The sequence below is a fragment of the Pantherophis guttatus genome, chromosome 14, assembly GCF_059756535.1.
Source record: "Pantherophis guttatus breed Tessera chromosome 14, ASM5975653v1, whole genome shotgun sequence".
Lineage (NCBI taxonomy): Eukaryota > Metazoa > Chordata > Lepidosauria > Squamata > Colubridae > Pantherophis > Pantherophis guttatus.
The window spans coordinates 20,125,662-20,188,602 of NC_142076.1; the positions used below are offsets into that span (position 1 = coordinate 20,125,662).

Below are 62,941 nucleotides of genomic sequence, written 5' to 3' on the forward strand. Positions count from 1 at the left end.
TGCCCAGGATGAGATGGATCTTTAAGAATGTTTTGAACTTTCTTAAGGTAGCGGGGGCTCTAAAGCTCTTCCAAAGAGGGGAGGGGGCAACCAACAATCCTCTGGGCAATGACGTTGACCCTCTGGAGCGCTGTCCTATCTGCCACTGTGCAATGGGCAAACCATACACAGGTGCAAGTAAGTTAAAATACTCTCTATGACGATGCTGCATTGAATGACAAATACTCCATCTCGTATCCCTGTCAAACCTTCACATCCTTCCATTTGGGTGTTTCGAAGAGTTAATCCAGTGGAACAGAAAAGTATGGAATCCTGCCCGTTATTATTGATTCAGCGTTGTGCAAGGCTGAGTCTTATTGATATGATTTGGAGGGGAAGGGGGAATCTTTAGAGGCATCTGCGATATTATTATCTGAAATGGTCTAGACCAGGGGTGGGCAATTGTGGCTCTTTTACAACCTGTGGACTTCAACTCCCAGAATTCCTGAGACAGCTTGGCTTTTACAGGTTGTAAAAGAGCCACAATTGCCACCCCCCACCCCCTGGTCTAGGGTCTCCTGCTTTCGCACGAGGTTGGACTAGAAGACCTCCAAGGTCCCTTCCAACTCTGTTATTCTGTTGTCCCTAAATACACCATCAAAGGGTGAGAATTGGCTGTAGAACAAGGATGGACAACTATCAACTTTATGAACTGGACTTCAACTGGCTCAGGAATTCTGGGCGTTGAAGTCCACAGGTCATAAAGTTGACATCGTGGCCAACCCCTGCTGTAGAACCTCCTACAACTGTTGCCTTCTTGACCATATCTGAACAACCTTAGAATCCGTTGTATCATTGGCTTTCTGAACATCCTAGTTTGGCCTTCGGGGAGCCCTCTCAAAAAAAGTCCATCGTCCCATCCAGCCTCACTTAAAACGCTCCAAACCTCAGGAGGCCATTCCAGCAGGCCACGTTGCTGAGATCTTTCCCACCGTGAGAAGTCTACACCAGAGCATGTAAACTTCAACTCCCAGAATTCCCCAGCCCAGACATGGAGCAGGGGCGTCCAATCTTGCCAACATTAAGACTTATGGATTTCAACTCCCAGAATTCCCAAGCCTCCCTTAAAAATCTCCAAACCTCAGAAGGTCATTCCAGCAGGCCACGTTGGTGAGATCTTTCCCACCAGAAGCATGAGAAATCTACACCAGAGCATGTCTCTTAACTATTTTTGAACCCGCTCTGGCCCGGGTGCTCCTCACCTTGCAACACTGAAGCATTTCCAACATGTTGAACAACAAGGTCTGCTTCTTGGCTAGTTCCACTTCTTCTTCGTCACGAGCTTCCTGTCGGCGTGGAGATGGATTGAAAGCCGGGCAAGTCACCTGCGGGAAATCGCTGGAAAATCTGGCAAAGCTGCAGACGCCCACTTCTACGGAGAGAGAGGAAACGAAGGGTGAGAAAGGTGGGTTGCATTTCCCGCAGGTGTGTCATCTCCTGTACGCAACCATCAAGGACAGACTTCCTGTGCCGGGTTGAACCATCTGTTTCAAACACTTGGTCCTTGGGCCATTTTAAATCGATTTCTAGCGCAACGGGTACATTTTACAAGAGGAGCCGTGAGGTAATTCCACACACAATGGAATGAAAGTGAATCACAGTTGGATTAAGGTTGGTTTCAATGACCAGGCCTTCTTCAGCTTTAACCCCTTCAAGGACATCTCAGCTCACAGCCAAGGAATAAATAACAAACAAGCTGGTTATAAAAAAGCAGCAGAATGAAGCTTGGGCTAAGGCTCAATCAGCGGTGGCCTAGAGGTGGAGCTCTCACCTCACAATCAGGTGAGTTCTGTGAGTTCGATCCTAGGTAGAGGCAGATATTTCTCTCTCTGGGCACGATGAGAAATATATCTGCCGAAAAAAACTCCGCATTGGTGACAGGAAAGGCATCTGGCCAGGAAACACTCAGCTCCATTCAGTTGTCCAGACTCCACCGCACAAGGGATTGTTAAAAGAAGAAGATGATTTTTTTTTCATCTCTCATTTCTGCCAGCTTTTAATCCGTCCCCAATATCAAAAAGGGGAGATGGAGCTAAACCAGCTGTGCCTCAGTGATGTCTCTGCTACGGTATAGTTTAGTGCAAACGGTAGAATTATTCCACAACAGAAGAGCTGCCGGGATCTCTGGATGCAAAGTTTAGAACTAAATGTGCTTTTTCTTTTTAGCAACCGTTCAAAAATAGATTGGTAGTGGGGGGGAAAAAAAGAGTTTCATTAGTCCCTGTGTTTTGGATCTGGCTTCCTCATCCAATTGAGGTTCCCTGTTGAAGGAGCTTTGGCAGTGAAGAGAAGGACCAATAGAGAGAAGGGACAAGATAACGGAAGCCAAATATCTGTAGAATAAAAACAGGATGGAATGTTTTATGAATGAACTTCTGGGGGGAAAAGAGTTTGGGAGAGAAGAAGGTGGCATCACTTGAATGCTCTTGAGGGATTGGTGGCATCGTGGTCGTTTCAGGATGGAAATGTAGCTAGCGATGCCATGGAAAGATATCCGTAGTGTTGTGTTTGTCTCCTTTCACAGATTTCTCTGGTCAGAAATTTTGCTAGGGCCAATTTCTAGCAAAGTTCTTCTCATTCTTGAGAAGACGATCTTCTCTAATCTCGGCAACCTTTTCTATGGGAACCTTCAGGCCAACACTTCAGAGGTGGTATTCAGCTGGTTCTGACAGATTCGGGCGAACCGGTAGCGGAAATTTTGAGTAGTTCGGAGAACTGGCAAATACCACCTCTGGCTGGCCCCGCCCTCCCGCCCCCGCCGTTCCCTGTCCTACATTCCCGTGTTTTTTAGCTCAGCTGATTCGCACGGCAACAGCTCAGCTCACCAGCGCTGACACCGAGGGCAGTGTTCGAGTGCTGCACGTGCGTGCGAACCGCGCTCTCATCGAACCGGTGGGAAAAGATTTGGAATCCCACCACTGCAACACTTGCAATATTAAGAACACCTTGGAATTTTAGTGCCCAAAGAAGTACGATTTATCACATTCTGTAAAAATTGAAGTAAGAAACCACGTTTTTGAAGCTCTTTCTAACTCCCCTCATCAGACGTGGCAGTGAAGAGCTTCTGGATCTCCCTCTTATCTCAGAAATCTCATACCAACAGCGCACACCTTCGACTCAACTTTTGGAAGGTTGACCCAACCCAGAAGAGGACCAAAATATCAAGCAAACCTTGGCCTGGCAAGAACTTGCCAAAGGTGAAACTCCACGTCTCGCACGGGTAGAGGTCAGCGAGGGTGAGGCCCAGGACACAGAGAGCGTCCATCGGCTTGTTGTTCTTCAGAAAGGTCAAGATGCCATCTAAAGGAGCAAACAAAAAACGACAGGATGGAATTACGCCTGAAACTTTGGGACTTGGGTTGGATGTACTGTAGCATGCTCGTTTTTTTTTTTTTTTCAAAACAAAGAACAGTCTGGTCTGCTTTGAGACGAGTCAGACAAAAGGCTGTTTCATACAAAGGACAGCTTCTTCAAAATGAATGGAAAGAAGTTCTAGCAAATGAAAGTTGCAGCCCAGTTGTGCTGTGACGAATGCAACCAGGCCACCAAGGACCCCACAGTCCTCCTCCTCCTCTTCTCTGCAAACCCCTCTCCCTTCTAGCACTGATAATATTACCTAGACAGGTCTTGAAAGGTCTGCAAGAAAACAACCAAGCTCAGAGAGCAACTAAGGACCCCATCATCCTCCACTTCCAATCCACAAACTCCAGTCCCTTCTAACACTGATGAGGTTCCCTAGTTGGGTAATGAAACGTCCGCAGGAAAATAACTAAGTTTGGAGAGCACCAAGGACCCCACGGTGGTCGTCCTCCTCCTTCTCCTCCTCCTCCCTGCAAACCCCTCTCCTTTCTACCACTGATACCATTACCTCGTCAGGCCATGAAACGTCTGCAAGAAAACAACCAAGCTCAGAGACCACCGAGGACCTCGTCTTAAAGTTCCCAAGGACTCCACCATGATCATCCTCCCAGGTGGTCCACCCCCGCCACCTCACCTGTGTGAAGCTGCATCCTGTCCGAATCCTGATTGTGACGGTAACAGCAGTGGATGGAAGAGATGGAGACAGAAGGGAGGCACTTGACTCGGAGACCCAGAAAGAAAGACTCCACGCAGCTCCGGAGGGAATCCAGGAGAGAGATTCCCACGGGCCCTTCGCTTAGGTCTGGGAACAGAAGCGTCAAGTGACAGGGTGACTTTTTTGATCACATGATTATGAGGATCCTGGAATGGTCATAAATGTGAGGACCAGTCCTAAGTCACTTTTTTCACTCTCTTTGTAACTTCGAACAGTAGCTAAAGCAATATTTGTAAATCGAGGATTACCTGCATATACCGTGTTTTCCCCAAAATAAGACCCAACCAGAAAATAAGCCCTAGCATGATTTTTCAGGATGCTCGTAATATAAGCCCTACCCAAAAAATAAGCCTCAGTTAAGATAGTCAGCCAGATGGACATATTTAGTACCGTATTTTCTCAAAAATAAGACCCAGCCAGAAAATAAGCCCTAGCATGATTTTTCAGCATGCTCGTAATATAAGTCCTACCCAAAAAATAAGCCTCAGTTAAGATCATCAGACAGACGGATGCATTTAGTACCGTATTTTCTCAAAAACAAGATCTAACCAGAAAATAAACCCTGATGCATCTTTTGGAACAACAATTAATATAAGACTCAGTCTTACTTTGGGGGTAACACAGTAGTAGTCAAAGCAATGTGAGAAAATTGATGCAGGAAGAAATGGATGAAACAGCTTATCAAAACATCACCGATTCTACTAGTCCTAGTAGAATTTTACAATGGGTTTAGGGAAGCTCCTTGGACTCTGACTCTTAAGGAACACCATGGAATGGAGTATCCCTGCGAAGGGCTGCCCTAAGAAAGCTGCTATTGCAAGAGAAGGCAGGTAGGTAGGCTCCTTCCTTCCTTCCTTCCTTCCTTCCTTCCTTCCTTCCTTCCTTCCTCCCACCCGCCTTCCGATCCATCAGCCGGCTTACCTATGGGTTGCAGGTAGATGTGCTTGCGGCAAAACCGTTGCTTTTTCTTTAGCAATGTGTAGTAGAAGGTCTCAAAATCCTCCGGGGCATCGGGGTGGCTGAGCAGCCAATCGAAAGCCGTCCTGATGAACAAGCTGCAGAAAAGGGTCCGGTGTGGGTTGTAGGCTTCAGACAGGAAGAGTTTTTCGGTGCTAGAGAAAGCTTTGGCGTAGAGCTCCTGCAAGGCAGGATTGGTGGAAATCAGAGCATCCTTCAATGCCCGGGGCCCAAAGCTGAATTCCTGAGTATGTCTGCACTGCAACATCGCTGACAGCCGAATCTGGTTGGGAGGAACAAAGGGAAAAGCCGGTGATTAACCAGGTTACCCACACTTGGCAAAGAAGAGACTCGACTGCCATTTGTTCTGGAAGGGTTGTGATGGTGAACCTATGGCACATGTGCTGGAAGTGGCACACAGAGCCATCTCTCTGGGCACGCGAGCTGTCGCCCGTTGCTTTTCCGGGTTCCAGTGCGCCTGCCAACTGGACTTCACGCGCATGGAAGGGAAAGGGAAAATAAAATGATAATTTTTTTTCCCAGCAGGGCAAAAGAAAATATAAAATGTCATTAATGCCTCCCACACATTACCAACACAAACACAACTGGAATATTGGTGAGCGAGGCCCTGCCACATTTAATGCTTAGCCTTTCCACCAAGGGAGAAGGCTGACGGGAAAATTTCCACCCCCGTAGTGGAAAGCTCCCGGAATTACGGCGGCTACCAAAAAAATTAATAATTTCCATTTTCTCAAACTCTTCCACCACCTCACTCTTCCTCAGCATTGTTCTGTTTCCGGCTGCCCAACCGGGTCTCTTCCTTTCAAATAAGTTTTAACCGCCGTCCTGCCAAAAATTGCACATCGGGAAAACTTGCAGCCGTTCCCCATTCATTCATGAATAATTCTTATTTTTTGTGACTTGGCTCCTCTTTAGCAACTCCCAACGTGTGGCAAGCATCCCTGGATTATTCTGTTTGAAAGTACGCGTCTGGGCTACTCGCAAACTGTTTTCCTCCGGCGTACACCCCCCCGCTTCCTGCCCCCCCCCCGAATAAAACATACACCAAAAAGATGACTGCAGACGCTTGTGAGGTAGTAAAACCCCAAATCAACCTTGGGGTCCCTTCTAAAGGAAAGACGATGATGTTTCAACATGCTGGGGGTGAAAAGGCATTTTAATGAATTCTCTTAGCGCTTCGTGGTCCCGTTTGGGTTTCTAGTAACCGGTAAAATGAGGCTGTATTTCTGTAGGGTGAAACATAATTGATCCCAGGACCCTGTATGGACGTGTTTTAATGGTATTGAAAAATCTGTATTTTTTTAAAATTGTTGTTTCTGCCCGCATAAAGTTCTCTACAAGCCACGCTTAATTGCCACTAGAAACCACACAATTATGTGCACGAACACGAATCAAATCAGCTAACCTTGGCTGATTTAAGAGGCTGGGTTTCAGTTCCCAGAATTCCCCCATCCCAGAGGGGATCACTGCGACAGTCGTAAGTGGGAGGACTTGTCGTAAGTCACTCTTCTCAGCACTATCGCAACTGTGAACATTCGCTAAATGGATGGTCGTAAGTGGAGAGCTTCCTGTACTTGGCTCTGACTCGTTGTGTTGTGTGAATCCAGCCAGCCGGAGTACAGTCAACAAACCATGATTAAATAAACCAGGGGTGAAATCCAGCAGAACCGGTAGCGGAAATTTTGAGCAGTTCGGAGAACCGGCAAATACCACTTCTGGCTGGCCCCAGAGTGGGGTGGGAATGGAGATTTTGCAATATCCTTCCCCCAGGACCAGGGAGGGAATGGGGATTTTGTAGTATCCTTCTCCAGGAGTGGGGTGGGAATGGAGATTTTGTAGTATCCTGCCCCTGGAGTGGGCTGGGAATGGAGAGTTTGCAGTATGCTTCCCCTGGAGTGGGCTGGGAATGGAGAGTTTGCAGTATGCTTCCCCTGGAGTGGGGTGGGAAGGGAGAGTTTGCAGTATGCTTCCCCTGCCACGCCCACCAAGCCACACCACGCCCACCAAGCCACACCACGCCCACCAAACCATGCCCACAGAACCGGTAGTAAAAAAAAATGTGGATTTCACCCCTGAAATAAACCCTGTCAACGCAGGATGAGACTAATTTCCTTATTTTTGGACCTGGGTACTGGAATGCTGAAACATCCCTTCTAAAGAGGCAGGAGTTTTATATATATATATATGAGAGGGAATAAAATCTGGTATTCCAGCATTCATAGATTAAGCTTCCCTGAAGCTTAGTTTAGAGGCTCTTGAAATGTTTCTGGAATCTTTTGCAAAATAGGAGCGAAAAGGAAGTTGGTCTGGTCTGGAAAGAACAGAAATAAATCAGTTCTGTTTTAATGCTTTGGTTTCATCCAGACCGAGAAGGTTTCGCATCCTAGTTCCTCTTATTTGCTGCTTCCCCCGAAAGACACATGGGAAATGATTTTCAGATTCAATTTTTACTCCAATATGTTTATTTCCAGTCTGAATTTCTTCTGGCCTGGCTTCACAGATTTGTGGGTAGGGGTAAGAAGAGAGGAGACAGCCCACAGAGGATCATCCAAGAACTTCCTGGACGGAGATAGAGCTTAGCCCCCGATGTGATGACATCTTTGTAACATTCATCGGACCCCACAAGTGTGGGAGGGAATGCATGCAAAGCTAGGAGAGGCGTAGATTAAATTTAGTTCCACTTTGGAGTTGGGAGTATTTCTTAAATCTTCTGCAGGGACAAATCATTTTAGGAAGTAAACGGCTCTCGATCTAAGGCAGGGGTCTGCAACCTTAAACACTCAAAGAGCCATTTGGACCCGTTTCCCACAGAAAAGAAAACACCGGGAGCCACAAAACCCTTCCTGTGCCTGACAATTTCTTGAGCAGCCACAAACTAGCATATGTAGTTGAATTAAACGTTCTGTTTCCTTCTGAAAATTTTCTTTTCTTGGATTTATCCATGGTTGGCCTACCGGGGGTTAAAAAGCTCAATAAATCGTGTGCAGGTGGGTGTTGCACATTGGAGGTTGTGACGCATATTTTGAGTGACAGGGAGCCACAGCAGAGGGGTGAAAGAGCCACATGAGGCTCCAGAGCTGCAGATTGCTGACCCCTGATTTAGGGAATCAGATGCTAATACTTGCTAGCTTTGGGGTCCTAGATGCTCTCTGACCTTGGTGGGTTTCTTGCAAACGTTTCATTACCCAACTGGGTAGTGGTAGAGAGTGGGGTTTGTGGAGTGAAGGAGAAGGAGGGAGGAGGAGGAGGAGGAGGAGGAGGAGGAGGAGGAGGAGGAGGAGGAGGAGGAGGAGGAGGAGGAGGAGGAGGAGGAGGAGGAGGAGGAGGAGGACTGTTGGGTCCTTGGTGCTCTCTGAGCTTGGCTGTTTTCTTCCAGACGTTTCATTACCCAACTAGGTAACATGATCAGTGCTAGAAGGAAAGTTTGCTGTTTATTATCTCTTCTATAGCAACAGCACTTAGACTTATATAGTGCTTTACAGCACACTCTGGGTGACTTAAAATGTCAGCCTATTTGCCCCCAACAATGTGGGTCCTCTTTTAACCTACCTTGGAAGGATGGACAGCTGAGTCAACCTCGAGCCCCATCAGGAACAAATTCCCAGGCTGTGGGCAGCGTTTGCCTGCAATACTGCATTCTAACCACTGCGCCACCAGGGCTCCTTCTAGCACTGATGGTATTACCTAGTTGGGTCACGAAACGTCTGCAAGAAAACCCCCAAGTTCAGAGAACACGGTAGATCAGCCCTGATCTCCAAATATTCTCTTCTATCCATATTGACTCGATTGCTGTGCACATTGAGGGTGAATTCCAGATACTTTCAAGGCAGGATGGTGGTGTAAGTGACAGTTGTTTCTCGTGGGGAATTTGGGTACCCTGCCTGCGCAGTTCCACATCTGTCTCCAATATTTCCTTCCTTTCTTTAAAGCCCATCCTGCCTCAGGGCAGGGGATGAATCAGAGGCTGCCATGATCTGTTTAACCAGCCCTGTATGGAAAGATGCTGGTTTCGCTCCTTCACATCATTTCATTTAGATGAGTGCCAGTTTGGGGGAAACAGCCATACCATGTACCCCCCCCTTCCTCCCTCCCTCCCTCCATCTCTCTCCTTCACTTCCTTCCTTCCTTCCTTCCTTCCTTCCTTCCTTCCTTCCTTCCTTCCTTCCTTCCTTCCTTCCTTTCCTCTCTTCTCCTTCCTCCTCATCTCCTCCCTCCCTCCCTCCATCTCTCCCTCCCTCCATCTCTCTCCTTCAGTTCCTTTTTTCCTTCCTTCCTTCCTTCTCCCCTCCCTTCCATCCTTTCATCCTTTCCTCTCTTTTCCTTCCTCCTCATCTCCTTCCTCCCTCCCTCCCTCCATCTCTCTCCTTCACTTCCTTCCTTCCTTCCTTCCTTCCTTCCTTCCTTCCTTTCCTCTCTTTTCCTACCTCCTCATCTCCTCCCTCCCTCCATCTCTCCCTCCCTCCCTCTTTCAGTTCCTTCTTTCCTTCCTTCCTTCCTCCCTCCCTCTCTCCCTTCCATCCTTTCCTCTCTTTTCTTATCTCCTCATCTCCTCCCTCCCTCTCTCCCTCCCTCTTTCCCTCCATCTCTCTCTTTCAGTTCCTTCTTTCCTCCCTCCCTCCCTCCCTCCATCTCTCTCCTTCAGTTCCTTCTTTCCTTCCTTCCCCCCTCCCTCCCTTCCTTTCCTCTCTTTTCCTACCTCCTCATCTCCTTCCTCCCTCCATCTCTCCCTCCCTCCCTCTTTCAGTTCCTTCTTTCCTTCCTTCCTTCCTCCCTCCCTCTCTCCCTTCCATCCTTTCCTCTCTTTTCTTATCTCCTCATCTCCTCCCTCCCTCTCTCCCTCCCTCTTTCCCTCCATCTCTCTCTTTCAGTTCCTTCTTTCCTCCCTCCCTCCCTCCCTCCCTCCATCTCTCTCTTTCAGTTCCTTCTTTCTTTCTTTCCTCCCTCCCTCCCTCCCTCTCTCCCTCCCTCCCTCTCTCCCTTTCAGTTCCTTCTTTCTTTCCTCCCTCCCTCCCTTCTTGCCATGCTTTGCAGGCTTGGAAAAGGGGAGACAGGCTTGAGGAGTGGGGGGGAAGCCCCTCTTTTGCCCACATCCCAGCCGTGCAGCCTCCCTCCTCGCGGGACCGACCACTCGCGCAAGAAAACCATTTATCTCCTGGCCCCGACGGCTCCCTTGCGCCCCGACCACAGCCGAAAGACCCGCCGCTCAAATTCCACAGCCTCCCGTGCCGCCGGTGCGTTTCCCTACCCGGGGATGGATGGGGGACCTGCCCAGGCGTTGGGCCAGGCAACGGGGGGGGGGAGGGCAGGGCAGGGCAGGGCAGGGGTCTCGCCATCCTTGGGGCGTAGGGAAGGGGAGAGGCTCGCTCCACGGGGCCCCGCAAACTCCCCGACGCCCCGCAAACGCGACTCGCTGGTCGGTCTCTCCGCCGATGCTCGACATGCATCTTCCCTTGGGGGCTGGGGGTGGGGGGGGTCGGTCGGCAAAAGTCCCTCTGAAAGCCCCGGTCCCTCCGGATCTTATCCGGACCCCTCCGTCCCTTTCTCCCCTGCCATCTTCCTCCTCCTTCTCTCTTTCCTTCCCCTCTCTTCCTTCCTTCCTTCCTTCCTTCCTTCCTTCCTTCCTTCCTTCCTTCCTTCCTTCCTTCCTTCCTCCCTCCCTCTCTCTTCCCTTCCTTTCTAATCCTCCCTCCCTCTCTTCCCTTCCCCTCTCTTCCTTCCTTCCTCCCTCCCTCCCCTTCCCCTCTCTTCCTTCTTTCTTTCCTTCCTCCCTCCCTCTCTTCCCTTCCCCTCTGTTCCTTCCTCCCTCCCTCTTCCCTTTCTTTCTAATCCTCCCTCCCTCTCTTCCCTTCCCTTCTCTTCCTTCTTTCCTTCCTTGCTCCCTTCCTTCCTTCCTTGATCCCTCCCTCCCTCCCTCTCTCTTCCCTTCCCTTCTATTCCTTCCTTCCCTCCTTCATCCCTCCCTCCCTCTCTCTTCCCTTCCCTCCCTCCCTTCCTCCCTTCCTTCCTTCTTTTCCTTCCTCAGCGGAGTCTCCCACCTTTGCAAGCGACCACGGCTGGGTCAGCTCAGTCTCCTTCCCTCCTTCTCGCTGCTGGGGAGGCCGGGGGGGGTCTTCGGCCGGCTGACCGGGCACGGGACTTACCGCTCGGACCCCGGCTGGGCTGCGTGACGCCGCTGGCTCGCCTTTCTGCAGAGCTCGGCGGGCTGGCAAGCTCAGGCTGGTTGGTTGGGCGGATGATGGAGGGGGGGGGCAGCACCGGAGGGAAGGATGCTTCCGAGCCGGTGACGTTGCGGAGGGGGGGAGGCGACCTGCTTTTTTGGGGGGGGGGGGTGTAGAGTCGATCGAGGGAAGCCGGGGCGAAGTTCCCACTGGAGGAAAAACAAGGCGTGGGGACTCCCCACCGCTTGGGAAGTGGGGGGGGGGGTTGCTGGGGCGGGGCGGGGGTCGTTTGGATGGCTTTTCTCTGGCCCTTTTCCAGAGGAGGAAAGGCGGCTGGAGGTAAATACGTTTTCCATAAGGGTGGGGGATCCCCGGTGTTATTATTATTGAGGTTGAAGCTGAAGTAGTCATGGACAGGTAGGATGTTGTAGCAGATAGTTTAGTATACTACACTTAGGTCAGACCGAAGGCTGCGTAGTCCTAAATTGTCTAATCTCATAATTTCAAGTCTGGTGGCATAAGGGATTTTTTTTTAAAATTTGATTTATATGCCGCCCTTCTCCGGAGACTCAGGGCGGCTTACAATGCGTTAAGCAATAGCCTTCATCCTTTTGTATATTTATACAAAGTCAGCTTATTGCCCCCACAAACTGGGTCCTCATTTCACCTACCTTAGAAAGGATGGAAGGCTGAGTCAACCTTGAGCCTTGGAGAGATTCGAACCTGCAGAAATTGCAGGCAGCTGTGTTAATAACAGGGTGCATTAAACCACTGTTCTACCAAGGCTCTTCAAGGCTCGCTCTTTGTTGCGAGCAGAAAGAAGAGCGGAGGGCTCTTCTCGTGAAATCTCTCTGGACTCGCTCAATTGTATTAATGTCCGATATGCAGTGTGGGGTTGCAGGCAGATGAGCTGTATTCGAGAATTCACGCTTTGCTTTCCATCCTCCCAAAGATACCCGATTATCCAGAGGCTGGGCTAGGAACGCCTTCCAGATTTCTTGGGCATGGGGGTCTGGGTCTCAGCCTTGACCTTTGGCAATCCCTCTCCCTCCTGGCTTCTGAGGGGAGGTCATGGGGGGGGGTGTCCCTCTCGCCTTTCATTGCTCTCCCTCTCCCTTCTTAATCATGTCTGTCTCCAAAAGAAAGCTCCGTGTGTGTCGAACTCCCAAGCCCTCCCGTCTCCTTTCCAAGGAAATGATTGAATGACCCTCTCTCTCTTTTAAAGGCTGTCCCTTGGAAATTGGAGGGCACGGAGTCTGTTCAGATGGGGGTCTTCCTTGTTTGGATTTAAGTCTGCAAAACTGGTTGGGCTTCAGGAGCTGAGAGCAAAAAGGCCGAGATGGCCTGCAATTCCTGGCTTTAAACTGGCCAATGGTTTTTCAGTGTATATTTCTCTCTCTGTCTCCATCTCCTTCTTCCAACTAGATTTGGGGCTTCTGCATTCCCAGGTCCAATCCACAAGGATGTCTCCTTGTTTTCCCGTGGAATAATCCACAAAAGAACAGGTCCGCCTCTGATGCTAGACCATAGTTTCTCAACATTGTCGACTTTAAGACTGAGGACTTCAACCACCAGAATTCCCCACCCATTTATGATTCCTGGACTTCAGTTCCCAGAATTCTCCAGCCAACTAAAATGGGTGGACTTCAATTCCCAGAATTCCCCCTGCATTTATGATTCCTGGACTTCAATTCCCAGAATTTCCCAGCCAACTAAAATGGGTGGAGTTCAAATCCCAGAATTCCCCAGCCAACTAAAACGGCTGGAGTTCAATTCCCAGAGTTCCCCAGCCAACTAAAATCAGTGGACTTCAATTCCCAGAATTCCCCCTGCATTTATGATTCCTGGACTTCAATTCCCAGAATTCCCCAGCCAACTAAAACGGGTGGACTTCAATTCCCAGAATTCCCCAGCCAACTAAAATGAGTGGAGCTCACGTCCCAGAATTCCCCAGCCAACTAAAACGGATGGACTTCAACCACCAGAATTCCCCCTGCATTTATGATTCCTGGACTTCAATTCCCAGAATTCCCCAGTCAATTAAAATGGGTGGAGGTTCCATTTGGCACCACACTTCATTCTGTCTCGGAGGCAGAGGGTGTCAGCTTTGGCCTCAGAGAGATGCTGTATCGCATCGTAATGGGGAAAAAAAAAAGCCAACTGAATGGTCTGGAGATGTCTTTGCATTCACAGAAAAACAGCCACACACTTCTAGCCCAGTGTTTCTCAACCTTGGTAGCTTGAAGATGGGTGGACTTCAACTCCCAGAATCCCCCAGCCAGCAGCGCTGGCTGGGGGATTCTGGGAGTTGAAGTCCACCCATCTTCAAGCTTCCAAGGTTGAGAAACACTGCTCTAGCCTCTGCTATTAGCATAGCTGCAAAAGGAACAGAGGTTTATTTCCCATAATCGCATCTTCATCGCTGCTTGGTTTAAAGCTGATGGAATATTCCGATTCGCTTTTATGCGTGCTTCCTTCTCACACTTGGGAGACACACACCTGTGGGAGAGGAGAGGGGAAATGTCACCTATTCAGATCACCCACCACATCTGCCGGAGGAGCCCGCCTGCCCAGATCTTCCCAGCTAAGGAATCATTTGTCCCTGTTTTGCAAAGCAGGGTGAATCACTGCAGCGTGCAAGGCTTTTAATATTTTTATTTGCTTGCCTTTGCCGGGCGCTAAATGATGTCAACAAGCAGGCTGTCGTTGCCTCCAACCCCATCTCTTGCAGATGTCGAATATTTTCATTCTCTGCAGAGACCTGGAAGAGGGGTGTGGGGGGGGGGGAGGATCGGTCATCCTGTCTGATGCATTCTTCTCTTTACATGTAACAATTCTCATTAAATTCTGAAGCCCTGAAGCCCGGGTGCTGGGAGCAGAGGCAGAGCCAAGCACGCTCCGGCGCTTAAGATAATTAGGGTTGTAGGTCTTCCGTAGCTTTCCTGCCCCCCCAGCCTCCCACCCCCTTGCAAAGAAAGGGCTCCTTCTGTTTTGGGGAGCGAAAATCAGATGGCCAAAAGCTGCTTTCCATATATCCAGAGCAGCTAAAACGAGGCATTTTGGATGGCTAAAAACTGATTTATTTTTTTGTAATTGTCTTAATGGGTGACATGATAGCAGTCTTCCAATATCTCAGGAGCTGCCCCAAAGAAGAGGGAGTCAAGCTATTCTCCAAAGCGCCTGAGGGCAGGACAAGAAGCGATGGATGGAAACTAATCAAGGGGAGAAGCAACTTAGAACTAAGGAGAAACTTCCTAACAATTGTGAGAACAATTAAGCAGTGGAACTGCCTGCCACCAGAATTTGTGGGTGCTTCAACACTGGAGGTTTTTAAGAAGAGATTGGACAGCCATTTGGCTGAAATGGTTTAGGGTTTCTAGGCCCAGGTGGCACGGGTAGCGATATTGGTGGGCACGCAAGCTGAGCTCCGCCGTGTATGCGCGCGCCGGCCAGCTGATTTTCAGGCCTTCTGGGCCCACCAGAAGTAGAGAAACAAGCTGTTTCCTGCCTCTGGAGGATCTGGGGGGTTGGTGGGGAAGGCCCGTTTCTCTCTCTCCCCCCCCAGCCTCCAGAGCCTTTCTAGGAGTCTGGGGAGGGCAAAAACGGCTTTCCCCAGGCCTCGGGAGGCCAGAAATGACCCGTTTTCCAACTTCTGGTGGGACCGGAAGTTGGCAAATGGGCTGTTTTTGGCCTCCCGGGGGTGGGTGGGGGTGGGGAAGGCTGTTTTTGCCCTCCCCAGACTCCTAGAAAGGCTCTGGAGGCTGGGGAGAGCAAAAAATGGGCCTACCATGCCATCGCGTGCCAGGAGTGTGGTGAGCGTGATGGGGGGGTTTGCGTGCGCATGCGCGAGGGTAGGGCGCATATAATTATGGGTGTGGGCATGTGTGCGACACCCCCCCCATTCCTGGCACACGATGGCAAAAAATGTACCAGGCTGTCGAAAGTAATGCAAATAGTTCTGTCTACAATTATTGTGTGTGTGTGTGGGTGGGTCCTTTTTCTTTCATTAGGTATGTCCAGAAACCATTTCAGGATAGAATTCCTCGTTTTGGCATCGTTTTGGTTTGCAACGCCCCTCCTGGCTGAGGATTATGGGTGAGATACTCCTAACACATCTGGCTGACCTCAATCCAGAGGTGGGTTGCTAGAGGGGGCTTCGGTTCCCTTCCCCTGGAATCGATTAATTCCCCCCAGATGGGATCAGTGCCCATTTTTTGTACAAAACCCTTATTAAGTAAAACCTTAGATTTATAACTGAATTTATTTTTGATCTATACCTGCATGGTCGTATACGCGATCCAATAGAACTTTTGCAAGCTGCTTAGATATGCTTGATTAAAGAGTCATAAAAAAACTAATAAATCATCTTTTTTATACTCTCCTGTCAATGCTTCCAGAAGGCAAATGTAATTCTTTGGATTTGTAGCTTCGGCTGGCTTTGGCGTTAAAGGGTTATTATTATTATTTTTTCCTTCTCTTTTCTATTAAGTTCTGTCTCGAGTCTTCGCCCACACGAAATCTCGGACTTGACTCAAGAGCGCTCCGCTCCCCACTAACTCAAGACAGGAGCTGCACACAGCACATTTGTTCAGATTTCCAAACAACACATCAAGAGACGCATGTGAGAAATGCTACGTGTTTGATGTCTGAGATTCCTCCGATTCTGACTGTGCCGACGGAAACCTACGAATCTCGGCCCGATTTGCTTCATCTGAAGGCAGCCAAGCACTTTTCCTCATTGCCCTGAGAATAAAACTGCATTTACCACCCTGAGGAAGGAGGAGGAAAAACTTGGCTGTAATCATTTATAATCACCATTATTATCCACGGCTCTTCGGCAGGAAATAAGTGCAGTTTCATGTAAGAAAATGCGTTTTTAATAGAAGTCCATTATCTGCATGGTCCTCCTCCCCCTTCCTTTGGCTGTGATTTAAGACCTGGGATCATTTTCAACTGCTCAGAGCCCTCTTTTTTTTGGCTTTCCTCCTTTAATTTTTAATTTTTAATATTTTTTAGTATTTTATATATTCAAATTTTAAAATTGGTTTTAAATTGATTGGGGTTTTAATTTGTCTGGGCCAAAACTATTTAATTTGATTTTAATTCCACTTTTTAAATTTTGTATGTATGTATTTTATTGTTTGGCTGTGCACCGCCCTGAGTCCTTCGGGAGTAGGGCGGTATAGAAATCAAATCAAATCAAATAAATAAATAATAAATAATAATTAAGTGGCCTGCCATGCAGGGTTCAACTCTGTGGGTTGTTGGTGTCCGACTCATCGCGACCCCATGGACAACGTTCCTCCAGGCCTTCCTGTCCTCTACCATCCTCTGGAGTCCATTTAAGCTCACGCCGACTGCTTCAGTGACTCCATCCAGCCACCTCATTCTCTGTCGTCAACTTCTTCTTTTGCCCTCCATCGTTCCCAGCATGAGGCTCTTCTCCAGGGAGTCCTTCCTTCTCATTAGGTGGCCAAAGCATTTGAGCTTCCTCTTCAGGATCTGGCCTTCTAAAGAGCAGTCAGGGTTGATCTCCTCTAGGACTGACCAGTTGGATCGCCTTGCCATCCAAGGGAATCGCAGGAGTCTTCTCCATCACCAGAGTTCAAAGGCCTCCATTCTTTGGCGCTCAGCCTTCCTTATGGTCCAACTCTCACATTGCAACTGGGAAAACCATAGCCTTGACTAGACGCACTTTTGTTGGCGTAGACTGTGGGTATTCCTACATAGAATGGGACAACTCGCTATGGGACAATTTAACTTAATTATTTAAAATAAATCAAACCTTTTTAATTTTTGTCATTCACGTTTCATTCTGTCCTTTTGCAGCCTTGGATGACTCTATTCTACCATTTCTTTGATATTAATATAACTCTTGTCCAGCAGAAAATTGGGCCATGGCGAGTTGTTAATAGACCCATTCCTACGTACCTCCAGATGTAAACTGCTACGTGACAAGCCCAAATAAACCTTCCGTTTTCTCCTCAAGGATTTCTTAAATGGGATTAGCTAGATCAGGAGTGCCTAATCTTGGCAAGGGTAAGGCTTGTGGGCTTCAACTCCCAGAATTCCCCAGCCAGCAGAATTCTGGGAGTTGAAGTCCACAAGCCTTACTCTTGCCAAGATTAGGCATTCCTGACCTAGATGCGTAATTTACAGTGATTAATTAGAAGGCGGATCCCGTTCAGCCCAAATTCAGCTGATCTCCCCCTCCCATGAATTGAAGCAAAACCGGCCAGGCTAGGAATAACCCACCACCAAGTTAAGATTTTTCCCTCTTTGCTAGGATCTTGTCAAATGCATTAGAGAAATCAGATGGAGAGGCGTTTTCTTACTGGTAGATTGAGGAAATGCTGTTTTGAGAGAGACAGGGAGACAGACAGACAGACAGTTGGATCTAGTGGTTAAAGATCATTGTTGTGAGAAAAATAGAAGGAAGGAGGAGTATTGGGTCTTTATTTCATTTATTTTCATCCCCTGCATTCACCCCAAGTTTGTGTGAGTTTTGCCTTTTGGTTCAAATGTCCATTAGCTCTTCTTTGGTGTTTATTCTTCCTGTTTTAATTCGCTCTACCAGGCCCACTTTCTGGAGGTGCCTGGAAAAAGCAGCGTGCTTGCAGTCATTTAGTTCTTACAGTTGGCCCCTTTTCCAAGCTGGCCGGCGAGCTCCAGCCCATCCTTTCAATAGCAATCTACTTTGTTCTCCTCGGCGTTCCCTGCAGCCAGGATATCCTGCAGGAGAGACTGGGGATTCCTCTCCAGGTGATCGCTGCTCACATCCAAAGCCCTTCGCAAACCCTCCAGGTCCACAGATTCTAATATTAGGCTCAGCCTTTCTGGATCCTGGCAATCCTTTTCGGCGGTCTCCCCAGGAGGAAGGCTCAAAAGACAAGAGAAGGGTGTCTCCGTAGAAACTTCCTTTAGCCCAGCAGCATCTCCCGATGGTGACGATTTCGACCGGTGTTTGCAAAGAGCGGATTTCAGAGCCAAAAGGACCTCGCAGGCCTTGAGTGCTACCGGCCTGTCGCAGTCCTGAAGGGCTCTGAAAAGGAAGCCAAACATTTTCATTTGACAGAAGAGCCGCAGCACGTCGGCGAGATGCGCTGGCATCTTGGCAAGCGAAGAACCAGCTGAAGTTGAGCTCTCTCCGAGTCCAAGCCGGTCAAATGTCTGGCCGATGAAAACACCCGCCAGTTCCAGAGCGTTAATTTTGACTTCCCAATCTAAGTCTCCATCCACAGCTTGAAGAGCTCGGGAAACGAACTCGGCGGGATCCGCCCAGGCCTCAGGGTGTCCTTCCTTCAGCCAGTCAATGAAGACGCCGACGGCAGCTCGGCGAGGAAAACCTTCGGAGTCCGAAGACAAGATTTCCAGCAAGCGAGCGGCCCCGACACAGATCTGGGGAACAAGTGGACAGAGAGAATCTCAAAAGGGAAAACTTGACATCTCTATGTCTGAGTGTGCGGCGGCAGCCAAAAAAGCCAACGCAATCCTAAACCGCATTAACAGAGGGGTACAATCAAGACCACTCTATAAAGCCTTAGTAAGACCACACCTAGAATACTGCATCCAGTTTCGGTCACCACACTATAAAAAAGATGTTGAGACTCTGGAAAGAGTGCAGAGAAGAGCAACCAGGATGATTAGGGAACTGGAGACTAAAACATATGCAGGAACTGAGCATGGCTAATCTAGTGAAGAGAAGGACCAGGGGAGACAGGAGAGCATCTTCCAATATTTGAGGGGCTGTCACAGAGAGGAGGGGGTCAAGCTATCTTCCAAAGCCCCTGAAGGCCAGACAAGGAATAATGGATGGAAACTGATCAAGGAGAGATTCAACCTATAAGAAGTAGTTTTCTGACAGTGAGAACCATCAACAGAAGTTGCCTTCGGAAGTAGTGGAAGCTCCATCACTGGAAGCTTTCAAGAAGAGACTGGACTGCCCTCTGTCAGAAATGGTGTAGGGTCTCCTGCTTGGGTGGGGGTCAGACTAGATGACCTACAAGATCCCTTCTTAACTCTGTTAATCTGTCAATGTAGAGAAATGGGGAGTTAAAAACCCCAGTTTGCGCACAAGTGTCGTACCTTTTTGGTGTTCTCGTTCCTTTTGACAAGAGGCGCTTCTGGACGAGAGTGGGCCATGAGGGAGAAAAGGCCCCAGGTTTTCACAGCGCTGGCACGCACGTAGCTCTCGGGATCATTCAGGAGATCTTCCAAAAGCGTGGGAAACTCTGAAGAGAGCAGCTCTTGCCAAAACCAGTCTAGCCCTGTGTAAGGAAATGGCACTGCTAAAATACAAGTACCGTATTTTTCAGAGTATAAGACGCACCTTTTTCCTCCCTACAAGGGGGTGAAAATTTAGGTGTGTCTTATAAACCAAATGTAGCCCCCCCCCGCCTTCCCCCCCCCCCATGATTCCCAGCCCATTTGCTGCAGTTTGGTCTGGAGGTTTTGTGTCAGGCTCCAGAGGCTTTCTAGGAGCCTGGGGAGGGCAAAAATAGCCTTCCCCACCCCCCAGAGGCCCTCCAGAGGCCGGAAACGGTCTGCCGACTTCTGGTGAGACGGGAAGGCCCATTTTTCGCTCTCCCCATGCTCCAGAGGCTTTCTTGGAGCCTGGGGAGGGCAAAAATGGACCTCCCACCCCAGAGGCTGGAAACAACAACGCTCGCATGCCCCCCAATATAGCTCCATGTGTCATCTGTATCTTGGTGCTTTCCTACCTCTCAAATGCTTCATCGCCAGGCTGAGAAACTCCAGGGAGGAATCGCGTACTTCCCAGCTTGGACTGCACAGATGTTTCCGTAACACCTGCAGCGTATCTTCAAAGAAAAGGAGAGAAAATTGTAGGCTGCAAAACTTAGCTATCCTTTCTAATCCACTACTCAATGCAAGTCGATTGGAGGAAATAATACTGGCTTAAAATCTAAGCCTTCTGGCTCGAAAAATTAAATATCTGAACTGCAAGGGAAAAAAACAAACAAACACAATAACACAATATTGGGCAGTTAGCATGGATCAGCTGCAGAGACCCGCCTTCCCTATCCTAGCACTGTCCAGATGTGCTGGTCAGTGCCATCCCCAAACATCTGCAAGATTGAGGAAGGCTGGAGTAGAGGATTCCTTTCTGACAAGTTAGCTCAAACTGTGTCTCGTCTAGTCCTGCTATTTACACCTCTGAGAAACTTTTGGTGTTGCTGGAGATCGGCAAGGGAGACGGAAGGCTGCAAGTCACTCAGAAGCCACTTCAGGGTTCCTTGAAGGGCTTTCTTCAAAATCTGGAAGGAAGTGGAAAGATATTTAATTTATTACCGTGTTTCCCCAAACGTAAGACCGGGTCTTATATTAATCGTTGCTCCAAAAGACACATCAGGGCTTATTTTCTGGTTAAGTCTTATTTTTTGAGAAAATACAATAGTAAATGCATCCGTCTGGCTGGTGAACTTAACTCAGGCTTATTTTTTGGGTAGGGCTTATATTACGAGCATGCTGAAAAATCATGCTAGGGCTTATTTTCTGGTTGGGTCTTATTTTTGAGAAAATACGGTACTAAATGCATCCATCTGGCTGATGAGTGTGGAACCCAAAATTGACATACGTGTAGCCATTTTAGTTAGCTTTATTTTATACTCATTTATTCCTTGTCTTCCTCTCTGTTTTGTAAGAGGTTTTTTTTTTCGGGCTCACCACATTCTTAAGGTGGGAGGAAGGAATAGATAGTGAGGATTGTTTTGGCTAGGTGACTTTCTTTCCCGTGGGAACAGAGGCTGCTCCTGGTGAGTGTGGAAGGTGAAGTTTGAAGTCACCGGGGAAATGTGGATGGAGTGTTTATTGGAGAATGTGACTTTTGAAGGATGTTTCTATCTTACAATATTATGTGGTGCAATTCCGGTTTGTGTCAGATCCGGAATTACAACAGTCTTTGCCAATTTGATGCCTACCTAAATAAAAAAAAAATTGTTTTGGAAGATGGATTTTGCCAACCCTTTTTTGAACGGGTTTCATCACTTGGAAACCTGTGAACGATCTTAAAACTGGGACTTATTTTGGAGGTAGGGCTTACCCGTGTTTCCCCGAAAATAGGACCCTGTCTTATATTTTTTTTAAAAAAAACCCAAAATAAGTGCTTGGCCTTATTTTCGGAGAGGTCCTATTATTTTGGGGTGCGTGGAGCAAGATGGGGCTCCTCTTGCCGTCTTACATGATATGCAGCTCTGCTTTTAAATATTTTCAGGGAGGGCTTATTTTCGGGGGGGGAGGCTTATTTTAGCGCATGCGGTCAAAAGCCCGATTGGGTTTATTATCAGGGGATGTCTTATTTTCAGTATTATGAGCATCCTGAAAAATCACGCTAGGGCTTATTTTCTGGTTGGGTCTTATTTTGGGGGAAACGCGTTATTACAACGGGTATGGCCGCAGCCTTGAGTTATTTGCAACAATATGAAAAGCAGGGTATAACTAACTAAGGAACTCCAGAAGTTGCTGGTCTCCCAGCAGAGGTGATATATCTCTCTGGCTTTTATTACCATTTCTCGTCCAAAGGAAAGGCATCCCCCACCCCTCTAAGCAACAGACTTCCTTACAGAAGACAAGAGAAAGCCTTGGTACAATCCTGCACTCACCACAGGACTGTTGTCCGGACTCCGTAAGTATGTCAGGAGAACGTCAAACACTTGCAGCCTTTCTTCATCGTGAACCAATGCTAAATATAAAGAACAAACATTTTAATTGCTGTGCTCCTTTGCCCTTCCAATCCAGCCTGGATTTCATCCCCAATCTTACTTCTCGGAGTTTATAGCTGGAACAGTTGCTCCGTAGCAAGGAAACCTTAAGAGCTAAAATGGACCTGACAAAAAGACTCCTTATGTTCCGTTTGCCTCCAAATAAGTTGCTTTTGAGGGGGGAAAAGAGCTTTGGATCTCTTCTGCTTTTTATCCCTATTGATTATTGTTGGTGTTTGATTGAATGGCAGAATAGGGTTTTTGTAAAAAAGTGCATATTTTGCAAACAGCATTATTATTATTATTATTATTATTATTATTATTATTATTATTATTTTGTAAATGTTTTTGTTTTACATTTTCTTTTATAATACATCACATTTTCAGTTTTATGACACTCCATCTCTTATTATTTATTTACTACACTGAACAGACAAAATATGGCAGTTTCCATAGACGCTGGGAAGCCATCTGAGTAATCGAGAGTTGCTCAATTATTTATAACCCCGTCCCTTTAAATAAATGTCACAACAAATGGAATATTGGCAGTACCTACAATTGAAAAGTGGGATAATAAAGCCACTTTTATAACCCTGATTTATGAAACTTCTAATCTTGACGGTTAACAGAATCCTGACGGGCAAGTGAGAAACATTTATGGGTAGAATTTCAGGCACGGTTGCAATTCTTCCGCAGTTGGGCATCCGACACAGACCACACGCCTTACTTACCAGCCCATCGTGAGAGTGCTCCCAGGAGGCTGAGGGCTGCCCTCTGGACTCGGAAGCTGCCAATCAAGAGGTGGCCTAGTGTAGCTCCGAAGGAGGACGACGACACAGCCTGGCCAGCGCAAAACTGTAGTATGGTCACCACGGAGCATAACAAAGGCCTATGGGGAAAGTCCACCGCCAAGCAGGCCTAGAGAAGCAACAGATCAGAGCTCTAACTCTGTAGACCAGAGTTTCTCAACTGTGGCAACTTTAAGCCAGTGGTGAAATCCTCTGCGGATTGCCACTGGTTCGTTGCCCGCGCATGGGCGATGCGCGCCAAACTTGTGCTGCGTGGGCGCAAGCGCAGTGTGTGCCAAAAGTACGTTGCGTGCACATGCACACTACACACCAAATGCACTCTGGGTGTGCACGCATGTACAGTGTATGCGAAATGCGCACTCCGCACAGAAAAAGACAACTTAACAAGGTAAGTATAACAGCGAGGGGGGGGAACAGCTGTGCCGCGTGAGTTAGATTCGCTAGAAAGCACAATTTCTCGCTTTTTAGCGAATATAAATCACGCAACACACAGCTGATTGTCGGAAATACCAGTTCGGACGAACCGGCGAGAACCGGTAGCATTTCACTCCTGCTTTAAGCTCTGTGGACTTCAATTCCCAGAATGCCACAGAGTCAGCATTTACGGACTTCAAATCCCCAGAATTCCCCACACTTAGAAATTTCCAGGCTTCAAATCTGAGAAAGGACGAGGGAGTCTTTTGGGAAAACCTGAACTTGCAGTAGGCCCCCCACAAGCCTATTTTCTCTGTGTGAAGACGCTAAAGAAGCTTCTGGGACGAGAAGCGAAACGTTTTCGAGGTAAAAAATTCAGGAAAGCCCCGTCGCCTTTTGGAAGGAGCACCTTTGGGGCCATACGATGACCTGGACGATGGAGAATCTCCATAGACGCGTCAAGAGAGCCTGCTCTTTTCTTACCGTCTCCTGGACCTCCTCGAGATGAGCCATCGTCTGACACAGGAGACTGGTAGAGAGAAGAGACTCTGCAGAGGAAGCATCTGAAAGCATGGGATGAAACGACAATTTTCAGACAAAAACAGGCATCTCTGACACGGCTGGACAATTCACCACAAACAGGTGAATTCCCACGCACTGATCCTACAAAGCATTGGAGCTGTTCTAAACCCAGTCTCCGGATAATCCAAGGGCCTCTGTTTCCCTACCCTCCCGTTCTGTCTAACGCAGTGATCCCCAGCCTGTGGGCTACTACGGCCTACTAATGGGCCACGAGAGGTTTGCAACCGGGCCATGGAAACGGCCGGTGAGGGCACACAAGCACATCCTCACTTGCACGAGCAGGTGATTGCATGCACGTCCCTGTTCTGACCCAGCTCCCCAAACACGACAAACCCTCTGACATGAACGCAAAAGATTCCTTTATTAGGAATGCCGGCAGCCCGGGTAAAATGTTTCTCTCTCATACAGCAGGCTAACAAGTCTGTCCGGCAGGGAGAGGAATAGTTGTCTGCCACACCTATTCATCTCCGCCTCCTGCCTTTTATCCCCAGAACTAGGGTGGGGCCTTGCTAGCAGCAGTGGCTCTTTCGTCCCAAGGACCGGCCCATAGATTTCCACTGCTCTCCTCTCCTCTGCCTTCTTTGCATCCGCGCGTCAGGCACTGGACCCAGCTGTTCCTCCTCTTCCTCATCAGCCACCTCCAGACCTGGGGGCTGTTGACTCTTCAACTGAGGGCTGACGGACGTCCCAAGCTCTGCCTCTGTCTGACAGGTCCATCCCTCCCTCGGAGCTCTCAGGTTGCCTTGATGCTGATCCTGACTCCCACACCTCCTCTTCCTCCTCTTCCTCTGACTTGGCTGTAGGAGGGGCCAGCGGCCAAGAGGCCACAACACTCCCATTTAAGCGAGTGGCAGGTGCACGTGCACACTGCTGGCACAAATGGTGCTGCCGGTGCACATACCTGCAAGCCCCTTGTGCAAAACCATCCCCTTCCCCCCAACCCCCAGGTCTGCAAAGCCCGAAACATTGGGGGAACTCCGGTCTAACGGATAGGGGCGTTAATAAGACTGTGTTGTACCACTCACTCGGGGAGGCGGCTAAGCGATGCGAAGTGGCTCGTAAGATGCAGTCCATGGGCTGGAGCAAAACAGCCAGGCTCTGTACTTTGATGGCCTGCGGGCTTGAAGAAGAGGAAAAGTTTGCTTTGCGTGCACGAAGATTAGCACTTTCCCTTGGTTTCACGTCAGTCAAAAGTTTGTTTCACAAATCAAAAATCCCTTCAACATAAAACCACACAACATGCCTACGTACACACCAGCGGTGAAATCTACTTACCTTCCTTACCGGTTCGGAAATGCATGTGCCGTCACATGTGTGCGCAGACCCACTGCGCATGGTCAAATCCTCTCCGCGCATGTAGAGGATACAAAACACATTACTTCCTGGTTAAAACCAGGAAGTAATGACAACCAGGTGGATGGGTGGAGCCTCGTGCCGCGATTGCTACCGGTTCTCCAAACCGCCCGCCACGATTGCTACCGGATCGGGCGATCCAGTCAGAACCGGGAGCATTTCACACCTGATACACACACATACCATGTTTCAAATTATATGAGTGATACGTTACTTTGGTTTAACTTGCTACCTTCTACAAATTCTACCATCTTTAGAACTATCGAAAGGACGTTAAAAACTTCACAGTGGAGAAAAGGGGAAAGAGTCCGGAGCAGAAGGGGCCTCTCTGGCTTTTATGACTTGAGCTCATACAGCACCCTAAGCCAACGTTTTTCCAATAAGCCACGATTGTCTGGGCTCACCTTAACTGAACGCTTGATTGGAAAACTCAAGTTCCACCCAATAGGACTGCGATCCCAGACTTTTATCAGGCTTGAAAAAAGGGCTTAAGTGTGACCCCGGCTTCATTGGAATCTGCGCTAAACAAGCAAAATTCTTAGCAAACCCCTCCATGAGGCTCCTTCATTACTGAATATTGCTATTCTAGGAATTCTGGGAGTTGAAGTCCACATCTGTTTAAAGTTGCCAACTGCATTAGATCATGGCCTCCTTTTTTTTAGAGCATCCGTTCCTACCATGCCTCCAGCTTCAAAAGTCCGTGTGCCAGAGGGCCGGCCTGAGCCAGGCTGATATTCTTCAGGGCGAGGGCCACCAGCTTCCAAAGGCTGCATTCATGAGAGCGAAATGCAGGAGACCTATTGGAGGAAGAATGACCTGTTGAAGAGCTGGCTGTTTAAAGCATCTGCAAGACTTAAAGCAAGCCACTTCCTCCCTCCAATGTAATGAAGTGCTCACATGTTTCCCTACATGTCCCATTTTTTGTCAGTAGCTGAAACAGAAGTCCCAGCAGTGTAGGATCATCCATGATAGAGAAGAACAATGCAAGACACCTACAGGCAAACACTATCCCACCATCTTAACCAACTCAAGAGCTCTTAAGGTATAATTATGGATGTCACCCTATTGTCAGCACTTCAAGCTGCATTTACTCTAGTGCTGACACAAGAAGGAGAAGCGGAGGCGTCTGGAAAGGGACGTTTGACTTTTCACCTACTTATTTTCCCTGGAGATAATATCCCCTAGGAGATGGGATGAGAGGGGGGAAATTCCTTTGAGCTGGAGCAGTAGATTAGGGGTAGAGTGACTTGGAAGATGGCCAATGAGTGCAGAGGAGTGGGGAAAGGAAAGGGAGGGTTTTGGGTCAGGAAGTCAGTGTTGGCTACGATGGAGTCGGAATTAGAATGTCGTGCTTAATAAATGGGAGTTTTTCATCAAAGACTTTGTTTGAAATGCAATTTATTTGAGACGACCTCGAAACCTGACACCTATTGGATTATAAACCAATAGGTTTGAGGGGGGTCAAGCTACTCTTAAAAGCACCTGAAGGCAAGACAAGAAGCAATGGATGGAAACTAACCAGAGAGCCAACCTAGAACTGAGGAGAAATTTCTTGATAGTGACAATTAATCAGAGCAGGGGTTTCTAACCTTGGCTCCAACTTTAAGACTTGTGGACTTCAACTTTGCTGGCTTAGCTGCCTTCCCGCTATTTTGTTAGTTGAAACATAGGACCCGATGGGTCAGAACAATGCAAGAACCCTACATACAATCACTGTCCCGCCATCTTAACCAATTCAGGGCTCTTAAAGAGTAACTTACGGACCCTCTCTTACCTCGCCATGCTAAGGAACAAATCAACCAACCAGGGTCCTGCTTGGATTGGCTCTTCCATCAGGACAGCTTCCACCGTTTCTGCTATGCGTGACCACAAGATTTCAGTCCAGGCATCCTGGTTGTGTTCGAATAACGTCATTAAGAGCTTCAGGGAATGCTTGGTCCGAGACGAAGAGTGGGACGTGAGAGCCTCCTCAACACGGACGACCATCATCTGAGCACAGGCCGGCCAATCGCAGTCCTTTGAACTGAGTAGACGAGACGGTTCGGACTCTACGGAAAAAATGAGCAGGCGGGCAAGAAGCCGATTGGCTCCCGCGGCGATGAAGAGGCTGGGGTCTCCTTGAAGAGTGAAGATCACATCCAGAGCTCCTGTAGGCAGCAATAAGCAATGTCAGCGTTTACAGCGTGACTACTATTTTGAGACAACCCAGGAGCAAAATACAGGACACAGAGATTTGTCTTACAAACAGTGGTTTATATACAAGACTTCTATACACAGACATACAAGTGGTAGGCACATACCAGACAAGCAATCATTCTTCAACTCTACACGGGGAGCTACAATGCAGATAGAACACGGCAAGGAGAATGATACAGAAGGAGAGAGAGACGCCCTCTAATGGCCTCCCTTATATAGACAGCTTCTTAAAGTGGCAGTAACCCTGCTGACTCATCCTCAGTCCATCATCTTACAGCCTTACAACAGCTGGTCAGCTTTAAATCTTCATTTCCCTGACAAGCAACAGGCACAGGTCTGTGCTTAATGAGAGGCACGGCTTACGACCGTAATTCTGGATTCAATTACAGCCGTAAGTCGAGGACTACCTGTATGGGATCCAGGGTAGGAGAAACCGTCTGGACAAGCTGATCCCAAGGTGGAAAAATCTATACTTGCCAGAGTTGCAGAGGAACTGGAAGGCGCTGTAATGTTGCAGCATGACGTAGGCGCCTTGCACCCAGCCGCTCCGAATGGTCATGTCTTCCCAGAGTGGGCTGCCCAGGGGACCCGCTTCTCCGAAGGCTCCAAACACCACCTCCCGTTGCTGACGCGAGAGGAAAAGAAAAGACATCAAGATGGCAGCTTTCGTTTGAAATCATGATGCTTCCCTGGTTGACTGCACCTTACATTTTCCTCCTGGGTTAAGTTTATCTAAATTTTAAATGAAATTCTAGGTTGTGTTCCTTGGGGCAACGCTTGAAGTTTGTATGGTCATTTGGGGGCACTGTGTAAAACAGTAGATATCTTAATACTTCGGGAGAGGAGAGGAGAGGAGAGGAGAGGAAAGGAAAGGAGAGGAAAGGAAAGGAAAGGAAGAAGGGAGGGAGGGAGAGGAAAGGGAAGGAAAGAAAGAAGGGAGGGAGGGAGAGGAAATGAAAGGAAGAAGGGAGGGAGAGGAAAGGAAAGGAAAGGAAAGGAAAGGAAGAAGGGAGGGAGAGGAAAGGAAAGGAAGAAGGGAGGGAGGGAGAGGAAAGGAAAGAAAAGGAAGAAGGGAGGGAGAGGAAAGGAAAGGAAGAAGGGAGGGAGGGAGAAGAAAGGAAAGGAAGAAGGAAGGGAGGGTGGGAGAGGAAAGAGGGAGGGAAGGAAGGAAGGAAGGAAGGAAGGAAGGATTGCCAGATCAGTCTCTTGCTGCTCTGAAGGATGCCTCACAGCTGTGGAACTACTAAAAGAATGGCTGAGAAATCCTGACCCATCCATCCGGGCTCTGCCATAGAACATTCAAACTGGTGGAATTTTTTGGCGTTTAAACTAAATCTGCAGTTTTTAAATCATGCAGAAGAAAGGAAAAAATGGTGCATGATATTTTTCTCTCCCCTCGCTTAGTAAGGACACCTGCACTGGAATTGGTTCCTGCGTGTCTGACTAACCTGCAGATACTGGAAGCTGCTTTCGGAAGCTGCAAAGATCCCCGTCAGCCTCAGGACGAAAGAAAGAAGGACGGGATCTGGTTCCCCTTGTTTGAGCACCGCAAGGATCAACTCGATCAGACATGGGTTCTCTTTTAACACCAGCAAACTAGGCCCTAGAGGGGGAAGGAAAGGGGGGGAAATACAGGTAGTTCTCAATTTATGACCAGTCCAAGTTACGACGGACCTCCCCAGTACTACTTATGACCCAGTTTCGAAGTCTGACAGCCAAATATACACACTGCTTTGATGTGATAGCATTTTCCGTACTCGGTAAACCAGCCTGCATTTATGGCCATGTCAGGCATCCTGCAGTCATGTGACCATATTTTTTTAGCTTTTTTTGCCAAAAAATGGTGTTTGCTTCCCGTCTGTGGCAGAAAACACCCATGGGCTAAAATGGACTCATTTTTAATAATGTTCCACTTAACAACAAAGGCAACAAACTGCATCTGTTTGGTTTGGTGGCAGCAGTGCCTCAGATAGAAAGTCCATACAGAGAGTGGTGAGGACAGCGGAGAAGATTATAGGAAGCTCGCTTCCTGTTATTCAGAATACTGATTATAAGTACTAAATTAGACTAACAAAGCACGGTTAGAGACCCCACACACCCACTCCACTGCCTGCTTCTGTTGCTCCCCTCTAGGAGGAGGTTTCGAAGTATTTGTAGCAGGGCTACCAGGTTCTGTAACAGCTTTGTTCCCTAGGCCATCCATCTCGTAAACTCACAAGATTTGCTTTTCTCGCCATGTACGTGTGTACGTGTGTACATCCAAACTAGACTGAGTTGTTTCTCTGTCTCATATAATATATGTTTTTAGTTTTTAATGGTTATTAATTGTTTAGTTTTAATTTGTTAATGGGTTTTAATTCGCACTGTTTTAATTCGGGCCAAAGTATATAATTCTTTTAATTAATTTTAAATTTTGTATTGTTGTGTATTTTAGTTTTGGCTGTGCACCGCCCTGAGTCCACTAGGAGAAGGGCGGTATATAAATTGAATAAATAAATGTGGGTATATGCATAATTTTGTATTTATTTATTTTGTCATGGTTATGTAGGGTATATTGGAGCTGGTGACCCTTTTAAAGGTGTATGCAATGAAATTTCATTTTAACGTACGCCGATTAGTGTACATTCAAAGTGACAATAAAAATTTGTATTGTATTTGTATTTGTATTGTAATTGTATTCATGACTGTGGCATTTGCTCAACAACTGTATTGTATTTTTTTAAAATTTGATTTATATGCCGCCCTTCTCCAGAGACTCAGGGTGGCTTACAATGTGCTAAGCAATAGCCTTCATACTTTTGTATATTTTATACAAAGTCAGCTTATTGCCCCCACAAACTGGGTCCTCATTTTACCTACCTTAGAAAGGATGGAAGGCTGAGTCAACCCCGAGTCAACCTGGCGAGATTCGAATTTACAATAATTGCAGGCAGCTGGTGTTAATCACAATGCTATCAGTCTGCTGAGCCACCAGGCATTGTATTGTATTGTATTGTATTGTATTTATTGTATTGTATTGTATTTTGTATTGTATTGTATTGTATTGTGTATTGTATTGTATTGTATTGTATTTTGTATTGTATTTTGTATTGTATTGTATTTATTGTATCGTATTGTATTTTGTATTGTATTTTGTATTGTATTGTATTGTATTGTATGTATTTTGCATTGTATTGTATTGGTTGTATTGTATTGTATTGTATTTTGTATTGCATTGTATTGTATTTTGTATTGTATTGTATTGTATTGTATTGTATTGATTGTATTCTATTGTATTTTGTATTATATTTTGTATTGTATTGTATTGTATTGTATTGTATTGTGTATTGCATTGTATTGTATTGTATTTTTTTATTTTTTTTTATTTTAATTTGATTTATATGCTGTCCTTCTCCGGAGATTCAGGGTGGCTTACAGTGTGTTAAGCAATAGCCTTCATACTTTTGTATATTTATACATAGTCAGCTTATTGCCCCCACTAACTGGGTCCTCAATTTACCTATGTATTGTATTGTATTTATTGTATTGTATTGTATTTTGTATTGTATTGTATTGTATTGTATTTATTGTATTGTATTGTATTTTGTATTGTATTGTATTGTATTGTATTTTGTATTGTATTGTATTTTGTATTATATTGTATTGTATTGCATTGATTGTATTGTATTGTATTTTGTATTGTATTGTATTGTATTTTGTATTGTATTGTATTGTATTTTGTATTGTATTTTGTATTGTATTGTATTATATTTTGTATTGTATTGTATTTTGTATTGTATTTTGTATTGTATTGTATTGTATTTTGTATTGTATTGTATTGTATTGTATTTTGTATTGTATTGTATTGTATTGTATTTTGTATTGTATTTTGTATTGTATTGTATTGACTGTATTGTATTGTATTTTGTATTATATTGTATTGTATTGTATTTTGTATTGTATTGATTGTATTGTATTGTATTTTGTATTGTATTTTGTATTGTATTGTATTGTATTGTATTTTGTATTGTATTGTATTGCATTGATTGTATTGTATTGTATTGTATTTTGTATTGTATTTTGTATTGTATTGTATTGTATTGTATTTTGTATTGTATTGTATTGCATTGATTGTATTGTATTGTATTTTGTATTATATTGTATTGTATTTTGTATTGTATTGTATTGTATTTTGTATTGTATTGTATTGTATTTTGTATTGTATTGTATTTTGTATTGTATTTTGTATTGTATTGTATTTTGTATTTTATTGTATTGCATTGATTGTATTGTATTGTATTTTGTATTATATTGTATTGTATTGTATTTTGTATTGTATTGTATTTTGTATTGTATTTTGTATTGTATTGTATTGTATTTTGTATTGTATTTTGTATTGTATTGTATTGCATTGATTGTATTGTATTGTATTTTGTATTGCATTGTATTGTATTGTATTTTGTATTGTATTGTATTGTATTTTGTATTGTATTGTATTTTGTATTGTATTTTGTATTGTATTGTATTGTATTTTGTATTGTATTGTACTGTATTTTGTATTTTATTGTATTGCATTGATTGTATTGTATTGTATTTTGTATTGTATTGTATTGTATTGTATTGTATTGCATTGATTGTATTGTATTGTATTTTGTATTGTATTTTGTATTGTATTGTATTGTATTTTATATTGTATTGTATTGCATTGATTGTATTGTATTGTATTTTGTATTGTATTTTGTATTGTATTGTATTGTATTTTGTATTGTATTGTATTGTATTGTATTGTATTTTGTATTGTATTGTATTGCATTGATTGTATTGTATTGTATTTTGTATTATATTGTATTGTATTGTATTTTGTATTGTATTGTATTGCATTGATTGTATTGTATTGTATTTTGTATTGTATTGTATTGTATTGTATTTTGTATTGTATTTTGTATTGTATTGTATTGTATTGCATTGATTGTATTGTATTGTATTTTGTATTGTATTGTATTGTATTTTGTATTGTATTGTATATTGTATTGTATTGTATTGATTGTATTGTATTGCATTGTATTGATTGTATTGTATTTTGTATTGTATTGATTGTATTGTATTGTATTGATTGTATTGTATTGTATTTTGTATTGTATTTTGTATTGTATTGTATTGTATTGTGTATTGTATTGTATTGTATTGATTGTATTGTATTGCATTGTACTGATTGTATTGTATTGTATTTTGTATTGTATTGTATTGTATTTTGTATTGTATTGTATTTTGTATTGTATTTTGTATTGTATTGTATTGTATTGTATTTTGTATTGTATTGTATTTTGTATTGTATTGATTGTATTGTATTGCATTGTACTGATTGTATTGTATTGTATTTTGTATTGTATTGTATTTTGTATTGTATTGTATTGTATTTTGTATTGTATTGTATTGTATTGTATTTTGTATTGTATTTTGTATTGTATTGTATTGACTGTATTGTATTGTATTTTGTATTATATTGTATTGTATTGTATTTTGTATTGTATTGTATTGATTGTATTGTATTGTATTTTGTATTGTATTTTGTATTGTATTGTATTGTATTGTATTTTGTATTGTATTGTATTGCATTGATTGTATTGTATTGTATTGATTGTATTGTATTGTATTTTGTATTGTATTTTGTATTGTATTGTATTGTATTTTGTATTGTATTGTATTGCATTGATTGTATTGTATTGTATTGTATTTTGTATTGTATTTTGTATTGTATTGTATTGTATTGTATTTTGTATTGTATTGTATTGCATTGATTGTATTGTATTGTATTTTGTATTATATTGTATTGTATTGTATTTGGTATTGTATTGTATTGTATTGTATTTTGTATTGTATTGTATTGTATTGTATTTTGTATTGTATTTTGTATTGTATTGTATTGACTGTATTGTATTGTATTTTGTATTGTATTGTATTGTATTGTATTTTGTATTGTATTGTATTGATTGTATTGTATTGTATTTTGTATTGTATTTTGTATTGTATTGTATTGTATTGTATTTTGTATTGTATTGTATTGCATTGATTGTATTGTATTGTATTGTATTTTGTATTGTATTTTGTATTGTATTTTGTATTGTATTGTATTGTATTGTATTTTGTATTGTATTGTATTGCATTGTATTTTGTATTATATTGTATTGTATTGTATTTTGTATTGTATTGTATTGATTGTATTGTATTGATTGTATTGTATTGTATTGTATTGTATTTTGTATTGTATTGTATTGATTGTATTGTATTGTATTTTGTATTATATTGTATTGTATTGTATTTTGTTTTGTATTGTATTGTATTGCATTGATTGTATTGTATTTTGTATTGTATTGTATTGTATTTTGTATTGTATTGTATTGATTGTATTGTATTGCATTGTATTGATTGTATTGTATTGTATTTTGTATTATATTGTATTGTATTGTATTTTGTATTGTATTGTATTGTATTTTGTATTGTATTGTATTGTATTTTGTATTGTATTTTGTATTGTATTGTATTGTATTGATTGTATTGTATTGTATTTTGTATTGTATTTTGTATTGTATTGTATTGTAATGTATTGTATTTTGTATTGTATTGTATTGATTGTATTGTATTGCATTGTACTGATTGTATTGTATTGTGTATTATATTGTATTGTATTGTATTTTGTATTGTATTGTATTGTATTGTATTTTGTATTGTATTGTATTGTATTTTGTATTGTATTGTATTGTATTGTATTGTATTTTGTATTGTATTTTGTATTGTATTGTATTGTATTTTGTATTGTATTGTATTGTATTTTGTATTGTGTATTGTATTGTATTGTATTGTATTTTGTATTGTATTGTATTGTATTTTGTATTGTATTGTATTTATTGTATTGTTTATTTTTTTTAAATTTTAATTTGATTTATATGCCGTCCTTCTCCGGAGATTCAGGGTGGCTTACAGTGTGTTAAGCAATAGCCTTCATACTTTTGTATATTTATACAAAGTCAGCTTATTGCCCCCACAAACTGGGTCCTCTATTTACCTACCTTAGAAAGTATGGAAGGCTGAGTCAACCCTGAGTCAACCTGGCAAGATTTGAATTTACAATAATTGCAGGCAGCTGGTGTTAATTACAATGCTATCAGTCTGCTGAGCCACCAGGCATTGTATTGTATTGTATTTTGTATTGTATTTTGTATTGTATTGTATTGTATTGATTGTATTGTATTGTATTGTATTGTATTGATTGTATTGTATTGTATTGTATTTTGTATTGTATTGTATTGTATTGCATTGTATTGTATTTTTTATTTTATTTTTTATTTTAATTTGATTTATATGCCGTCCTTCTCCGGAGATTTAGGGTGGCTTACAGTATGTTAAGCAATAGCCTTCATACTTTTGTATATTTATACAAAGTCAGCTTATTGCCCCCACAAACTGGGTCCGCAATTTACCTAGCTTAGAAAGGATGGAAGGCTGAGTCAACCCTGAGTCAACCTGGCGAGATTCGAATTTACAATAATTGCAGGCAGCTGGTGTTAATCACAATGCTATCAGTCTGCTGAGCCACCAGGCATTGTATTGTATTGTATTGTATTGTATTGTATTTTGTATTGTATTGTATTGTATTGTATTGTATTTTGTATTGTATTGTATTGTATTGTATTGTATTGTATTGTATTGATTGTTTTGTATTTTGTATTGATTGTATTGTATTGTATTGTATTGTATTGTATTGTATTGTATTGTATTTTTTATTTATTTTTTATTTTAATTTGATTTATATGCCGTCCTTCTCCGGAGATTCAGGGTGGCTTACAGTGTGTTAAGCAATAGCCTTCATACTTTTGTATATTTATACAAAGTCACCTTATTGCCCCCACAAACTGGGTCCTCAATTTACCTAGTTTAGAAAGGATGGAAGGCTGAGTCAACCCTGAGTCAACCTGGCGAGATTCGAATTTACAATAATTGCAGGCAGCTGGTGTTAATCACAATGCTATCAGTCTGCTGAGCCACCAGGCATTGCATTGCATTGATTGTATTGTATTGTATTGTATATTGTATTGTATTGTATTGTATTTTGTATTGTATTGTATTGTATTGTATTTTTTATTTTTTTTAATTTTAATTTGATTTATATGCCGCCCTTCTCCGGAGACTCAGGGTGGCTTCCAGTGTGTTAAGCAATAGCCTTCATACTTTTGTATATTTATACAAAGTCAGCTTATTGCCCCCACAAACTGGGTCCTCATTTCACCTACCTTAGAAAGGATGGAAGGCTGAGTCAACCTTGAGCCTGGGGAGATTCGAACTTGCAGTAATTGCAGGCAGCTGAATGCTAATAACAGGCTATTAGTCTGCTGCGCCACCAGGCTCCTGTATTGTATTGTATTATTGTATTGTATTGTATTGTATTGGTTGTATTGTAATTGTATTGTATTCATGACTGTGGCATTTGCTCAACAAGAGTAGAAGCAAGAGAGGAGTCCCACTCAACAGCTAGCTTGCTATCCCAGTAGCATCTCACAACAGAAACAGACCTCTTTATTGGTCAGGTGTGAACGGACACACAATTTGTCCCTGGTGCAGAAGCTCTCAGTGTACATGCTAGCAACAAGTGATAAATCCTAATCATGAAATACAATCCTCACAAATCATAAGGTGCCAACATTCAGTGAGAGTCATAGGATACTAAATAAAGTAACCAACCAACCAACCAACAATAAAGTGATAGTCCAAAGATGCTAAAGGAACTAAACTTTTTGCTAATTTTTTTTTGCTAAACTTTGGAATTTAGCAAAAAACTAAACTTTTTTTGCTAAATTCCAAAACTTTTTAATCTCAAGGAAGCCAAGGGGATGACACCTACGTGGTGATATCAAAACTAATTATTTGCAATGTCTCCATCACTTGCCCTCCTCTAGTATCCCAAGGTGGGGTTTCCTTGCAAACACCCCCCCTCCCCTTCCCCAATGCAAAGCCAAGTGCCAACTCACCAGCGCTGGCCAGAGCCTTAAACCAGTCCAGCAGTTTTTCCAGACAAGTGTCGTCGGCCACGGGATGCCCGGGGTCGGCCAGGACGGAGCAAACGGAAGGCAAAAGCTGGGAACATTTTGCATCCATGGGGAGCAAGGAGTTCTTGCAAAAGAAAAAAAAGAGGCGAAGCCCCCCAAAACAGAGCTTAATATTCACAGTTTTTATACAGAGCTGCCCGGATGGGGGAAACTTTTACAAACTTTTTTTTTTTTTTTTTAAAAGCTCCCACTGCAAGCTACGTTGACACCCCGGGTTTAGTGCAGACACGCGTCCGCCCCGATCGTCTGAAATGCCACCTCGTCTTTCTGGCGCAGGGCATTGAATGGTGCAATGCAAGCAGGGTTGCTGGGGAAGGGGCGGGAAGAGACGACCCCGGCCCCCAATGCAGGGTTCTTATTGGGATAGAGCCTCCCGTGCAAAGAGCCCGGAGCTTTGCAAAAGGCTCCGCTTGCAAGGAAAACGAGGCGCGCGCGCGAGCGAGCAGAGCGTGCAACCCAACCCGCTGCAAACTCGTGCTTGCGAACTACAGGGGGCTCGTCTTCTCTGCGCAGGCGCGGGCTCGTCCCTTTTCTCCCCCCCCCCGCGCGCCGCCCTCCTGACCCGGGCATGCGCAGAAGGGCGAAGGAAGCTCGCCCCTTCCTGACGGCGCTAGGATTCGGCTTTTCCTCCCGACGGGAGCCTTGTAGACACATTCGGCTCCGATTCCCCCCCCCATCGTCCACAGCCGAGAATCACGGGAGGATTGGGCCCGGGGTTTCTAGGGGTGTGTGTGTGTGGATTAAAAGGTCGCGGCCTTCCCAAACGAACGCAGAAACACTTCTGCGCAGGCGCGGCTTGCTCGCGCGTCCATCCGGGTCCTCCGCCCGGCGGTTGCCGGGGCGGTTGCCATGGAGACCGGCCGGAAGTTGTGAGGCGGGCCCAGCGCGCGGGGGTGGGCGGGGCGGGGAGGCGATTGTGGTGGGGCTTCTCCCGCCCGAGACCCTCGTCGCGTCGCCGCCGGCATGTCGCGGAGCCCCAGCGAAGCCGCGGAGTCGGTGAGGGCCGGAAGGGTGGGTGGGTGGGACTGCAGGTCCCATTATCCCCAGCCAGCCAGTCGCGGGGGGGGGAGGGAGGGAGGGGGCGGGTGCAGGGAAGAGCTGGGGGGGGAAGCGGAGCGTTATTGGGGAGGGTTTCTCCCCCCCTGAAAAGCTGGGTGGGGTGGGGAAGGACTGGGGTGTGTGGACTGCAGGTCCCATTATCCCCAGCCAGCCGTCGCGGGGGAGGGAGGGGGCGGGTGCAGGGAAGGACTGGTGGGGGGGGAAAACGGAGCGTTATTGGGGAGGGTTTCTCCCCTCCCCCCTGCAAAGCCGGGGTGGGATGGGGGAGGACGAGGGGGGGACTGCAGGTCCCATCATCCCCAGCCAGCCAGCCTCCGGGGGGGGAGGGACGGACGGGTGCAGGGAAGGGCTGGTGGGGGGGATGCAAAGCGTGGGGTGGGGTGGGGGAGGACGTGGGGGGGGACTGCGCGGAGATTCACGTGAATTGTGCCCATTCCCACGTTACGGGGCTGCCCAGGCGGGGTTCTGAAGATCCGGGGCTGCCCACCCCCCTTTCCAACACCTCCCTCCCCCCTCCCGCCCTCTGGGTCTCAGGAAAACCGGGTTGGAAATCCGCTGCAGAAATGCTGCTCTTCCTCCTCTTGCTTCTCCTGAGCCTTCGTATCGGGAGTCCCATGTTGCACTGCACTCTGGGCTGGGCTGCTGGTTGGGGAGGTATATCTCCCAAGGACGCCCCCAACACTGACGGGGCAAGGCTGGAGTGGGGTGTGCTCTCTGTTTATACACACACACACACACACACACACACACACACACATACATACACACACACACACACAAGTGGGCTTTATATAAAGCAGAGCAAATGCCACTCCTTGGCAGAAACACGGAGGATGTTACCTGGTTGGGTCAGGAAACGTCTGCAAGGAAAGTACCCAAGTTCAGAAAGGAACAAAAGATTCTGCGGTCGTCATTCTTGTTGTCCTCCTCAACTGTACAAATCTCTCTCTTTTCCCAGCATTGATGATATTACCTAGTTGGGTAAAGAAATGTCTGCAAGAAAACAACCAAGCTCAGAGAGCAGCACCAAGGACAGCGCCCACAATTCACCTCTGAGCTACCCTATCTACCCGAACCCACCCACCTACCCTACCTACCTACAGTATCATCTATCTTTATCATCTATCTAGGTATCTACCTACCTATCTATCTTATCTAGCTATATCTAGCTATCATCTATCTACCTACCTATCTACAGTATCATCTACCTACATCTATCTATCTATCTATCTATCTATCTATCTATCTATCTATCTATCTATCTATCTATCTACCATCTATCTACCTACCTATCTACAGTATCATCTACCTACATCTATCTATCTATCTATCTATCTATCTATCTATCTATCTATCTATCTATCTATCTACCTACCTACCTACCTACCTACCTACCTACCTACCTACCTACCTACCTACCTACAGTATCATCTACCTACCTCTATCTATCTACCATCTATCTATCTACCTATCTACAGTATCATCTACCTACCTACCTATCTTTATCTATCTACCTATAGATATCTATCTATATCTAGCTATCATCTATCTACCTACCTAACTACAGTATCATCTACCTACCTACCTCTATCTGTCTATCTATCTACCATCTATCTATCTACCTATCTACAGTATCATCTATGTACCTACCTACCTACCTACATCTATCTATCTATCTATCTATCTATCTATCTATCTATCTATCTATCTTAATACTGGACAACAATCAAGTAGTAAACAGCCCAACCGAGGAACCCTCCCGCCAACACTGACAGAGCAAGCCATTAGTATATATACAGAGAGCAAACCCCACTCCTTACCGTACTAGTACTGAAGAGGTTACCTAGTTGTGTAATGAAACATCTGTGAGAAAACATTAGATGTTTTATAGCTGATCATTTCAGACAGTAACCTGCATTCTGTCACTGGCCTCTTGAGCTGACCAGCCACCATCACAGTTGGCTGATGATGGATGCATGGTTATTATTTTTCTAAGCTTCCTGAGAAATTTAGATTGCTCATATTCCAGCCATCTCAGGCTAAAGGTTCTAGGATAAAAGGGTAAGAAAGCCTCAGAGAAGCAGCTGCCAGTCAGAATTGACCCTATTGATGGACCCTTGTTCCATCTCAGTGAATGCCAACCTCATAAAATTATTTAGATACCACACTTCAGGATAAAATTTTATAATAATTGTATCTTTACAGGCAGAAGATAATTCTCTTGCTCTGACCTATGATTCTGATACAGAAACAGTAAGTTGGGTTAGATACCGTTTAATTGTCTCATTTTCTATAAATAAAAAAATAAGTTTATTAATCAAATCACAGTAATCTAGTTTTGTATTTCATGTTAATTCAAATTAAACCGGCAAACTGTTTGGAGCCTATCTATGATACTCAAGCTAGACAAAGAAAATTTTGCAATAAATTCCTACATCCCTTTGCTTTTAGATTCCAAACTCTTCTGACTAGTTTTCTGCCTTTTTGAACACTTTGGAATCGATGTGGCCTTAAAACCCTGGGTGCTCTCGTAGCCATCGGATTCCAATTAATCTGTAATTGCAAGAGAATTCTGCTCAGAAAATGGAAAACCAGCAGGGGAATTCACCAAGAAAAATGCCCTTTGACAAATTACAACACAAAGTCTTGGTTTTGTTTTGTTTTACAGACACTGAAGAAGAAAATGTCTCGCAGGCCTACAAAATCGAGTAAGTGTCACATCACAACATTGGTTGACCAGGTGTCCTTTCCTTTGAGACAACTTAGTCTTAGTAAAAATATGTGAGTTTTTGTGATTCGAGCTCCTTTTTTTATGGAAAGGGATTGAGAGGTAGAACTCACTGCTAGAAGTACAATGCTTTCTTCCAAAAAGTGTTACCTAGTTTTTTTAAAAAACATGTCACATTTTTGCTACCTGATTAAGAAAGGCCCACTCTGCTATGTGTTATGCAGCGCTTTCTATCGGGTGAAATCCAGCAGGTTTTGACAGGTTCTGGAGAACCGGTAGCGGAAATTTTGAGTAGTTCAGAGAACAGGCAAATACCACCTCTGGCTGGCCCCAGAGTGGGGTAGGAATGGAGATTTTGCAGTATCCTTCCCCCAGGAGTGGGGAGATAATGGGGATTTTACAATATCCTCCCCCCAGGAGTAGGGTGGGAATGGGGATTTTGCAGTATCCTTCCCCTGCCACGCCCACCAAGCCACGCCCACAGATCCGGTAGTAAAAAAATTTGAATTTCACCACTGCTTTCTATATATGCATGCACACGATTATGAATTATTTTTTGCTTTTTTCCCCATGGGATCCTAAAGAGCCCGCTCCTCTTGCAACAAAATAAAATGTTAGTATCTTAACTTGCTTTTTAAAACTTTTAATCTTGGGGTTTTTTTTAAAATTTGATTTATATGCCGCCCTTCTCCGGAGACTCAGGGCGGCTTACAATGTGCTAAGCAATTTTTTTGTCCTTCCTGCAGGATCTCTATATACCTCTCACACCTGCCTCCATTCTAAAAGGACTGGCTTTCTGCGGACGTTTAAAAGCGCAGAGGGTAAACGCTTTGAGAGCCCCTTAGTGAAAGCCTCAAGGCAATATTGGCATGGGTCTCTGAAGCAAGGTATGAAATCTTGGCTCTTCCTTTAACAGAGCATTCCGGAGCTCAATAGACCTGGGATTAAAATCCAGATGAAAAGGTCTGGTTAACGTGTAGCCAGGAGCTGAATTTGCACAAAGGGGGGAAGATGCATTTGCCTGGATGATGGCGTTGTCTTCCCTTAGGAGCCATGGTGGCGCAGTGGTTAGAATGCAGTATTGCAGGCTGACTCTGCATTCCCACAGCCAGCAGTTCGATCCTGACCGGCTCAAGGTTGACTCAGCCTTCCATCCTTCTGAGGTTGGTAAAACAAGGACCCAGATTGTTGGGAGCAATAGCAATAGACTTATATATTGCTTTATAGTGCTTTACAGTTCTCTCTAAGCGGTTTATAGAGTCAGCCTCTTGCCCTCCCAACAATCTGGGTCCTCATTTTACCGACCTCGGAAGGATGGAAGGCTGAGTCAACCTTGAACTGGTCAGAATCGAACTTCTGACAGTGAGAAATGAGTTAGCCTGTAATACTGCATTCTCACCACTCCGCCACTATGCCACCATAGGCTGATTCTGCAAACCACTCAGAGAGGACTGTAGTGCAACTCTTAAGTCCTATTGCTATCTTTCTTGGTGCCCCTGTCAGACCCGCCACCACTCGCCTGCAATTGTATTGTGAAGCAAAACACAAAGTGTATTATGAACAAGCATAGCCAGAACTGAGGATCGGAGGCCAAAATCCCTAGGTTTTAACTTTTTCCCTCCCTTGGTTCCCTCCCGTTGCCCACCCCCTGCGAGCAGTCAGGTTCAGGCAGGATGTTTTCATAACGGTCAGTTCAAGAGCAGGATGGTATGCAGCTGATATGCTGGGTGACCTTGAAGCAGCATCTCGAAGAGATAACAGCACTTACTTTCGTTTTCCCCCTTGCCTTTCCCCCCCTTGACCCCAGTTCATGGCAATTTGTCAGCGAATAGCACCGAAACGCAAGCGAGCATTGAGGTGGCAGCTGACAGCCCCATTCTCCTCTTCACTAGGTCCCTGGATGAGCCACTCCAAGTCTGACATTGGCATCAGAACTGCTTTCTCCCCTCTTGCCGGCAGCACGCCTGAGTACCTCAAGGAAGCTTTGGGGATGAAGAAACCGAAACACGCTCGCTCTGCCAGCCGTGGTGAGTTTGGAGGCATGGAACTCTGCCTCTAGGAGGTGAGGCAGGCTGGGCACATGCTTTGGAAAGTTAAGGCTTGGAAACGAAGATTTGAGGAAAAATAGTGGCAAATAATCAGGGGCTGCCACAAAGAAGAGGGAGTCAAGCTATCCTCAAAGCACGTGAAGGTAGAACAAGAAGCAACAGGTGGAACTAATCAAGGAGAGAAGCAACTTAGAACCAAGGAGAAATTTCCTGACAGTGAGAACAATGAATCAGTGGAACGACTTGCCTCCGGAAGTTCTGAATGCTCCAACACTGGAAGTTTTTAAAAAGAGATTGGATAACCACTTGTCTGAAGTGGTGTAGGGTTTCCTGCCTAAGCAGGGGGTTGGACTAGAAGACCTCCAAGGTCCCTTCCAACTCTGTTATTCTAAATTCTAAAATATTTTATTTGGGGGGCCGGGTTTCTTTTCTAGGCTACATCCCTGGGACTCCAGACTACAAGGAGAAGGAGGATATGTATGACGAGATAATCGAGCTAAAAAAGGTTAGAACAAGCACTTTTATCTCCTCCTTCTCCGTGGAATGAACAGAACGTACTTTTGGGAGAATTTTAGTTCATAGCCTTTTTCCCTTTGAAGCCTGGTCTTCCTGCTTTCTGGGAAATGTTTAAAAGCATCAGGGTGGGAGGGGAGCTGCTGAGGACCTAAAGATGTCCTAGATAAGATTACCGGGAAGGTAAAAGAAATGAGAGATTCTCTGATGCCACCTTATGAGATAAATTTTCTCCTATCCCCTTGTTTCGGTTTACCATCACTTTGCTCAAGGATTCTGAAAGATTTCTCTCCCCCACCCCCCCTTCCCTGGTAGACAATCCAAGCTCAGAAGTGCGAAGCAGATCGGATGAAAACCAAACTTCGGCGAGTGGAAGAAGACAACAACCGGAAAGACAGACAAATCGAGCAACTTTTGGATCCCTTCAAGGTAAGCAGAGGGTCCCTGTTGATGGCTCTTTCGTCTTCTGACCCCCGAGCAGGGAAGCTGACTGCTTTGGGCTTTCTAAGTTTCTGGGGCTGAAGTCTGGCACGGCTAGCCTTGATTCAGCCAACTTGCAAAACCCAGCAACACACCTTCTCCCTGGTGGCGAATCTCAGTGGCTCGGGGGGAGGATGAGGACGAAGGTTTGTTATCCGAGCTTGTGGGTTGGTTTCTGAATGTTTTGTTACCAGGCTAGGTAACGTCTTCAGCAGAGTTTAGAGGATGTGGGTGCCAGTGTCCTTCTGCTTATAAGTGTCAGCGTTTCGCTGGCATAGAGAGCAGAGAGAGAGAGAGCAAGAGAGTTAAGCTCTGAACTTTTGCCTGCTAAATCCCTTTGATGTCCGGTTGTCGTGGAAATGAAGGGAGGGGAGACATTCCTGGGAAATGACGAGACAAGGAGTCTGAAGAATGACTTGGAAGATAGCCAATGAGAAGCAGATATTTGGGGATCGGAAAGGGAGGGATTTGGGGGGCAAAAGGTCAGTCTTGTCCGCGTCGAGTCATGATCCGGTGGCTGTGCTCAATTAAAGAAAAGATTTCCTTAAAGATTGGCAGTTTGGAAATTCATTTATTTTGAGATAGCATCGAAGTCTGACTTCGAAGTCTGGCTTGTGTGGTCAGTAGGTCTTGTGATGGGGAGGTCACATATAGTGAGGGTTATGGCAGGTGAGGGTCTTGTGATGGATGAGGTGTAACCGATCACACCTGACCCGACCCTCACCTGATGTGACCTTCAGGGGTAAAATGCACTTACCCTGTTTCCCCCAAAATAAGACATCCCCTGATCATAAGGCCAATCGGGCTTTTGAGCGCATGTGCTAAAATAAGCCTCCTCCCGAAAATAATCCCTCCCTGAAAATATTTAAACGCAGAGCTGGAAATCAAGTAAGATGGCAAGAGAAGCCCCATCTTGCTCCACGGGCCCCAAAATAATCAGACCTCCCCAAAAATAAGGCCAAGTGCTTATTTCAGGGTTCAAAAACATATAAGACAGGGTCTTATTTTTGGGGAAACATGGTACCTTCGCTATCGGATCGGAAACGTGAGTGCGCGCGCCTCTTCTGTGCATGCGCAGAGGGTCAAACATGGGATGTGATGACGTCCCGGCGGGTGGGCGGAGCCCCCCACCGCCAGCCCTACCGGATCGCATGAGTTGGATAGATCTGTCCGGATTTCACCGCTGGTGACCTTCCCATCACAAGACGACCTGACCACACGAAGCCCTTATAAGCAGAACATCGAACCTGACATCCCCCAAATTCCGCTGAAGATGTTACCCAGCCTGGTAATGAAACATTCAGAAACCAACCCACAAACCTTGGAGAATGAACCTTCGTCGTCACACATTCTCCAGTTCACTAATCAGGAACGCTCAGTGCTCTGTGTTCTTTTTCTTTTTCAGTATTCTGAATTTAGCTGGGTACGGACAGAACAGAAAAATGAGAGCAACTCGGTAAATGCACCTTTTTGGGCTGGGGGGCTCCTTCTGTTCTGCATTTATAGCTTTCCAGAACCAGGAAAGTAGAATAAAGAGGCAACCTCTTCTTTTTTTTCCCCCTCTCTCTCTCTCTTGGAATAGATGATAAATGGTTTGAAGCAGAAGATTCTCAGGCTAGAACAGCAGTGCAAGGAGAAAGACAACACCATTAAGTATGGAGAAGCTGTCAAATATTTCCCCCCACCCCCTCCTCTTCCTTCTTGCAAAAGACCAAGTTTTCCAACGACAATTTGGTTGTTTGCCGGTGGGACTCCTGGCCACAGGGTTCTCCTGTGCTCGTGAAACCGAACGGAGGCTGGGAAGGCAGAATAGGAAAATAATGTGTTATTTATTTTTGATTTATACCTGTCTCCCATGCGTAAGGATCTGAGAGTGGGATCTAGTCTTCACTTAACATTGATAGCGATCCATCCATATACTTAACAAACGTTTAGGGTTAACCTCTGTCTCTTTGGACCGTGCGATCCTTCTCCTTTTGTGTCTTGTTCCCCCCACAAAGTCAACTCCAAGCAGACGTGAAGAATACTGACATGGAAGAAATGACCATCGCTCTGCGTACTTCCTACCAAGAGGTATGAAAGATGATTTGAAAGAGAGAACCGTCATTGAAAACATTAGGTTAAACCAGAGATCTTCAAACTAGGCTGCTTTAAGACTTGTGGAGTTCAACTCCCAGAATTCTCCAGCATAGTTGCCACAGCCCAAACCCAGAAGGATTTGCCTTTAAATAAAATTTATTAGTTGGCGGGGAAAAAAAAAAGGAGCTACCTGTTTTGCATCTTTATGAAACGGCATCCTTTCGGGGGGACCTTGCTAGGTTGGTTAATATTCTTTCCTCCGTTTCAGATCCGGCGCCTCCAGAACCTGCTGACGCACTCAAAAGTTGTGCAACGGAAGTACGTGTACTACTTTGGGGCTTTCTGCCTGTGCTTAACTTTTTCCTGGCTAGTTTCTATTCTTCACTAATTTCTGTGCAGGAAGAGAAATGTAAACTTTTTTTTTTAAAAAAAAGGTCATTGGCTAAGTGTCGTTCTCTTTGTTTAGCTGGGTTAGCAGACTCTGTCCTTGTAATTCTCATAAGAAGCTGTCAATTTTACCTAAAAAAAATGTAAAGGAATATATAAATATTATATTAATATATATATTATATATTAATATAATATATTAAGAGCCTGGTGGCACAGCGGACTAAAGTGCTGTTAATTAGCACTTAGCTGCCAGCTGCCTGCAATTACTGCGAGTTCAAATCTCACCAGGCTCAAGGTTGACTCAGCCTTCCATCCTTTCTAAGGTTGGTAAAATGAGGACCCGGTTTGTGTAGGCAATAAGCTGACTTTGTATAAAAAAGAACACCGCTTGGGGGAATCCCCCACCGCTGGCTGGGGGATTCTGGGAGTTGAAGTCCACCCATCTTCAAGCTTCCAAGGTTGAGTAACGCTGCTCTAACCCTCTAAAAACCTGTTGAACTTAGTGTCCATTGAAGTTAAACCTTCATCAACGCGGTGACTTCATTTCTGCTGCACCGCAATTAGGGCCCCAACGGTATAAAGCCCAGAACTACCATTTTAAAGCACGGATAGTCCTCGATTTACGACCACAATTTGGGCCAGAAATTTCTATGGCTAAGCACGGCAGTTATTAAGCAAGCTGTTGCCTGATTTGCCACCGTTGTTAAGCGAAGCACCGGTCTGGTGAGTCGCAGATGATGAGCTTCGCACGATTCCTCCCAGTCTTTTCTTTCCTTGGCCCGTCTAGCTTGTGTTCATATCCTGCCCGTAAACCCACAAACTCCGCAAAAGCCATCAACAGGCCGGAAACAGCCCGTTTCCCGACTTCTGGTGGGCTCGGAAGGCTTGCTTTTCCGCCTCCCCAGACTCCAGAGGCTTTCTTGGAGCCTGGGGAGGGCAAAAACAGCCTTCCTCGCCCTCCTGGAGGCCCTCCAGAGGCTGGAAACAGCCCGTTTCCCGACTTCCGGTGGGCCCAGAAGGCCCGAAAATTAGCTGGCCGGCGCGCACATGCGCACTGGACCTGAGCTAGGGCAACACTTGCGTGGCTACAGATATGGCTCCGCGTACCACCTGTGGCATGCGTGCCACAGGTTTGCTGTCACGGGACTAGCACATATGTGCAAAGGGGAACCTTTACCTTTACTAGGAAAATCCAGGATCAAATGTTTCATATTTACAGCAAAAGGCCTCAAGGTTGATTGCAAACATCCACAGTTCAAATGCCGAGGGAGCAAACCACAGGAAGGATTGAATTTTGAGTTCGTTTTCACAGTTAAAAATAACCCCCCCTCCTCCTAAATCCCAGAAGTGGGTTAATAGATGTGCTTTGTTAACATTTGGGAAGTCCAAGCAGAGATGTTTTCCCCGCGGGGCTCCCGGTTGCTAAAAAAAACCAAATAATTAAAAAAATAAAGACTGAATACTAAAAGTTTCTATAAGATCAGATGAAAGATTCAGAGGAGGAAGAAACTGATGGCAGCTCAGGAAGAAGAAGATAGAAAAGGGCCTGTGCAGTCCAAGGACAATTGGCGGATTGTGGCGCTCAAGGTAGTTTCGTGGAGATGTAGAGTAAGACTTCATTTTTGTTCCCCGAATGTCACTCACCCCCCACCCACCCCAAAAAGATAATCTGGCTAGGTGGCTCAGTGGCTAAGACGCTGGGCTTGTCGATCAGAAAGGTCGGCAGTTCGAATCCCTAGTATAGGTCTCCTGCCTGAGCAGGGGGTTGGACTAGATGACCTCCAAGGTCCCTTCTGACTCTGTTACTGTTACTATTATTATAGCTAAATGCAAACAAGGGCGGGAAGGGCCAGATTGGAGCATTGCAAGTTCAGCTCCTGACCTGGGACCCTGTTTTGTACTGAACTACATTTGGCTTCGTTGACACGTTGCCTGAAACAGAAATAAACAAGGCAGGTGATATCTTGGTCTCACATGTGGCCACAGGCAATTCTAAATATTCTTTAGAATCCCGATTCTAAATATTAGTTCGCAAAATAGTAATCAGCATTGTGGAGGCTGAACTTCTTAAGTATCAATGCATTTCCTTCCTTCTTTCCTTCCCTTCCCTTCCCTTCCCTTCCCTTCCCTTCCTTTCTTTTTTCTTTTCCTTCCTTTCCTTTCCTTTCCTTTCCTTCCCTTTCCCTTTCCCTTTCCCTTTCCCTTTCCCTTCCTTCCTTCCTTCCTTCCTTCCTCCCTCCCTCCCTCCCCCCTCCCTCCCTCCCTCCCTCCCTCTCTCTCTCTCTCTCTCTCTCTCTTTCTTTCTTTCTTTCTTTCTTTCTTTCTTTCTTTCTTTCTTTCTTTCTTTCTTCATATTTTGGTGTCTTTCCACAAATTATTAAGATGTCTACTGTTACCCAGTGCCCCCAATGGAACCATGCAAAATCCAGGCATTGCTCCGAGGAACAAAATTTAGAATTTTATCTAAAAAAAAACTTCCCAGGAGGAATTTGTAAGGAGCAGTAAACCAGAGAAGCAGCATGACTTCAAACGGAAGCTGCCATCTTGACTCCAGGGGAGGGAGATCAAAATTAAGGTTGACTCGCCTTTGCTCGATCATCGGAAAGCTTAGAAATCTCCATATTTTCACCAGGCGGGGCGATCGAACTCGGGATAAAGGAGGGAGCAAGAGACTGCTACGTTTTGGGTATTGCCACAGCAGCTTGTTTTTCCCCACCCCCCCTTCTTTTTTGAGCCTAGAACTGCTGAGAGCCCCCACCAGAAGATGCTCAGCATGGCCGTCTTCCAGCTATCCGAAAGGATGAAGGAACTGCAGGACCAGAACGAAAGGCTGAAAGCAGACATGGACCACGCTCTGAGCAGCTTCCTCTCGTCCAGCCAAGCCAAAAGTAACTTCCTGACCGCTCTTTAACAGGTCTCCAAAACAGCATTTCTCAACCTTGGCCTCTTTTAAGGTGGGCGGACTTCAGCACCGCCGGCCGGGGAATTCTGGGTATTGAAGTCCCCCCACCTTCAAGCGACCAAGGTTGGGGAACGTTGCTCTGAGGGAACCAAGCACGGGTCAACAGACTTCACCAAGAGGTCTAACCTCACATGGATCAGTGGTGGGTTTCAAAAATGTTCGCTACCGGTTCGGTGGGCGTGGCTAAGTGGGGGCCCCCATGTGACTGAGTGGGTGTGGCCAACTTGACGTCACCCACGCCCACTCAGTCACATAACCCCACCCACCTAGCCACGCCCACAGGAAAAAGTAGGAAAATTTTTGGAATTTCCACCTATCTACCCCCACCATCCCTTCGCCAGTTGTCCCCGTTTCCCCTCCTTTAGCAACCCCGGCCGTAGCCCCGCTTCCTCCCCTCCCACCACTTCTTTGTTCAGGCTGTTTACCTTCTGCGGCGGCTGGTCCAGAGTCCGGAAGGCAAGCTGACCAGAGTTTTTGGTGGCCACCAGCTAGCCGCTGCTGCTGGAAAGCGGCTCTCAAAGAGGCGGCGGCTGGCCGCAGGCCGCTGAAAAGTACTGGAGGTCGCGGAAAAAGCTGCTGCCGTTGCCACCATGTTCTTTGTGCATACGCATCCCATTGGATTTGCAAGGCAAAGAACATGGCGATGAAGATGGCGGGTGGGGTGAGCAAGCAGCGACGGGGGGAACCGGTTTGGGGGCGTGGCCAGCCGGCCATCGCTACCGTTTCGACGACCTTGGCCAAATTTCTGCCAACAGTTCACGCAAACCGGTGCGAACCGGCTGAATACCACCTGGTGTGGATGAACACTCAAAAAGTCAAAAATGTTGGCGGGAACTAAGAGCTGGGAATCCCGGCAGCACCCAGGAAGCATCGGTGATTTGCCATATGAAGGGAGTCCCACGTGTGGCCGCTTGTCTGCCCTTGCTCTCTCGAAAGGACTCTCTCTGAGTCCTTCGGGAGAAGGGCGGTATAGAAGTCTAATAAAAGTAAAGTAAAGTAAAGAAAAGCACGGTGAAAAACTTCCTTGCTCCCAAGGAAGCAAGGCAGTACTTCCCTCTTCCAATAGCTGATAAGGGACTCTCTGAAAATTTCTCATTTATAGACCTTCTTCCTATCGAGTGGTGGGGTGTCCTAGAGGTGGAGCTCTCGCCTCAGAATCGGGAGGCTGTGAGTTCGATCCTAGGTAGAGGCAGATATTTCTCTCTCTCAGCACGATGAGAATTTATCTGCTGAATATAACTCCGCATTGGCGACAGGGAAGGGCATCCGGCCAGTAAAACGCTCTGCTAGCTCCATTCAGTTGCCCAGACTCCACCCCCTACCCCCCAGGGATTATGGGGCCATTAAAAGACGACGATAGACCTCCTTTCTATCCCTCCCTCGTTCTCTCGCCCTGCTCTCATCCTCATGCCCATCAGGCACTTTAACGATGGACGGAACCCATCTAGCAAGGGAATATTTTTATTTATTTATTTATTTATTAATTTAATTTGTATACCGCCCTTCTCCCAGAAGGGACTCAGTCATGGGGTCCCAGAAGGGACTTATATGCACTTCTAGCTTTTATAACCAGCACCCTTCTGATGGCTGATGAGCCTCAGTAGGTCCTTTGTTTTCTCTCCCATTTTGAAAACTCTATTCCTTTTCCTCAGGTTATCTTGCTCGCCAGAGGCAGAAACTGCTCCAACAGATTTCTGCTGGGGAAAAAGTAAGTGAGAGTTATTCCGGAGTAAATTGGCTTCTAACCATGTTCAGCGGGACGCTTGCACGAACTTTGATGAAGAATCAGAGATTTGGGACTTCACTATCTTAAGTACAGCATGATATCTGTCAGTGGGGAGATGATGGTTTCAGGGTCCAGCATTAGCTTACCTAGCCATCTTTCGCGAGATGGCCTGGATCATGGCTTGCCTGTGAATTACAGACAGAGGTTAGAAGCTGCTGACCAGGATTGGTTTTGGAGTGTGGGGGTGGGGGCACCCGAAAGGAGAAATTTCATGCCGGTTCCATCACCAGCTTGTTCCCAACTCCAGAAAGGGATCCAACTTCAAAGCAAGCAGCTACCAATGACTCTGCTAGTTTTCCTTTTGCAATCTGCCCCCCCCTTCGCCTCTTTGGACTACAATCCCCAGCATCCCCAGCGGTGGGTAAAAGATCAGAAAGGCTGCATATTTTAGAACACTTTTTTTTTTTCTCCAGCTGAACTGCTTCTCATTAAAGCAAGTTTCAATTTTCTGGAGCTCCTAGCTCATTAGATAACTTGCAGGGAGGGGGAAAATGTTCCAGGTGGATCAGTGTTTCATATTTTTATTTTTATTTTTTTCTTCCTCTTCCAGGAAATGGAGGATGGGTTGCGGCCTTCAGAGGCCAGCAGGGCGCTGTTGCTCTCTCCCACAGCTTCTGGAGAAGTAGATCACTCCGTTGCTAAGGAATCCGATCTCCCAGAAATGTGTGAAGCTCTTGGCAAGACCGTGGCGGGGCTGAGAGACCATATTCTCGTCCTTCAGAATCAGCTGGCAGTTAAAGAGTTAAGTTCCTGGAACTCGGCCAACAGAGCCCAGATCCCACCTATTGCAGATTTGGGGGAGAAACCATCCAACTTTTCTTTCCCCTCCCCCCCCCCTTCTCTTTCTGCCAGTCAAAAGTGAATACATTGCCCAGCCTAGAAAAGCTGCTTTGAATTCAGCAAGTATTTTTATTTATTTATTTCATCAAGCATGTATTAGATAACAGATAGAAGTATAAACATGATTGTTGACTCAGCCTTCCATCCTCCCGAGGTAGGTACAATGAGGACCTGGATTGTGGGGGCAATAAGCTGACTTTGTATAAAAAAGAACACCGCTTGGGGGGGGCCCGAAAGCCCTACTAAGCAGGTATATACAAAAAGTATGAAGGCTATTGCTTAACGCATTGTAAGCTGCCCTGAGTCTCCGGAGAAGGGCGGCATATAAATCGAACCAATAAATAAATAAATAAATAAATTATGAATACATGAAATGGATATGAATAAATGGGGACATTAGGACAAGGACGGTAGGCATGCTGGTGCACTTATGCCTGCCCCCTTTATGGATCTCTTAGGAATGGGGTGAGGTCAACTGTAGACAGTTTAAGGTTAAAGTTTTGGGGATGAAATCCCAGAGTCAGGTAGTGCATTCCAGGCATTGACCACTCTGTTGCTGAAATCGTATTTTCTGCAATCGAGTTTGGAGCGGTTTACCTTGAGTTTGTATCTATTGTGTGCTTGTGTATTGTTGCAGTTGAAGCTGGAGCAGTCATTGACAGGTAGGACATTGTGTATATCCCAAAACTGTCTTTTCTCTAGTTATTCCTCCTCCTGCTCCTTCTCACCAAGTTAGTGGAATTACTTAGTTTTCAGAAGAGTTCCTTCAGCCTGCTGAGAAACCCTAATGAGCCCTGCCTGGCAAGACTTGCATGAAGAAAGAAATGTGAGCCTGGTCTTAAAATGGATTTTAAAAAAATAATAACAATCCAGCAGGCAGCCCAAATTTTTTGGTAAAGTCTGACCTCCTCTAATTACTGTAATTTTTAGAGTATAAGATGCTCCGGACTATAAGACGCACCTACCTCTTTTGGTGAGGAAAAGAAGAAAAAGAAATCTGCCTCTGCCTCCCAGCAATTTTGCCTCGTTGCAGCAAACAGCCTGCTTTACTTTCATTTTTGTTTTCAGCATAGCTTGATTAGCAGAAGAAAAAAAAAAATCTGCTACCAGCAATTTACCTCCTTGCAGCAAGCAGCAGAGGCCCACCCAGCAATAGGCCATGGCAATCCCTGCAGCCTGAAGGCCGATGCAACGGACAACCAACTTGTGCTAATTAGGCTGTGCTGAAGCTGAAACGGGCTGTTTCTTGCTGCTTGCTGCAAGGAGGTAAATTGCTGGGAGGCAGACGCCAAAGGGTGGGGGCCGGTGGGTGGGCTGGGCCACATTCGGTGTATAAGACGCACCTACATTTTCACCCCCTTTTAAGGGGGGGAAAGGTGCGTCTTATACTCCGAAAAATACGGTAGTACGCACTAGAGATTTGGGGTTGAGGAATAGCTGTCTGTCTCTGAAGTGGGTGGGGAGGGGAGGCACACAGTTGCAGTTAATCCCATTCTAAGATCTAAACCAGAAACTTCAGATCTGGGTTGTAAGTCCCCTTTTTCAGGTAGGTGGTAATTTCCAACTGTCTCTAAGCGAGGACTACTATACAACACACCTCGGGGAGTGTCGGTCGAATCACAGATCTTGGGAAGATCATCACCAGGATTTGATTCCTCCGCAGTAAAGTCTGACTGTGCAAATGATCCATGTCATCTTTCTGCAGGGCAGAAATCCGGCAGCTGAAAGAGAAGTTGAGAGAGCTGGAAGGAAACCAAAAAACCACCTGTAGACAGGCCGGGATTGATGTGACGCAACCTCCAGATCAGGTGAAAACAAGAGCCTCTTCCAACCATTTAATTTGCTTGGTGAGCTGCAGTTGTCTGATATTGACAAATCTGGCTTCTGTCGACAAGCCCCAGAAGGTTTAGGCTCTTATCTGGCTGTGGATCTTAATAGTATCTTGGACTGTTTCCCTCTGAAGATCTAACCGCAGCCAAGGATTGAGTTCTACAATTCTGCCGTGTCAAAGAGACGAGAAACTTCCGATATTCTCCTGGTGGCGAGTGATGTACAGCCTCCTGGCAATTAAGGCAGGGTCAGGGGGAAACACGGCATGATGGGAGATCATTGATGGCCAAAGATGTTATTGTCAGGATCTTGGCTGGGAGATGCCTGGCTTTGCTCGCCCCCATCTCACTTGGTGAATGGCAAGAAGCCTCTTCACTGCTGTAGCAAAACTCCAGAGTCTCTAAACCGGCGCTTAGCTTGCCTATCGGTTTCTCTCCCCTCTTCTCTCTTTCTTAATCCAGTGTCACTCTGGTTCCGTCAGTCATGAAAGATCAGGTCCACACGTGAAGGTCCAGTTTAACTGATTCATTGTCATTCATGTCTGTGTACAAGATCCTAGGTAGAGGCAGATATTTCTCTCTCTGGGCATGATGAGAAATATATCTTCTGAATATAGCTCCGCATTGGTGACAGGAAGGGCATCCAGCCAGTAAACACTCAGCTCCATTCAGGGGCCCAGATTCCACCCCGCCAGGGATTATGGGGTTGTTAAAAGATGATGACACCTGTGTACAAGAATCTTCTCAACTCACGGTTAGCGCCTGCTAGGAGTTAGAGAAGGATCAGTGGCATTTAAGGGAGGTTGGACTTAATTGTTTGTGGCTACGTAGGGATTCTAAGCCGATCCCTCTTTTAACTCCACCTCCCAGGTTCTGTTACTCCTACAAATTCAATCTTTCTCAATCTTAGTATCTTTAATCAAATGTGGACTTCAACTCCCAGAATTCCTGACCTGTGCAGTCATCACTTAACGACAATAAATCAGAACTGTCAGAAATGCTGCTGCTAAGTGGCACAGCCACGTGGGGTGTTGTACAACCCCACCGCTTTGCGATGGAACTCTGGTCCCATTTACTGTCATTAACTGAGGACTCTCTGTAGACCCAGTTCCTGAATCACGGCAGTTTCACATTATTATAATGGCTTTTGCAAAACTCCAATCCTGCGCCAGATTGCCGGTGCATCAGTTGTGTCTCTCTGAGGAAGGCTAAGGAATGTTTACAACTCAGCACACAGAAGCATCCTAGCTTCCCTCTTTAAATTCAGATCCTGATTCCTGCTTGTTCCACCACTAGGCTCCAGATTCATCTTCCAGGCTGCGCCCTTTGCCCGGAGTTGTTGGTTGCAAAGCAGGGAGGGAAGAGGAGGAAGAGAAGACAGCAGCAGCCGTGAGCCTCGTTCGGTCTGCATTCAGGGCTCACGACACAGAAGCAACCCTCGAGGAACGGTAAGTTGGAAACAGATGGTTTTAAACAGTGGAGAAATCCAATTTTTTTTACTATCGGTTCTGTGGGTGTGGCTTGGGCATGGCAGGGGAAGGATACTGCAAAATCTCCATTCCCACCCCACTCTGGGGCCAGCCTGAGGTGGTATTTGCCAGTTCTCCAAACTGCTCAAAATTTCTACTAACCGTTCTCCAAAACCTGTAAGAACCTGCTGGATTTCATCCCTGGTTTTAATGTGGCCTTCATAAGCTGAGTGGTCCAGCAACCAGCTTATCCTTGAGGCTGAATGTCTATGGAGATTCTCAAGTCATCCAGGTCATGGTTGCCTCAAAGGCAACTGGACTTTCTGGGGGGTTTTTTGAAGATGTTTCGCTCCTTGTCCAAGAAGCTTCTTCAGCTCTGACCAGATGAAGGGGAATGGAAGGATTTATACTCCTTGCAGACAGCTGGTCATTTGTATCCTTTTAGAGAGTCATTGAGGCCACTTTATTTATTTATTTAGTTTGTCAAACATGTACGAGATAACAGGTATAAGTATAAACTTGGACATGAGCACATGAAATGAGTACAAATAAATGGGGACAGTAGGAGAGGGACAGTAGTCACGCTGGTGCGCTTATGCACGCCCTATATGGACCTCTTAGGAATGGGGTGAGGTCCACGGTAGTCAGTTTAAGGTTGAAGCTATGGGGGTTTGAGGATGTAACAATGGAGTCGGGTAGAGCATTCCAGGAATTGACCACTCTATTGCTGAAATCATATTTTCTGCAATCGAGTTTGGAGCAGTTTACCTTGAGTTTGTATCTATTGTTTGCCCGTGTATTATTGTGATTGAAGCTGAAGTAGTCTTTGACAGGTAGGACGTTGTAGCAGACAATTTTGTGTATTAAGCTTAGATCAGACCATAGGCGACGTAGTTCCAGATTAGCCAAGCCCAAAATTTCAAGCCTGGTGGCATAAGGGATTCTATTATGAGTAGATGAGTGGAGGACTCTTCTCGTGAAGTACTTCTGGACCCTCTCAGTTGTATTAATGTCCGATATAAAGAATACAGACGAGCTGTCTTCAAGAATTGGTCTGGCAAAGGTTTTGTACACCCTAGTTAGCAGTACAGTGTTACTGGAAAAGAAGCTTCACAAAATAAGGTTAACAAAATGCCTTTTTGGCAATGCTGTTATAGTGAGCACTGGGGCTTAGATTGTGAATCTCTAAAAGTTCTGCAAGGAGTCTAAATCCTTCCATTCCCCACCATCCAGTCAGAGCTGAAGAAGCTTCTTGGGTGAGAAGCGAAACGTCTTCAAAGAAAAAACCAGAAAGTCCAGTTGCCTCTTGAAAAAAGCACCTTTGGGACGTCCTTGAGGCTTAGTTTAGCGAGTCAAAGGAAGAAAGGAGACAACTCCAACCCGCTCCAAGGGCCCACTCAAACAATCAGAAACCTTATCATCAGCTAGATCAGGGGCGTCCAACCTTGGCAACTTTTAAGACCGGTGGACTTTCAAGTCCCACGCTGGCTGGGGAATTCTGGGAGCTGAAATCCACAAGTCTTAAAGTTGCGAAGGTTGGACACCTACACGCAGTTGGTCTGCATCCCTTATATACCGAGAGACGTGGAATCCAAATCATTTCAGCCAAAAGGCATTCCTCAACCCAACCCCTCCCCCCCGGCTGAGTTGTTCACCAGCTGTTGCAGCTACACAAACACACATACCCGCAGCCGCAGCAGCCGGCTCAGTTCTGCAGAATGGAAGGCTCGGAGCAAGTGTCTGGATTTGGATCAGAAGCGGTGGAGGTGGGGGGAGGGGGGAATGATGGCTCCTTTATGACTTGCTGGCTCAGGAATTCTGGGAGTTGAAGTCCACAAGTCATACAAGGGCCATTGTTCCCTACCCCTGATTAGGATGCTGCCTACACTGGCATCCCAAGCCAGGCCTAAAGGCCTCACCTCCTTGGTGGAGATTAATTATTGTTGTTAGTTGCAAAGTTATGTCCGACCCATTGTGACCCCATGGACAACATTCCTCCAGGCCTTCCTGTCCTCTGCCATCCTCTGGAGTCCATTTAAGCTCACGCCGACTGCTTCAGTGACTCCATCCAGCCACCTCCTTCTCTGTCGTCCCCTTCTTCTTTTGCCCTCCATCGTTCCCAACATGAGATGCTTCTCCAGTGCCTTTCCTTCCTTCTCTTAGGTGGCCAAAGTCTATGAGTTTCCTCTTCAGGATCTGGCCTTCTAAAGAGCAGTCAGGGTTGATCTCCTCTAGGACTGACCGGTTTGATCGCCTTGCAGTCCAAGGGACTCGCAGGAGTCTTCTCCAGCACCAGAGTTCAAAGGCCTCCATTCTTTGACCCTCAGTCTTCCTTATGGTCCAACTTTCACAACCATCCATTGCAACTGGGAAAACCATAGCCTTGACTATACGCACTTTTGTTGGCAGGGTGATGTCTCTGCTTTTTAATAAGCTGTCTAATTTTGCCATAGCTTTCCTCCCCAGGAGCAAGTGTCTTTTAATTTAATGGCTGCAGTCCCCACCTGCGGTGATCTTGGAGCCCAGGAAAATAAAATCTGTCCCTACCTCCCATTTCTTCCCCATCTATTTGCCAGGAATTGAGAGGGCCAGATGCTGGAGATTGGTAAGGTTAGCCTTTTTCCCCGGCTGAGCATTCTCCCTTAGCACAGATTCGAGGATTTCAATTAGGGTGCAATTTCTGTAGGGCAGGAAATGGATTTGCTCTCCTCCTCCCCTCCCCACCATCGGTAAAGTACTGCTCCCTCCCCTTCCCGGGGACCATCTCTTCCATTATATGTTTTGCACACAGAAGCTAATCTGAGGTCAGAAGGAGCTTGCTCGACCTTGAGCCCCCAGGCTGGCTGGCGAGAATTCTTATGCAGATCTCCTTGAAGGGGTTGGATGGATCTCTCTCTCTCTCTCTGACTCACCACTTTGGAATCCGAGCTTTTATGACTCTTGCCCCCCACCACTTATCTTTTGCAGGCCTCTCCCCTCCTACTCCGGGAGGGAGAAAGCCGAGGAAGAAAAGGTGGGCTGGTCACTATTCAAATTCTCCCCTCTGCTCTTCACTTCCGATTCTGGTAATTTCGCTGGCTTCTCCTTAACTTTTTTTTACACATTTGCTTGATTTCACAAGGGTGGGCTTTATCCCTTTGATCTTGGGTACAAAACTGATCTCATTTGAAACCTGGATATAGAAGTGGGGGGGGGCAGCCCTTCTTGCTTGCTTATCTTGGGGAGGGCAATGCAGAACCAGATCTTCCCTTTGAAGCTCACGATTTGAGCGGTATTTCTCAATTTTGGCAACATTAAGCTGGACGGACGTCGACTCCTAGAATCCCTAGCTGGCTGGAGCATTCTGGGAGTTGAAGCCTGCCCAGCTTAATGTTGCCAAAATAAAGTAAAAGCATTAAAAAAATGAAAGGAGGAAGGACAAACTATTGGGTGGGTGAAGGGCAAGTTAAGGAAAACAGTAGATCCTGGCGGGAGATCTTCCCCTTACAATTCAAACCCCACTGGGTGGCATCTCCTAATCTTGTTTGCAGCTGGGGAAATAGATTTTCCCCCTAGGAAATAAGTTGAGACCCATCTCTGAAGATGGGTAAGGTAAAGATAAAGGTTCTCCTCGCACATATGTGCTAGTTGTTCCCGGCTGTAGGGGGCAGTGCTCATCTCCGTTTCAAAGCCGAAGAGCCAGCGCTGTCCGAAGACGTCTCCGTGGTCATGTGGCCAGCATGACTCAATGCCAAAGGCGCACGGAACACTCTTACCTTCCCACCAAAGATGGTCCCTATTTTTCTACTTGCATTTTTTTTACGTACTTTCGAACTGCTAGGTTGGCAGAAGCTGGGACAAGTCACGGGAGCTCACCCCGTTACGCGGCACTCGGGATTCGAACCGCTGAACTGCCGACCTTTCGATCTCCAGTAGACAAGGCCTTTTATTGAGGCAGGAAAGTGGCCTGTGAATTAACCCAGCAGGCTGGTCATAGTTGGCTTCAGCTGGTTTCCTCATTTGTCCTAAGTAACGTTTCCCACCTGAGAACAAGAAACCCAGTAGCAGAGAAGCCAGAGATGATGGTTTAGTGACGTAGAAACAAAACCGGGCGTGGAAACCCGTCAGTCTCCAAACTTCTTGGAGAATCTCTTGGTCTAAAAAATGGCCGTTCTCCCCCGTCCCCACCCCCGAAGGCATCGTGTCTCTGTTCCTTTCGACCAGCTCTGCTTCTCCTTTCTTTCTTTCCAGCTACCACCTCCCACCATCAGCGGCAAGCTTCCCCCTCAAAGCTCGGGGCTGAGTCAGACGACTCGGATGAGATCATCACCGTCATGTCTTCCTTCCCATGAAGGCCACCTCATCTTCCGGCTCCGGCAGTTCTGTGTGACGTCCTCTGGGGCGATCCCGATTTGTGAACCAAAGGCATTTTGGTTTAGCCAAAAAAACAAAAGAAGAAGTAAGGGGACTCATAATGTCTCCGTGTCCACTTGGTGATTTGGATGAAGATTACCGAGGCAACCCTCCTTTACCAATGTATACCCCAGCAGTGTGCAGGTAGTCCTCGGTTTACGACGACAACTGGGCTCCAAATTTCTTTTGCTAAGCAAGATAGTTTTTAAGCCCCATCTTGTGACTTTTTATGCCATAGTTCTTAAGTGAATCCCTGCCATTTGTTAAGTTCATAACACAGTTGTTGAGCGAATCCAGCTTCCCCTGTTGTCTTTGCTGCTCAGAAGGTCGCAAAATGGGATCACGTGACAACACCCACCCACCCCCCCGGTGACATTGGCAACCGTCATAAATATGAGTCCATTGCCAAGTGTCTGAATTTGGATCACATGACCATGGGGATGCTACAAACGGTTGTAAGCCTGAAAAACGTTCGTAAGTCACTTTCTTCAGTGCCATCAGGACGGTCACTAAACAACTCGTTGAGAGCCAAGGACTACCTGTGACGTTATCAGAAGCAAGTCACTCAAACCAAACATCTCTTTTTCTTTTAGTCCGCGTTGAATTCGGCTGCTGTTTGCCAGCTGTATCCCCCTCCACGCGGTTCTTTAAACGTCCAACTTCCATCATTCACCCCCCCCCACAGGGCCCCCAAATATTCAGGTCTTCCTCTTCTGCTCCCATTCCGGTGGCGTCAGAGAAACTGGCGTGCTGAAAGGGCCCGTTGTGTGTCCCTATTGTTGGCTGGAAAAGCGCATCACAAGCTTGTTAAAGAGTCGCAACGTCTTTGGAAACAAAGTCAGAGGCCAAAGCTTGGTAGGCTGTGTCCGGCAAGATGGGGACGATTTTCTGTAAGCAATAAAACATAAAAGAAATTAAGTCATGTCTGGCCCTTAGCTTTTTCCACGTAATTGGTTGTTTTGTTTGTTTTTCATCAGAAAGGGGGGGAAAAAGTCTGCAATCTCTGTCTCCCTCTTGCTGGAGACTGAAGTTAAAATGTTGTTTTTCAACCTTGGATGCGTTTACATACCTCTCATCTCTCCCCCCCCCCCAATGAATGTGGTTCTTTTTATGGTACTCTAACCGTCTCAGCGGACCTCTGGCAGTTGCTTTGTGCCAGGATTTCGACCCATTAAAAGTGGGCACCAACCCCAGGAAAAACCTCTGGATCAATATTAATCTACTTGAATTGGCAGCCTCTCCGCTTCCGTTTTGGAGAAGGGAGTTTTTTCAGTAGAGGGCTTCTGGTGGCTTTTGGGTTGATGGACGAGGTCCACCGGAGGTGGTCCAAACAGAAAGAGCTTGATGCTTGCCTGTTGGGTTGCGCAGCGTTTCTCACGTTGCAATGAACAAGGACATACATTCAATTCTGCAGCTACTAAGATTGTTGGACGAGCAGGCACAACAACAGCCAGGGAAGTGATGGACGCCTGGGAAACGGGTCCCTTGTCAATCAACAGGAATGCTGATACATCCCCAAATATTTAGGAGGCCAGGACTTGGCAGCACAAGGAAACAACACCCATCGACTTCATCGCCAGCCATCAACACACCCCAATCAACAACTAAAAAGCCACACACAACAGGCACCATATAAATACCCCACGCAGAACATGTTCTGCCCCAGCTACGGACCCAAAGAACGCAGCACACACAAAATCTGTACAAACCTTTGTTTATTAAATAAACCAGTATTTTATAACAACGACTGTTAATTAACTGCATTAACAGCCGCCAAGAATTCAAAGAATAATAACTGAAAGCTTACTATGGTTGGCAGAATGCCCAGAAGCAATTTGCAGGAAACTGATAAAAGAACTAAGATCAGGACGCAAAGGAGAGTGGACGAAGTTGTTCCCTGCAAATTGCTTCAGTCGGCGTTCCTCCTTAAATAGGCTAAGGGAGTGGCCAATTAGCCCCAAGCCTTACTCTCGAGGAGAGCTCCTCCTGAGGAGCCACTCCTGCCTTTTCGCAGCTCTGCGCGCCCATGCATCGAGAAGAGGCTACTCCTCTTCGTCCTCTTCACTTAAGAAAGCTTCTGGATGTTCTGAAGGCCCTGGCTGAATCCCCACCTCTGGCGCCACATCTTCTCCAGCCTCCTTCTTGTCTGACTTGAGTGCCAGCTGCACAGGCTGCTGGCGCAGCACCACACCAGCCTCCTCGCTGTCTGAAATCAGCTACTAGCTGCACAGGCCGTGTACGGGCCACAACAGAACAGCACACACACTGCTAGAGAGAAGTTTCCTGAGGATGGGCTCCGAAAGCTCGGAAGACTAAAAACTCTGGTCTCGGTGACCGACCCAGATTGGATCCTTGCAACATTATCCTAGGACACGTTGATTCGCCTTCTTGAGTAAGTGTTTCTAGTGTTTACGAAAGAGAGAAGATGGATTGATGAAGAGAAAAGACCGCTCCAAGAAGGCAGTGTGATAATGCTTGATAATATCTCACGTCCACAGTTGGCGGACGTGATCATCGGAGCTTTCCCTGAGCACGGAGCTCTCTTCAAAGAAAGTTGCTTCCAGACAGTCTCTTTCCCCCATTCAGCCTAAAGATGTCAGTCTCTCTCTCTCTCTCTCTCCTGACCCCGAATGCTTGTCTAATGCAGAACTGGGCCTGTTCTATAACTCTGGCCGACCATCTTTCATGCTAGCTAGACTCTGCAGCTAAGAAGAAGGACTAGCTCCACCAGATGAGTCCTGAACGGGGGCTGGGCTAGATGACCTCCGAGGTCCCTTCCAAGTTCTGTGATTCAGATAGGGTTCCCAGAGAGGGCAGGTGCTGGAAACCATCCAGAGCGGAGCCAATGGAGAAAGAAGAAGAGCGGTTTCAACCATTTGCCGAGCCCAGGCAGATGAAATCCAGCTGCTCTTTCTATCGGCACGGTTATCGTCCTAACCGAAGGGAACCGCGGAGCGCTGTCTAAACCCGTCGGTTTTCGCCCGGACGAAACTTTCCATGGTTCATTTGCTAACGACATTGGCCCAGCTGGTGTCTTATTAATTTGGAGGAAGGTTGAGCGAGCTGTAATTAACCTCCAAGAAGCCTGTCTTAGCAGGGCTGGGGAATTCTCGGACTTCATTAGATCAGTCAAGCCAAGACAGGAGCAAAATATTTCCCAGACTTGAGTCCTCTGGGGGAAGGGGTGGGTGGAAAGCTAACCGGGATGAGTAATTTGATGGCCCCAGATCCTCTTTCTCACAGCAGCAACACAGCTTTGTAACAAAGCTCTTCACGAACAGGAGGCAGGGAAGAGAGCGCTGCGTTTCCGGCAGGATCCAAGCATTCGTTAATCTAGGGGTCGGCAACCTGCAGCTCCGGAGCCGCATGTGGCTCTTTGGGCCCTCTGCTGTGGCTCCCTGTCAGGTGATCCCACCACTGGCTGGCCCTCCCCACCCAGTGGCCTGGCCTAAGAAGGTAAGGGCGACGGCTGGGGGATGGAGAAGCGGCCAGAGCAGAGAGAGAGGGAGAGAGGGAGGGGAGAGAGAGATGTGTCAAAAGGATTTTGTGGTTCCCAGTGTTTGCTAACAACTGGCTCTCTGCCCTAATGACCAGCTGGGTAGGCGTGGCTAGGGGGTGTCATGTGACTGGTGAAAGTGACATCGAGTTGGCCGTGCCCACCTGGGTTTTGTGGCTCCCGGTGTTTTCTTTTCTGTGGGAAACGGGTCCAAATGTCTCTTTTGAGTATTTAAGGTTGCAGACCCCTGATCCAGAGGGATTCTTGAGAAGGGAAGTCTACGTCAACCTCCTCAACCCAACCAAAGAACTGGCTTGGTTCTAGTTTGGCTTCTGCTGTCCAGAGTGACAGCCACGTGTTACATCACCGGTTTGGCAGGGAACAATTGCTGCCTGTTGGGAGGTCCGGCTGTGCAGAGAGCCAGTTTTGTTTCACACCCCTTGTGAAATGCGCTTCTGTGGCTTGGAG

General features: G+C 46.0%; 3 protein-coding genes across 12 annotated transcripts in view; 1 reads left to right on the forward strand and 2 right to left on the reverse strand.

Moving 5' to 3' along the window:
* Nucleotides 1–11,471, reverse strand: part of AMZ1 (archaelysin family metallopeptidase 1) — a 14,810-nt gene extending 3,339 nt beyond the window's left edge. Inside the window, exons 1-5 of one of the 2 annotated variants that reach the window (XM_034407945.2) lie at nucleotides 11,233–11,471; nucleotides 5,036–5,354; nucleotides 4,034–4,201; nucleotides 3,211–3,339; nucleotides 1,242–1,411 (exon numbers count right to left, since the gene is read on the reverse strand). In XM_034407945.2, coding sequence (XP_034263836.2) covers nucleotides 1,242–1,411; nucleotides 3,211–3,339; nucleotides 4,034–4,201; nucleotides 5,036–5,339 — 771 coding nt within the window. In that variant the 5' untranslated portion in view covers nucleotides 5,340–5,354; nucleotides 11,233–11,471. Of the gene's footprint in view, nucleotides 1–1,241; nucleotides 1,412–3,210; nucleotides 3,340–4,033; nucleotides 4,202–5,035; nucleotides 5,355–11,127 lie in introns of both variants that reach the window. The other variant, XM_034407944.3, reaches the window with a different exon arrangement.
* Nucleotides 11,472–17,697: 6,226 nt separating this feature from the next.
* Nucleotides 17,698–37,245, reverse strand: BRAT1 (BRCA1 associated ATM activator 1). 2 transcript variants are annotated; one of them, XM_060684046.2, is made up of 13 exons: nucleotides 36,325–37,245; nucleotides 28,771–28,925; nucleotides 27,800–27,947; nucleotides 26,901–27,273; nucleotides 25,804–25,923; nucleotides 24,799–24,893; nucleotides 23,675–23,754; nucleotides 22,700–22,886; nucleotides 21,870–21,949; nucleotides 20,423–20,525; nucleotides 19,971–20,069; nucleotides 19,336–19,517; nucleotides 17,698–18,648 (listed from the first exon to the last, which is right to left on the reverse strand). In XM_060684046.2, exons 1-13 carry the CDS (start codon nucleotides 36,449–36,451, stop codon nucleotides 17,932–17,934), a joined length of 2,466 nt encoding a protein of 821 aa, XP_060540029.2. In that variant the 5' UTR covers nucleotides 36,452–37,245; the 3' UTR covers nucleotides 17,698–17,931. The 2 variants fall into 2 exon arrangements, with proteins under 2 accessions (XP_060540029.2, XP_060540030.2); XM_060684047.2 differs by having other exon boundaries at nucleotides 26,931–27,273; nucleotides 36,325–37,244.
* IQCE (IQ motif containing E) lies at nucleotides 36,967–59,895 on the forward strand. Of its 8 annotated transcripts, none has more exons than XM_034407953.3 (18): nucleotides 36,967–37,398; nucleotides 39,667–39,714; nucleotides 40,130–40,169; nucleotides 40,936–41,076; nucleotides 42,082–42,216; nucleotides 42,672–42,742; nucleotides 43,066–43,179; nucleotides 44,636–44,686; nucleotides 44,813–44,883; nucleotides 45,231–45,303; nucleotides 45,578–45,627; nucleotides 48,439–48,587; nucleotides 50,314–50,369; nucleotides 50,998–51,188; nucleotides 52,993–53,095; nucleotides 54,413–54,564; nucleotides 57,553–57,650; nucleotides 58,816–59,895. In XM_034407953.3, the coding sequence occupies exons 1-18, from the start codon at nucleotides 37,366–37,368 to the stop codon at nucleotides 58,914–58,916; spliced, it is 1,677 nt and encodes a 558-aa protein (XP_034263844.2). In that variant the 5' UTR covers nucleotides 36,967–37,365; the 3' UTR covers nucleotides 58,917–59,895. The 8 variants fall into 8 exon arrangements, with proteins under 8 accessions (XP_034263844.2, XP_087734787.1, XP_087734785.1 ...); XM_087878660.1 differs by lacking the exon at nucleotides 36,967–37,398 and adding an exon at nucleotides 38,420–38,591; XM_087878661.1 differs by lacking the exon at nucleotides 57,553–57,650 and having other exon boundaries at nucleotides 36,974–37,398.
* Nucleotides 59,896–62,941: the final 3,046 nt, after the last annotated feature.

Excerpts from the sequence above, each read along its gene's own strand:
- IQCE (XM_034407953.3), top strand. The coding sequence starts at position 37,366 with ATGTCGCGGAGCCCCAGCGAAGCCGCGGAGTCG. Across the intron at positions 40,170-40,935 it reads TCGCAGGCCTACAAAATCGA|GATCTCTATATACCTCTCAC; the intron begins GTAAGTGTCACA and ends TCCTTCCTGCAG. Across the intron at positions 51,189-52,992 it reads AATCAGCTGGCAGTTAAAGA|GGCAGAAATCCGGCAGCTGA; the intron begins GTTAAGTTCCTG and ends ATCTTTCTGCAG.
- BRAT1 (XM_060684046.2), bottom strand. The coding sequence starts at position 36,451 with ATGGATGCAAAATGTTCCCAGCTTTTGCCTTCCGTTTGCTCCGTCCTG. Across the intron at positions 28,926-36,324 it reads TAAGGCTCTGGCCAGCGCTG|GGCCTAGTTTGCTGGTGTTA; the intron begins GTGAGTTGGCAC and ends TTCCCCCTCTAG. Across the intron at positions 23,755-24,798 it reads TCGCTTAGCCGCCTCCCCGA|ATGCTTCCTCTGCAGAGTCT; the intron begins GTGAGTGGTACA and ends CCATGCTTTCAG.